The sequence below is a fragment of the Cyclopterus lumpus genome, chromosome 12 (assembly GCF_009769545.1).
Source record: "Cyclopterus lumpus isolate fCycLum1 chromosome 12, fCycLum1.pri, whole genome shotgun sequence".
NCBI lineage: Eukaryota > Metazoa > Chordata > Actinopteri > Perciformes > Cyclopteridae > Cyclopterus > Cyclopterus lumpus.
This window is the reverse complement of record NC_046977.1, coordinates 5,205,685-5,266,335: the sequence shown is the minus strand read 5'-3', so window position 1 is coordinate 5,266,335 and position 60,651 is coordinate 5,205,685. Positions and strand designations below refer to the sequence as shown.

At 44.1% G+C, this 60,651-nt stretch overlaps 4 protein-coding genes across 4 annotated transcripts; 2 read left to right on the top strand and 2 right to left on the bottom strand.

Annotated features, from left to right (window-relative positions):
* The first annotated feature begins 5,963 nt into the window (after positions 1-5,963).
* On the top strand, positions 5,964-9,815 carry phyhd1 (phytanoyl-CoA dioxygenase domain containing 1). Its single transcript, XM_034547638.1, is given in 13 exon segments — positions 5,964-6,075; positions 7,043-7,171; positions 7,173-7,202; positions 7,446-7,521; positions 7,613-7,660; positions 7,758-7,813; positions 7,904-7,966; positions 8,062-8,083; positions 8,181-8,269; positions 8,272-8,311; positions 8,399-8,503; positions 9,092-9,218; positions 9,591-9,815. Coding segments are annotated over 13 exon segments (867 nt in total). The 5' UTR covers positions 5,964-6,042; the 3' UTR covers positions 9,640-9,815.
* A 101-nt stretch (positions 9,816-9,916) lies between these two features.
* On the bottom strand, positions 9,917-13,683 carry dolk (dolichol kinase). The gene is made up of 2 exons (XM_034547636.1): positions 13,550-13,683; positions 9,917-13,042 (listed from the first exon to the last, which is right to left on the bottom strand). Exon 2 carries the CDS (start codon positions 13,009-13,011, stop codon positions 11,329-11,331), a length of 1,683 nt encoding a protein of 560 aa, XP_034403527.1. The 5' UTR covers positions 13,012-13,042; positions 13,550-13,683; the 3' UTR covers positions 9,917-11,328.
* A 435-nt stretch (positions 13,684-14,118) lies between these two features.
* Positions 14,119-27,861, top strand: nup188 (nucleoporin 188). Its single transcript, XM_034547019.1, is given in 46 exon segments — positions 14,119-14,198; positions 15,199-15,253; positions 15,472-15,545; positions 15,628-15,712; positions 15,882-15,962; positions 16,055-16,099; positions 16,191-16,283; positions 16,387-16,506; positions 16,604-16,815; positions 17,314-17,428; positions 17,562-17,780; positions 18,184-18,264; positions 18,356-18,448; positions 18,545-18,664; positions 18,756-18,882; positions 19,022-19,180; positions 19,289-19,415; positions 19,521-19,608; positions 19,701-19,777; positions 19,875-19,989; positions 20,115-20,235; positions 20,333-20,399; positions 21,082-21,207; positions 21,300-21,342; positions 21,344-21,541; positions 21,624-21,641; positions 21,643-21,690; positions 21,693-21,833; positions 21,927-22,096; positions 22,185-22,254; positions 22,352-22,419; positions 22,498-22,693; positions 23,078-23,155; positions 23,278-23,363; positions 23,460-23,605; positions 23,694-23,872; positions 24,142-24,342; positions 24,689-24,781; positions 24,867-25,019; positions 25,108-25,245; positions 25,334-25,408; positions 25,528-25,743; positions 25,886-26,017; positions 26,126-26,199; positions 26,624-26,753; positions 27,030-27,861. Coding segments are annotated over 46 exon segments (5,259 nt in total). The 5' UTR covers positions 14,119-14,172; the 3' UTR covers positions 27,210-27,861.
* Positions 27,862-30,320: 2,459 nt separating this feature from the next.
* Positions 30,321-60,416, bottom strand: cdk5rap2 (CDK5 regulatory subunit associated protein 2). The gene is given in 66 exon segments (XM_034546289.1): positions 30,321-30,895; positions 32,211-32,257; positions 32,576-32,636; positions 32,639-32,717; positions 32,806-32,864; positions 32,866-33,220; positions 33,222-33,312; positions 33,402-33,465; positions 33,467-33,494; positions 33,592-33,647; positions 33,649-33,768; positions 33,770-33,795; positions 34,145-34,266; positions 35,063-35,153; positions 35,156-35,230; positions 35,421-35,537; positions 35,678-35,803; positions 35,969-36,281; positions 36,283-36,317; positions 37,070-37,236; positions 39,001-39,052; positions 39,238-39,405; positions 39,408-39,469; positions 39,606-39,886; positions 39,888-39,995; positions 40,296-40,438; positions 40,917-41,018; positions 41,205-41,225; positions 41,228-41,378; positions 41,380-41,567; positions 41,570-42,722; positions 42,823-43,159; positions 43,240-43,427; positions 43,542-43,643; positions 44,126-44,269; positions 44,440-44,490; positions 44,492-44,550; positions 44,659-44,799; positions 46,684-46,823; positions 46,899-47,011; positions 47,114-47,257; positions 47,385-47,501; positions 47,576-47,715; positions 47,805-47,934; positions 48,158-48,349; positions 48,620-48,814; positions 48,914-49,093; positions 49,230-49,367; positions 49,449-49,559; positions 49,750-49,920; positions 50,039-50,257; positions 50,492-50,584; positions 50,731-50,843; positions 50,846-50,849; positions 50,945-51,004; positions 51,006-51,062; positions 53,681-53,734; positions 53,920-54,067; positions 54,174-54,352; positions 54,456-54,579; positions 54,696-54,772; positions 55,110-55,220; positions 56,014-56,075; positions 56,989-57,044; positions 60,224-60,245; positions 60,248-60,416. Coding segments are annotated over 66 exon segments (8,685 nt in total). The 5' UTR covers positions 60,276-60,416; the 3' UTR covers positions 30,321-30,871.
* Positions 60,417-60,651: the final 235 nt, after the last annotated feature.

The window sequence follows — 60,651 nt, the reverse complement described above, 5'->3', positions numbered from 1 at the left end:
ATTCACAAAGGTCAAACCGGTTTGAAACTACGAAGATCTTCTTGCTTTACATATGACCACATGACTGAGGCAGTTCTGTGTTATCAACAGATACTTTTCTGTGTATTGCCTAGAAATGATCTTGGTTTCTAGAGAATAAATTAAAGGAGACTCTGGCATTCCTGTACAGTTTAACGTGTTGAACAAGTCCTCCTGTCTGGAATGAAGCACACGTTTTTTTGTTGTTGTATAGTATTAACTGTCTGTGGGACGACGTGATCCTTTGAGCACGGTGTACTCTTGCCCCCTTTTTCAAAGTGTAATCGTGGTTTCTCTCCGGTAAGTTTGCCCCGTCGACTTCCTGTGAAGTAAACTATTGCTTTTCCAAGTAAACCCCCCCTCCACAAATGGGCTTTATCTAGGAGGTTGTTTCACTCGGGCTCATGTGTTTTCAGTAACGGTTACTACGGGTTTGTGTGCAGCCACAACCATCTTCATTAAATGGGACCCCTCTGGTGTCTTTGAGGCTTCTCGTGACTAAATCCGACATTATCAATCAGTCATTTTTATTTTGGACATCATGAGTTTTGAGACAAACAAGGAGGATTATAAATAGAACAAGAAGTTCGTGGGACACAGGCTTCAAGAGGCAGGTTGTTGGTTTTGAGATTATTCGTTTGACGCATTTTGAAGCTATTTTTTTCTGCATTTTCATTTTCCATTTATCTTGATTTTTAGTTTTGAGGCTTCACACCTAAAGTCTGAAGCTGGAGTGTCCTTCTAATCTCATCTGGTTTCACCAAGAAAAACATTCTTTCTGTTCACTATTAACTTGCACCCTTCATTATTCTCTCCACTTCAGATCGAGACTTTGCCCTCGGAGCTCTTCAAGTGCAAGAAGCTGCGCACTCTGAATCTGGGAAGCAACTGCCTGCAGACGCTGCCGTCGCGCTTCGGGGAGCTCACCGGGCTGACCCAGCTGGAGCTGAGAGGCAACCGCCTCGAGTGTCTCCCGGTGGAGCTCGGCGAGTGTCGGCTGTTGAAGAGGAGCAGCCTGGTGGTGGAGGAGGACCTGTTCAACACACTCCCACCAGAAGTCAAGGAGCAGCTTTGGAGGGCCGATAAGGAGCAAGCTTGAGCCAAACCGCTGTGGAGAGCTGCAGAGGAGAGAAGTTTAACCGGAGGGACGATGGAGCAGTGATTTTTATTTGTCAAAGCAGGGAGAAAAGTTGGTGCTTCCTTGGCAGGATCGACAAAAGCTTTCAAGACCTCCAAGGATGTATTTTTGAAAGTCGCCAAGGAGAGGTTCTCTATGATCAAAGGCCGTCCAGTAACGTGGCTTATCTGTAATATCGTCCTAATTTATAAAAAATATAGCAGCTGCAAGGATGCGAGCAGGTGATGTTGAATATGCATGCCTTGCTAGAGCAAAAAAAAAAAAAAAAAGGCTTTGCACGATTTCAGCCACTGAGCGAAACGTAAAACATGCACAAATGAAACCTGCTCAAAGTGGCGTTCGCCTGACCTTCCTCTGGCCTTGAGACTTCTTTTTTTTTATTTTTTACAACTACATTAGTCGTCGCGGCTCAGAATACGGGCCGATGTTCGTAAACTAACCACAGAGCAACTGACGGCATCGAGGTTTTGGTCCTTTTCGTTGTCTTCAGTCTCTTTGTACGCCCGATGTGCTCGGAGGAAATCTTTTTTTTATGTGAACAAAATGACTCCGATGAAGATCAACAGATTATCTCACAGCTTTAGGCCTTAACACAAGCAGAGACGACTGATGCAACGACATCAAAGTACACAAATGGGAACAAACTCTACAGTACAATCTAAATACCGTGCAGTTGTTAATTTATAACGCCAGCTTGTGGGCTTTATGGGAGCTCCAGTGGAGAAAATGCACCATTTTTGGTATATTTTTCCAACTACATGTCTTATTTAGACATGTGAAGCAGGCTTTACCTTATTTTGCATGACTAAACATCTCACACACACACACACACACACATTACTGGTGTGTCCTTATTAAAGTGTGTGCGATGAGCTTTTGTATCAGGTGAACAAAATCAAGAGTTTACGTCATCTTCAAGGTACATAATTTGGTACTTTTTTTTCTTTTTTTTTAAATGCGACCACATATTGTCATCATGTATGTGTGGGCCTGTGGAAAAGGCTGTATGGTGATTGAATGCCACATATTCTACACAGCGATTGATTATCTTTTTGCCCTTAGACTTTATTTTAAGCTGCTTATGGAACATAAACCTGTAGTCAGAGATCTCAAGTGACCTTTGTTCAATTGAAGGCTGATATGGTGCTACACTGACCAGATTGTAACAACGATGTGTCTCCCTGTTGACAGGAAGCGTGCTGTCCCTTTTCTTAAAGGCACAGGAAGCGTGCTGTCCCTTTTCTTAAAGGCACAGGACGCGTGCTGTCCCTTTTCTTAAAGGTACAGGATGCGTGCTGTCCCTTTTCTTAAAGGTACAGGAAGCGTGCTGTCCCTTTTCTTAAAGGTACAGGAAGCATGCTGTCCCTTTTCTTAAAGCTACAGGAAGCGTGCAGTCCCTTTTCTTAAAGGTACATGGTAAGCAGTGCTGTCCCTTTTCTTAAAGGCACAGGAAGTGTGCTGTTCCTTTTCTTAAAGGGACAGGAAGCGTGCAGTCCCTTTTCTTAAAGGTACAGGAAGCATGCTGTCCCTTTTCTTAAAGCTACAGGAAGCGTGCTGTCCCTTTTCTTAAAGGGACAGGACGCATCCCTTTTCTTGATTTCTTTGTCTTTTTGTTTAATTAAAATGCGAGCTTGCACAACTCTAATCATACAACCGGATTATTACGTAGACCAACAAAACAAGCGAGATTCGTGGTACATTTTCTGTGCCGCGTTATGATTTTTTTGAATTATGAAACCTGTGGATGAACTCCTGCAGGTTTGAGACCGGCGAGTCTTTAACTAGCTGCCAGATCTCGAGAAGAAGAACAGTTGTTGTTGTTATTGACTCAAGTGCCCAGCTGTTTGTATGTCATCACGGGTTTACTCCAGGGGGGTGGGGGGGGGGAATGGACATTTGTCAGCATTTTGTTTATCCATCCGAGAAAGATTTTCGACCGACCTACACGAGGGAAACATCTACTCACCGCACAGTAATGCCGAATATGTTATTTCCACATTCACGTTCCAAGTTAGTGCAACATGCTTTGTCTGCTTGAAACACTTTCCTTGTTAAGGCCTTGGATTTAATAGCATCATTTGGAGTAACCCTGCTATGTTTCCTCCAGCCAGGCACCTCGTTGCTCACACGGCCTTATCTTTTACAAGCCGAATGCCCTCGTAAGAATTACAAACATCACGCTTGTTTTGCTGTAAAAATGTATAGCCGGAATGTGTTTTGTTTATATATCGTATGTGGTCTTATTGTTACCAGCTGTTTCTTTCTACAATGCACCTTTTGTTCAAGGTGAATGTTGTTTCTCTGAAGGCTGAGGCTAAATCCAGATGCCCCTGTTGTTGGGGGGGGGGGGGGGGGGGGGCACGAGTAAATTGCTCTTGTTTCTGAAAGAAGAGCCTCAGTCTTGAATGTGTTGACTAGCAACCCGTTTAAAAAAAAAAAAAAAAAAGAAAGTTGTAAGCAAAGGTTACAGAGAAAAGGAACAAATGACACCGGGAAGAAAGAAGAAAAAAAAGGCAGGAAAATCAAAGTAAATCTCTGCTGAAGTTTGCAAACATTAACACTGTGTTAAGTGGCACGTCCACCTCTACGTCTGCTCTCGTTCAGTGTTTGTGATGCCAAGAAGTTGCCAAAACATGTTTTTCACTACACTCTTGAGTGACCTGTTCGGATGCCAAACTACGACTGCCACATAGGCCGGTCCTTTTCTGTTCGAGCGCACTCCACAGCAATGTGAGTGACCGACTCGTACGTCAGCCCCAAAGTGAACTTGATACGGTAACACGGCTCATTGCCGCGGTGCTGCTGACACTAACAATTTCACTCCTGCAGTGCGGCGCAGTGTCAAATTAACTTAACTTAACTTGGTGTTCATCAGAGGTTGGATGGTCACAGATCTGTGTTTAACCCTTATTTTATCCTTGGTACAGCAGTTTTCTGTTGAATCATCCACACCTTTTGATATATTCATCCATGTGTCAGCATCGCTACACATCTGTAGTCAGATATCTGCGTCTGAGTCTCACTTTGTCCTGCTGACAATTTGATTTATATGCACAAATATCTTCTTTTTTTTTTTTTTTCTGACCTCCAGAGCTCCCACAACGGTCACTTCCCCCCTGAGTCACAAGACGCCGAGCACATTGAAGCCGCCGGACTCCCTTTTCCTGCGTCAGTGAGTCAGATGAAGGTCTAAGCTGAGGTCAGTCGTTTTTTTACAGAGCACCGAAAGAAGGACGTTTTTATTTTTTAGTGACTAATAAAATGCCCCTTAGGGTTACTTTTTAAAACCCTCCGGCGAGCAGTTTAATTCGCATCACATCAGAAGCGTCAATGATTTTAACCAACACATGTAGCTTTTGTGTTGCCTCCCCCGATTTTATTTAAGGTATGAAATGTATTGATGTTGTGTCGGCCTTAAGTAGCGTAGTTTGTGTGAATCTGTTTGTTAGGGTTAACACATTTGGATCCACAGAGGTTGTTTTTTTACAGCACACAGTGAGATGCTGATTTCTTTGGATGCAGCTCCTTTCCACACAAACCAGACGGAGTTTAACTCCTCGACAATCTGACGCTCATCTTTCTGAAGTGTGTACATTGTTGGACAGTCGCATACATCATTTAACTTGAGCACAGAAATCACAATATTCTACTTAACCCCGAGCAGCAATCCCTGTTGACCATGACGTGTAAGCTGGATGGACAGACGTGTTTTAATCAGCACCGTCTGACGGGACGAGGCCTTTTTTATTAATTAAGCGTCGCCAAGTGGACAGAACACTCTGGCTTTTCAAGCGGGGACGTCTGTAACCATGGAAAACTGAACTTCTTTTTTTTTTTTAATGTTCAGACCTTACTTTTTGTACCATTCTGACACATGATATTGAAATAAACACTTAACACTGAATCCGGTTTCAACGAGTGTTACTTCCTCCTCCGGGGGGCGATTGGTTCTTCTTTCAGGAGAAGATTCTGAGCACCGAACTTGCTGACAAATATATTTTGGATATGTGTTGGCTAATATACCTTTTCTTTTCTGTAGACATGTTGACTTTTTTTGCACAACAATATGTCTTGCTGTGTGTAATAAATGTCTCTCTCTAGATTTTAATGGCGGTGCCTGGTGGTCAGTACTTGGAGAGTCAGAATTTCTTTTAACTCTTACATTACTGAAATTAGCAAGTTATTAACTTCAACAGCTATGGCCATGTATAGGCAGTGGCAAAGGAAATATTCAGATCATTTATTTAAATAAAAGTAGCAAAATTATAATGCAATAGTACTCCCAAGAAGTCCCATGTTGAAAATATCACTTAATATTCAGTAAAAGTGTGCGAACATTATTTAAAAAGAGTGAAAAGTGTGTAATCATAAAGCATCATAATGGTATTTTTATCTTTGGTATTTTATTCTAGTCAGTGAATCATATTTGCTAATGTTTGTTTTGGTTTGTAAAATCAATAAATCGGAGCAAAACATAGTTTATACTGTGCATATGTATATATAAAAGTAGCATGAATTTTTTTTATTCTAAAGGAAGGTATAAGTAACCATCAATATGTCCAGAAGGAAGCTACTGCGTCAATAAACCCGACTGGCCACGAGATGGCGCTGACGTTCCAGCTGTATTTAACTCCACATAAGAAGGTTTACGAGCGACACCTACAGGTCACCCTGCGCTACTACAGCGCCCGTCCTCATGAGCACGGGGCTTTATGTGAGCTGCAACGAAAGGGTTAATGTCCAAAATCCCATTACGGGCCTTTCTGCGTAGGGGTTACACTTAATTGAATCCGACGTATCACGTGGTCGGAAATCTGCTCCTGCGGGTTGGAGTTTAACCATCGTGCCTGTTTCCCCTGGAGCCGGAGCCCTCCGAGCCGACAACCATGGACTTTATGACGGATCGGGATGTGCAAAAGGTGAGGTTGAATTTACCATTAAAAAAAAAAAGGAGGATGCTCATGTAGGGTACAACATCCTGAACACGGCTATTAAATAAACTATATTAACTGTGCAGAAGCTTTATATTCTCTAACTGTATTGTTATACGGGGTTTAAATGGCAGCGCACTTCAGGCTCGTTACATAACCTGCAGCCACAAGTGGCCCGTTTACAAGTGGTGTGTGGCAAACGCGCAATTACCTGTTTATTCTCACCGGATATGCCTTTTTTTAAGCCTTCTTTAAGAAGGGATTGTAGCCATTTTTACCTGGAGGCACTGGACATGAGTACTTTACAGACTATACGTGTCACAGTGAAGCCTCTTTCAGGAGCAAGAGGTAAAGTCAACAGTCATACATGTTATGTAATGATGCAATTGAGTTGAGAATGGTTGTACACACAGTGTGTGTACGTTTGACCCCAGATGGGCCTTAAAGACCCCTCCTTTACAATGTGTGTGTGTGTGTGTGTGTGTGTGTGTGTGTGTGTGTGTGTGTGAATGGTGGTGAGACAATCATTTGATTAATCAGTCAATGGCTAATTAAACACTGACAATTCAATATAATTATTCCTGCATTTCTTAATTTGATCCGATAGCACATTCCTATAACATGTTGTAAACCTTGTGATCAGCCCTTTTTCATTAACCTTTTAATCTTTCTTAAATTAAACAAATAAATAATGTGAGCTGCTCTGTAGTGTGAAGAGGCAGGCCACACACCCAGACACGGGGGATCGGTGTGTCCCAGCTCGTAATAGAAACTAAGTGAAAATCAAAATCAAAATCAAATGGAAGTAAACCACATTGAGGTCATGAATTCTGTGCATTTGATCCGAGATTTCATGTAAATCTGAGGACACACAAACTACAGAGGTCACGTCTCGACCCCTAAATGCTCGCTTTGTGAACAGTGCAGTCTGACACCTTCCTCCCCGTTTTTAAAGTACATGGAGGATGGGTACGTGGTTCTGGACGGGCTGCTGACCTCCTGGGAGTGCGATGAGCTGAGGCAAAGGATGGCGGAGATAGTGGACCGCATGGACGTCCCGGAGCACTGCCGCACATCCTTCTCACACCAATCACGACGAGCAGCTCAAAACACAGGTGACCCTAATGCAAACACCAGGCACAGTGTGAGATGAGTATTAATAAACACCGTCAGCGACTCATCCCGTAATATGTCTTTCACATGCTTTCCATCGCACTGCGCTAAAAAAAAGATGCAGGTAAGGTTCCCGATGATGTTCCCCTTCATGATCGGGCTCACGTGGCCTTCGGGTACATTTCCCTTCAGGCTAATATAATAGCTCATGTCAGCATCGGTGTGCCTCCCTCTTTGTAACGCAGGGAAACGCTGACTACTTCATCACCAGTGGAGACAAAATCCGCTTTTTCTTCGAGAAGGGAGTTTTTGACGACAAAGGTGAGCTCCGTTTCATTTTTAATTTTTTTTTTTTTTTTAACGATATGGCAAAATGCCAAATGAGATGGGTAAAGCATTTCTCGTCCTGCAGGAGGATTCATCGTTCCAAAACATCGGTCGCTGAATAAAGTCGGACACGGTGAGTTATCGAATTGAATCTTCCAGAAAACATCACGCGCAGAGATTAACCCCCAGTTTTTCTTTTCTTGTTTGTTTGTTTGTTGTCGTCTTTTTAGCACTACACGCCTTTGAGCCGCTGTACAAAAAAGTGACGCACTCGCCCAAAATCCAGGTGAGTTGAGCTGTTCCATGGATATCAGAGAGCGAAGGCACTCGGTCGCAGAATAACCAACGGGGGCCCGTGACTGGTTTTTTTTCGTAGGGCGCAGCGAAGAAGATGGGTCTCGTTAGTCCGGTGATTCTGCAGAGCATGTTCATTTTTAAGGTAAAGTCTGTCCGTGAAAGGCCCTGTGGTGCGTGGTGTGATGTCATGTGGGGTAGTTCAGGGTTTGATATCATTGCTCCTTCTCACTCCTCCAGCAACCCGGGTTTGGTGGAGAAGGTAAGAAAACCTAACAGATTGAAAAATACAGAACTCTGCGTGTAAAAAAACTCTTGAATTCTTTCCGTGAGATATCTTTCTTTCTTTTTTTTTAAAGTGACGCCACATCAAGATGCCACTTTTCTGTACACGGAGCCCCTGGGCAGAGTTCTGGGTCTGTGGATCGCCCTGGAAGACGCCACCGTTAACAAACGGCTGCCATGTGGTTCATCCCGGGGTCGCACAACGGTGAGCTCCCTCATAACCAACCCCCACGCTGTGACAACATACTCTGTGTTGTGTGAAATCACCTTGTTTTTTTTTTCTTCTTCCCAGGTGGCATTTCTCGCCGCATGGTGCGTACGCCAGAGGGCACCGACTTCGCGGGTCGAGAGCAGGCGTACGCCGACGAGCAGTTTGTCGCTGCGCCGGTTAAAAAAGGTCATTCGAGTCTTTAAATTTAAGGGGGCACATTAAAGATGATTGAGACATTTTGCATTTTCAAGACTTATTGATCATTGTCATGCACTCAAATGTTGGTCTATAAGCATTTTATGCACAATGTGCATTTTATAGTGCTGAAACAAATAGTCCAAAGAAATTGTCACGCACATAAATACCAAATAAACAACAATAAGGGAGCTTTAGAGGTGGTGGTAGACTGAATTTTTTTACCTTAGCACAGAGCTAGGCAAGCTGTTTCCCCGTTTACAGTCTTTATGCTAAGCTAAGCTAACTGGCTGTAGCTTCATATTTACTTTACAAAACATAACTGTGGTATTATTCTTCTCTCGGCAAAAAAATTAATTATATATATATTTCCCAAAAACATAAAACTATTCCTTTCGTGAATCAACTTAATCTACAACTATTTAAACATTTGATTAAACGTTAAAGGAATTTAATCTGCCAAACAATAGTCGTTTAAATTGTGAGGATTTGCCCGTTTTGAATGTCTTTGGGTTTCTGACAGTTGGCCATCATTTTTGGGACATTTCATAGACTCCAATTAACGTGATAAATGTCCAGGTGGTGTCGTGCTGATCCACGGGGAGGTGGTGCATCGCAGCGCTGAAAACACGTCGGAGGAGTCTCGCCACGTCTACACCTTCCATCTCATGGAAACCCAGAACACCCGCTGGAGCCCCGACAACTGGTGAGCGGGAATAAGGGCTTTTGTGGCGTTTCTTTTATTAAATATCTATACAGACTTTATAGAATATTAGTAAACGGAGAACTGTAATCCCGTAAACGCCGTGTTTAGCCACATTTACAATGGCAACTGGTACTCGTACAGTAACTCGAGTAAAGAAGAGTCATCAAACATGATGTCTGTTGGAGCAAAACATATTTCTATAAAGTTATCAAACATATACCGCCATGAGCGACAGGTCGTACCGGACCGCGAGAAGCTGTGAGCAGCCTTTGTTTTATCCATCAAAGGCTCGGTTGTATCGCTGGTGAATTCCTCTTTTAATTTGCACTGTGTGACATCTCAAGTTCTTTCCGTCTCTTTGGTCTTTTGAAGGTTGCAGCCCACCGAAGAGCTTCCTTTCCCCCCTCTCTACACAAAATGAAGGCTTTAGTTTGTGTGGATCATCTGGTGCTGCAGGTCATGGGAGAGACACAAGATCCTGTATGTCCTCATGAACATGTTTTAAACTCTTTTAACCGTAGAAAATGTGCTGCAATGTGTTTATACTGGATTAATGGTGAATAACCGACATTTATGATGATTGTATCCATGTTTTTAAATGAGATTACATTGGAAAATTAATTTGAGTAAACTTGTTTTGTACTTTTTTGATCAAGAGACAATACAGCTGACATAAATGAATTCAGCAACTCATCATCAACAATGTCATTAAACAACTTTATTCTTCTCCAAGGTCATTTTTTCTTCTTCTTTAAATTCAAAACAAGATGGCAGATTCCTATATTTTTTGTTTTTTTTACAGACAACAGTAAGCATTATTTTTCAAGTATGTTCATGTTCAAGATGCAACTTGAATAAAAAGCAATTAAATCGTATGCGTCAATGATCATCAACCACAATACACCTTTTATGTTAATTAAAAAAATAATCAAACCAAAAGGATTAATGTGTGTTTTCAGCCACTGAGTCTCGCTTCTGAATCATTAAAATATGTGTCAAACAATTTGACTAAAAATAAGGAGGCATGTCAATTTTATCTTTCTTCATTGATGCACTCAACATGCAATATTATATATATTTTTTTTAATGTAAGGATGATTGCAAAAAAAAAACATAATAGTAGGAACATGCTAATTAATTGATGTAAAAAAAAAAATAATAACTTGCAGATAAACATAAACATTAAGGCGGTGAAGTAAGCATCCTCATCCAAGAACGATGAGATGAAACCTGATGGCATTTGTGGATATTTCCGAGGAGCAAAATATTTAATAGAAATGGATGAGTTGGTGCAAAAGAAAGATGCTATAAACATAATTTTTGGGCCCAAAGCATATCTACAAACTCCAGAATTATGCAGAGTTTGACAGCTCAGTGTCACAAGGAAATGTGTATATCAAGTGTACCTTTTAAGGGGTCCCATCAAACTAAAATATACTGCAGGGTACTTGTGTACATGTTACAGTACTGAATGTCACATTAGTGTCATGCAAGAGAGCATAGCGAGTTTCTGCCATACTGAAATATAAATCAGCCCTTAGGAGAGTTGACTGGGGCCGTCATGCTTTCATCTACAACAGTAGATAGAAAATATACTTCTTAAGGCAAATACTTTCAGCAGTAAGTCCTTTATATTGCAATTGGGAGGAGGCGACGTAACCTCAGAACCAAAAAAAAAAACGTTGATTAAGAAACAGATATCGATAAGCCAACTTTTAACTTGTGTTCTTCAAAAGGCAATCCAGAGGTGTGTATCCTGTTTGCAAAAAAAAAAAACAAGGGACACGACGGGAGGGGGGAGGGATCAGCAGCTGTCACTCACACTTTGTTGGCGAGTTCTTCTGAAACGATCGTCTCGTTCCTCAAAAAGCGAACGACGTAATCTGAGGGGGCCACAGACGACCGACGTCATGTCTGCCGCCACGTAAAAAGTAAGGAGACGATTTATTTACTATTATTTTTCTTGTGCTGATCGGTCCACTGAGATTTTTTTCTTCATATTTCTCCCCCCCCCCCCCCCCCCCCCCCCCCCCCAAAACTCATTAATCTTCCCCTTTTTGAAAGAGCTTAAGGACACAAAAGAAAGTTGTTTTTTTCTTCTTCCGTTCAGTCAAAGCAACAGCAGGATGAAGAGGTAGAGTGGGAGCAGGAGGTTGTCTATTTGGGTGGTGTAGGCCTCCAGCATGGCCACCAGAGTGATGGAGCCGACAATCCACGAGTACGTGGAGTTCAGATTGATGCTCCCGTCGAAGATGAGGAAGATGGCCACGGCGATGATCTGGGCGAACACGGACGTCGCGGTCCCCTCCACGGTTTTCTTCGTGCCGGGCCAACGGATCTCCCCCATGGTGCTGCCGAACATCGACGCCACGGTGTCCCCGACCCCCACGGCCAGCACGCCCGCGTACGGCACAAGGCCGCCCGCACCGGGTAGTATCCCCTTCGGGGCGCAGGGCCCGGGGAACAGCCAAATGGGCAGGGACATGCCGAGCAGCAGGTACACGTGGGTCAGGATAAGAGGCCCGGAGTCCCGCTCATCCAGGAACAAGGTGAGCAGCTGCCGGAGCAGCTGACCCAGCGGCCTGATCCGAAAGTAACGCACGTACTCCAGGAACAAGAAAATCGCCAAGCAACCCACGGACGCCACGTGGAGCAGCTGCCGGTCGTACACCAGACCCGGAACGTACGTGGCCACCACGATCAGGTGGAAGTACTTCCGGACGACGGTGGACGCCTGGTGCTTCTTGGAGCCCGCCTGGCGCTGGTAGTTCTGGTGCAACACGACGCAAGTGGCCACGGCGGCCAGAAACAGCCAGTAACCCAGCAGATAAAGTCTCCGGTCGTTTAGCGTGACAAAGTCCAGCAGCCACATGATGGGGTGGCGGCCGATGAACAGGGAGAGCCACGGCATCAGGATGCCCAGACCCAGGACGGCCGTCATCATGTGAAAGAAGAGGGACGACACCCAGGTCTCGGACTCCATGAAGCAGAAGAGCAGGGCGAAGAAGACGCCCAGCAACAGCGAGCCCACCACGACGACCGGCAGGAAATAGTTCACCGGGTCCCCTTTGACCTCGGCCAGGTTCAGGGAGCGCTTGATGAGCTGGTTGACGATGAAGCTGATCCCGCCGACGATGAGGAGCGCCTCGCCGGGCGTGAGGCAGCGCGGCAGCAGGTAGAGCACGATCAGGCTGAGATAGACGAAGATCAACAGCACCTCCAGGACCTCGATGACCTCGGACACCGTCAGCGTCTGTTTCGCCGTGTAGAGGATTGCGCTACCGGCCATACCGGCGATCACGCAAGTGTTGGTGGGCACGGGTCTCGTGATGCCCAGCGCGATCAGCGACAGGAACAGGGCCAGCATCATGCCGGTGATGGTGACCACCATGGAGAAGCGCTCAAAGTAGACATTCCCCGAGGCGGAGCACTTTTCTTTCAGCACCAAGCCCAGCAGGGGCATCACCATGGAGGCCGGGACGATGCCGCTGTTCGCCGAGGGGCGGAACTGGAAGACGGCGCCCCCCGACCGGAGCAGGCGGTCCCATTTGTGCTGCGCGTAGAACGCCTGGATGAAGAGGGCTATGATGCACCAGGAATGCTGGTTCCAGACCGCCATGTGGACGCACAGCAACATGGCGAAAACCACGGAGGACTCCACGAGCACCGGGTTGATCAGCGTGGCTGCGGGGTGGGGGCTCACAGGGACGGAGACCGGGTTGCTCTGAGCAGATGGTCTGCCACGATGAAGGCCTTCTTCCGTCATTTCCTCTCTCTGGCACACTTCATCCATTTAGCAGCCACTTTTCACTCACAAAGGATGCCTAGAAAAGAAAAAGGGGGGGGGGGGGGTACATTTTTAGGTTAGGTAATAACAAAAATAATGGAAAAAAAATAGGCATTATGGAGTCCAGTAGTTGTGAGACCATGAGTTGTGTTAGCAGTGGACCTTTGCTCATCCTTTATCTGCTTTCTGCCATGAACTATGGACACACTAACCTTCACCAAGTCAGCGTGACACACACACACACACACACACACGCACATGCCCTAAACCCCCAGGGAAAAACATGCTCTTGACTCCATCGGCCGCAACCTTTAGTTCAGATACGCTGAAAAAGAAGAAAAACACGTCTCCGGTCATTCGTCCCTATCCGCGCTAACACTGCGCAGCCGGGACCCGGCTAACCCGAGTCAAATGGGGGGGCGGGGGGGGGGGAGTTCAAGGATGCTGCACCATCGGACTGCGATCAAGCTAGCGGCGGAATTACAGCTGAGTTATCACAACGCCGCGGAGGGCGCAATGGACACGAAGAGACGGGCCAACGTACCCGCATGCGTGCGGTGTTTGTCTGCACGGCGGCGCGGCGTTCAATGGACCCGAGCCGTCCTCTTTTTTTGACAGATTCCTTTCCTTTGTCAGATGTCGTTGCTCTCACACCGAGAAGGAGGGGGCCATATTTGACAGCCGGGTCACGTGGTTTAAATTAAAAAAAATAAAAAATCTCTTAAAGGCGTGGTTATGCATTTGTATTTTTTGTTTTTGATATATATATATATATTTATGATCTAGATAAGTTCTTACGGTATTTATGAAAGCGTTTACTGTTTATGTTACTTTATTGTATTTATTTATTAAACTACCTCCTTATTTGCATTAAAGCTATTTCAGTACGTCATGTGAATCACAATTAATTAAACATAATTATTATGGAATAAATGTGTAGAGGAAAATGCAGATGTAGATGTCCACATTTTTGTTTAAAATATGGTTACAGGAGAATTTAGTGAAGCGTTTGGAAATCGGTGTAGTACATTTATTTCCGCAAGGTGGCAGTAATCACATGACTGTGGTTAGTAATGCAACAATAAAAAAAAGAAACAGCGAAGAAGAAGGTGCCGAGGACGCCGATGACAACGCAGCATTTCAACCAATCACAGAACAGGAACGAAGATGGCGGAATCAGACATGAGCGTCAGGTAGGCAGATGGAAACAAACTTTAGCTAACGACTACGTCGTTTAAATAGTTGTTTAGTATTTAACAGCGAGCAAACACTTCCACACAAACTGTCTCTTTGTCAAGCCCACTCGATGGTCACATTTATAATTGACAGGGTGTCATTTTGAGTTGTTAGCTCCACGCTAACTTAGCTTAGCAAGCGCTAGCAGTTGAACATTTGAATGGCTTTTCGGCAGCGCGGTGTCAGCAGCATGACAACATGTCTGTGACGTTGACTCGAGAACTATAACGTGTTTTTTTACGGAGCATGCGCGCATTCTTCTAGTTAAAGTGCCTCCTTAATTAACTGTTAGTTCCAATAACCGGCCGTGGTTAGTTGTGATGGAGGAGAAGAGAGTGCCGCTAGGTTTGGACTTGGTAGAGGACAATGACAAAGTACGTTAGCTTACATTAGTGTTGTGGGAAATGTTTCCATTACGCTTTTACGAAGTTTAAAAAATAGACACGTGAACCGCCACATAAACTACTATCAGACCTGTTGATGCATCAAATAAACTGGACATTGTACTTTCCATGTTAAGTTGAAGGTGTAATATTTAAAGTGTTTAAAATGCAGACATGATCTTCACAATGTATGAGTTATAAAATACACAAAGGCGCTTATTCAGGACTTCAAAGCATGTATCTGTAACACTATCGTCTTTTTGTTTTTAAGACACCTACACTGCATCAACTCTGTATCAACATATACAAACCGTTTCTCAGCTGGTACATAGGTTTCGATATATTCTTTTAATATTTTGATCTGTGAGACTCAACCATGTATGTGTATATTGTTATAGATATACATGCAAATATAATAGCTTTGAATGGTCTGACTGTTGATGAATTGGTGTAAATCAGCTATTAATCTGTCAATTAGATAAAGTTGTACTTTCATTAGCCGATGAGCTGATAGCTGCTCCCCTGTGTAATACACATTAATGTATTTGCTAAAAGATACACATTATTTTCATAGGAGCAGTCGAGAACTATGGACCATATTGCTGGGAAGATCTGCCTTGCGAGAGCAGGTACGTCTACTTGCCACACGTCCTTATGGGCCATATATGCTAGAGTTCTGTTCAGCTATCACAAGAGTGTGGAGGTTGAATCAGAGTTAATGATGGATAACAAATGTATTTATTTTTCAAGAAAATATATATTTATTATACACATATTTAGATAATACAGAAAATGACACAACTGATTTTTTTTCCCTTTTTTAAATGACATTCTTGATGGGACACAGGCTCAAATAGAGGCAGAGCTTGACAGACACTGGGACCGACTGCATCAAGGACTAAGTTACTATAAGCCACCCAGGTATGTTATTTATTTTATCCTAAAGTCAAATCCACTACTATTCATATCAATATAAATAATAAATCGGCATTACTTGTTCTAGCGCATCCTCTGCTGGCAAAGTGAAGGAGAACAAAGCTGTTGCGCAACCATTGAAGGATTTTGGTCTACGGATCAGTAAACTATTGGTAAGAGTAAAAATGCCTGTTTTAATGTAAATATATATATATATATATATATATATATATATATATATATATATATATATATATATATATATATCAGATTTGCTTTCTTCATTTGGTGGTGCATTTCATGATGATTTGATAATAATGCAATGCTTTAATAATGTTCCAGGCTCTTGATGAACAACAGAGTGTGCAGATTTTACAGTGTTACCTGCAGGAGGACTACCGAGGAACGCGCAATTCCTTGAAGGTGTCTGTTTCCACTTTTTTAAGATTTAGTTGTGTTTCACGAGATTACTCTGAAAGACATTCAGATGGTGGCTAACTGAGTCTTGCATACAGGTTGTTCTCAAGGATGAGCGACAAAGCCAGGCACTGCTCCTTAAGGTCAGTACAGAGATCTGCAGCCATTTTCACTCGATGTACAGTTGCACGTGATTTAGCATGATCATTATACTTCTTGTGTTTGTGTCCACAGGTAGCCGGCTATTACTATGAGGAGCGCATGTGTCTGCTCAGATGTGTCCTGCTCCTACTGACATACTTTCAGGATGAGCGACATCCCTACAGGGTGAGAAGCAGCTGGTTTTGGGGTCACATTTCTCCCCTTTTTAAATATGTTTATTTGTTGTTTCTTTTGCAAAATAACACTGGGTGTGTTTGTTCATGTCCAGGCAGAGTACAGTAACTGTGTCAATAAACTGGAGAAGGATCTGGTGAGCAGGTACCAGTTGCAGTTTGAAAACCTCTTCAAAGCAGAAGCACCAACATGGGAAACTCACGGAAACCTCATGGTGATAATTTGTTTCTTATCTGGTCAATACCATATTACTCGGATGGTGACATTTGTCCATCAAAGGTTGCTAAATAATGCATACGTTTTATTTTAAGACGGAGAGGCAGGTGTCACTCTGGTTCCTGCAGTGTCTGAGGGAACAGTCTCTGCTGCTGGAGATCATCTTTCTGTATTACGCCTACTTTGAGATGAGCCCATCCGACCTGCTGAGCTTCACCAAAATGTTCAAAGAAGAAGGCTTCGGGTTGCGGCAGACCAACAGACACCTCGTAGACAAGAGCATGGACTCGCTGGTTGACCGCATTGGGTAGGAGTTCCTCATAGTGTCTGTGTGTATGCGAAGTTCCTGAGTTTAAAGTGAGCTTCCCCTCAGTAGCGTGTAAAGGGCACGTCTGCTTGTCGTATGGGGAACTGATTAAAAATTACAATAGTGCTTCAGTACACTGCAAATTAGGCAGATGGAAAGTACTGTTGGTGACTGGGAACCAAATGCTCAGCAACTAAGATATACTTGTATTTCTTTAATAAATAAGCGCATAACATAAGCCATTGTACTTGGAAGAGATTCCTAGAATTTGTTCCTAAGAATTGTAACCAAGATATTTAACGAATGGGACAATCACAATCGGTATACTCTGTGTGATGGCATCAGCATTTCAAAATGACCTCAAACCTATAGCTTGACATTTCTGTATTGCAGTTATTTGTTACTGTCAATACATCTGCAATAAGCAATAGCACACTGCTTCATATTTGATTCCTCGTGTAGTGATTTTAATGTCTCGTATGTTTTATTGGCCTGCAGATATTTGAGCTCTCTTATCCTGGTTGAGGGAATGGACATAGACTTCCTCCACAAGTGTGCTCTGGAAGACTGCACATTGCAGCACCAGTTCTCCAATGCTCCTGACGTGATCAAGGTTTGACCCCAGTCTCTACGTGCAGCAGACATGAATGCAATCATACTCAACCATACAGCGTGTGAACTGCTTTGGGCACGTAGAATAAACCACACGGACTAATACAGCTCCATATTTCCTCTGTTTCTTCCAGGAGATGGATCAGCTGCTCTTGACATTTGGCGACATCCCTCATCACGGGCCGGTGCTGCTGGCCTGGGTCCTGCTGAGACACACTCTGCGACCAGACGAGTCGCTGCAGCCGGACGAGTCCATCCACATGATCGGGAAGATAGGCAACACCGCCCTGCAGCTGGGGGTTTTCAAGTACATTTCAACCATGCTGAAGGGCCTTGGCGTCTCGGGGAATAATGTAAGAGAACACGGACACACACCTGGTCCAAACTAGGTCTTTCTTTTAATCTATAACTTCAAGTTAAAAGAGAACAGTCTTTCTCTAATGTTTACTGTTTTGTCACAGCTACCGAGAGAGTTCTGGTTTTCTTTACCAGGTAGTTAAATGTAATCACATGGGGCCCCAGACCTAAATCCATCTGTAATTAGATGGCCAGAATATAAACGTTGTGGCACGTTGTGATTTATTTTTATAGTCCGAATCTGAGCTAAATCAGACTTTTTATAATCACACCCCTCAAGCCCCCCAAAAACTCTTTATGACAAAATATGACACCGCAATACAAACATACAGACACCAGAATGTACCAAAGTCTACGCTATACAAAAATAAACTTTCTTTTTTTTCTTCTCTCCTCCAGTGCACAGCAAGCACAGCAAAGATGTGCATTTACGGTCTCCTCTCATTTGTGATCACTTCTTTTGAAGAGGAAAGCCTACAGGTATACATCCAGATTTTACAGTTTTATATACGTTAAAAGTTCTCGCTCACTTTCTGGTTCGTAACCTTCCTGAATACGATGCATGTGACAGACCGACGGTGTGGCGACGCAGTGCTCCCACCTGATCGACGCTGCCTGTGAGGTCCTTTCTGCTCCCAGTCTGGCTGAAGTCTTTTGGGAAATGGTGAGAAAAAAACAAAAAGCTCTTTTCGGGATGAGATTTGATAAAATCCCTCCAAATTGTTGAAAATCTGTCCCGTTTGTCAAATTTTGAATCCAGAAACCGAACATGGGGTTGGGAATGATCCTGGACAGCGCAGTCGGGATGTTCCCCCATAAGATCGGGCCCCTGTTGCAGCTTCTAACGGCCCTCCTCTCAAACAAGTCGACTGTTACAAAGGTAGATTTCACATATTATACACAGACGTTTACACACCGTTTTTCTATGTGAATGGTTTAACAATGTATTTTCTTTTTTTATTACGTGACAGGTGTATAATGTTTTGGATAAGATGTCCTACTACACGCAAGTTTACAAACATAAGCCCAATGATATCATCTCCAAGGATGACGAGACACTTTGGAGGAGACAAACACCAAAACTCCTCTACCCGCTCGGTTAGTTTTTATTTTTTTTATTTGGGTTGTTAGATTTTATTACAGATGGAAAGTTTTAGTCTATGCATATTTGTATCATACCTAATTCTAGAAGATTTTAATATTTCTCTCCACGATAACCTTTTGTCCCAACCGTCAGGCTCAGGGCAGACAAACCTGTGGATGCCACAAGGAGTGCTGGGCCAGGTGATGATTGGAGGCGATCAGGGCTACGTGGTCCGCTGGGAACACTCTTACAGCTCCTGGACGCTCTTCACCTGTGAGGTGGAGATGCTGCTCCATGTTGTATCCACTGCAGGTGCACAACCGTTCATATGTTCTCACGGGCAGATAGGTTCGTCAAAATTCTATGTTTTTTTTTATATTGCCGACAAATGAACATGTGTATATACTTTTCTTGTGCCAGATGTTATAGCTCACTGTGCACGCGTGAAGCCCATCCTGGATCTGGTCCATAAGATCATAAGCACAGACTGGACCGTGTCGGATTGTCTGTTGCCTCTCACTTCACGCATCTACATGTTGCTGCAGAGGTATGCTCACTCTACAGAGACACTCGTCACACTCGATGGCTATGTTGTACTTCCTGTTAGAAATCGTCTGGACCGAGACTTCATTTGTGTGTTTACGTCTGTTAGGTTAACTTCAGTCATCAACCCTCCAGTGGACGTGATCGCCTCCTGTGTGAACTGCCTCTCTGTGCTGGCTGCAAGGATGCCTGGGAAGGTGGGTATGCCGGGTACTTCCAGTGTGAACAGCAGGTAATATTAAGGATTTTAAAGTCACTGAATGATCAAATGTTCTTGTTTTCTCTTCAGGTGTGGTCCAGTCTGCACCACACAGGTTTCCTCCCCTTTGCCTCCAGCCCCCTGACCAGCATGCCTCAGTGTGTAAGGTACTGTGTGATCCCTAATTTGCCTTGCAAATGAATATCAGACTTATAATAACTTATAATAATATAATATTGAACAAAACCTGTTTTTGTTTTCTAGTGCTGAAGGGATGAAGGCGGGTAACTATGGCACCCTGCTGGTCCAGATTGAGCAGCCCAAGGGGGAGTATGCTGTGACCATCGCCTTCCTTCGTCTCATTACGACCTTGGTCAAGGTAACAGTTTTACCAAAAGACATTCACTGAACTTCTACATAAAATAAAGGCAAACAAGTCACTCTTCTAATCTGTAAAAATGGCGTCCTGCCACTATAATGTACATAACGTCTCTCTTCTTTCAGGGTCAGCTGGGCAGCACGCAGAACAAAGGCCTGATCCCCTGCGTGCTGCTGGTGTTGAAGGAGATGCTGCCCACTTACCACAAGTGGCGTTACAACACCTATGGAGTCAGGGAGCGGATCGGTAAGGCCGCCTGTCTACAGCTGTGAGCGTTTTCTTTCCTCCAGGCGGTTAAATGAAAGTTAAACACCGGCTGCTCTGTGTCTCTGTGTTGCTGCAGGCTGTCTCATCCTGGAGCTGATCCATGCCATCCTCAATCTGAGTCCGGAGGGAGAGGACCAGGCCAGGTAAGGAGACGTCTGTAGGGGTTCAATTGTCTTAAGTCTACTACTTGTAATTTAAACAGGCTGTTTGGAACAATAATATTAGCATAACCAGTCCTCTAATTAAAAATGGTTAATTTAGATTCCATAATTTGCAATTAGTTTTAAAGTTTTCCCATTGACACATATAACTGTATGTGGGTTGTTGTTGTTAATTATCTTTTGGTCAATTAATATTCAGTTGAGTTACTTTTTTATAATACAGCAGCAGCTTGTGGTCCAAATACTCTCTCTTGTTAAAAATGTTTATCTTTAATTTGTTAGTGGATCGATTTAATTAGTTGGTAGAAGACTAATTGATTGTTTAAAACGAATTCAGACTTTTTCTCCAAACTAAAAATGACAAAATAAATTCTCGTTCCAGCTTCTCAAATGTGAAGTTTTAAAACGAAAATTTAAAAACCAAATGTGTGATTTAGTAAACTGAATAAAGTGTTTTTAGCTTTTGGACTCGGTTGAACAAATGAAAAAAGAGCTAAATGTCGCGCACACAGCGTAAATATCTGCAGACAGACAGCCACGCTCGTCTAGTGGGTCATATGTGGCGTCTAAGGAAGGATTGTTTTGTATGCATAGTTGTTTTTTTTTTAAGGAAAGTGATGAATTATTTGTTAAGTTGTTGAATTATTTTTTCTCTCTGCTGCAGCACTCCCTCCCTGCAGTCTCTGTGCATCTACAGCCTGGCAAACACGGAGGCCGGACAGGCAGTCGTCAACATCATGGGAGTCGGAGTGGACACCATAGATATGGTCCTGGCTGCACAGCCCAGCAGGTGAATAGACGCAACCATCTGTATTCTGTCGTCATGTATGGACATGCAATAGTTTACATATATTTAATTTGCTTCTCTTTGACGCTGTCCAGCTGTGGCTCTGAGGGTCCCGGTCAGATCCTGATCCAGACCGTAAAAACTGGCTTTCTCCGTCACCAACAACGTCATCCGCCTGAAGCCGCCGTCTGACGTGGTGTCCCCTCTGGAGCAGGCCCTGACGCAACACGGCGGCCACGGCAACAACCTCATAGTGGTTTTGGCCAAGTACATTTACCACAAACACGACCCGGCGCTGCCTCGCCTGGCCATCCAGCTGCTCAAAAGGCTTGCCACGGTAAGGGGCGTTGCAGCATTCGCGTGAAACGCCGGTAAAAAAAATAAAAAATTCCTCGTGTTCAACGCGTTTCTGTCTGCAGGTGGCGCCCATGTCGGTCTAACGCTTGCCTCGGCAGCGACGCGGCGCCCATCAGGGACGCGTTTCTCACACGCGGCTGCAGAGCAAGACGGAAGACATGAGGATCAAGGTCATGATTCTCGAGTTCCTCACCGTCGCCGTGGAAACGCAGCCCGGCCTCATCGAGCTTTTCCTCAACCTGGAAGTAAAAGATGGAACGGAGGGGTTAAAGGTCAGAGCTGCGGCGACAATGTGTGGTTTTTAAAAACAATTTGCAGCGCTGCGTCTGGATTCTATCAACCATCTTTTTTTGTTGTGTCTGTAGGAGTTTCTGCTCGGCGAGTGGAGCTGTCTTCACGTGGTGCTGGAGCTCATCGACTCCAAACAGCAGGGGAAGTACTGGTGCCCCCCGCTGCTCCACCGGGCCGCCCTGGCCTTCCTTCTCGCCCTCTGGCAGGATCGCAGAGACAGCGCCATCTCCGTGTTACGTGCCAAGTAAGCACATCGTCTCAGAAAAAAAAAGTCTCTCTTTGAAACCGCCACACTGAATAATGAAGTTTGATGATTGTTTTTTTTTACACAGAGAGAGGTTTTGGGAAAATTTGACGACGCCTCTCTTTGGAACCCTCACTCCACCTTCAGATACCACGGAGGTATTTTGCTCTTTTCTGCACTTCTGTAATCACAATGCATGCTGCTTTTTTTTTTTGGGCAAGTTCGTCAATTTAAAGTATTGCGTTTTACTTTCAGCCGTGTGTTCTGGAGACGTGTGCTTTTGTCATGAAAATCATTGGCCTCGAGATCTACTATGTTGTCAGGTAAGTTCAGTATTCCCATATTTACCACTTCCTCATATCTCCCATAAGTGATGCTAATTGTGTCCGTGTTGTTAACAGGGGTTCCTTGGAGCCGTCTCTGAAGGACGGGCTTCAGAAGTTTTCCAATGCACGACGGTACGAGTACTGGTCCCAGTATGTCAAGTCGCTGGTGTGCCACGTAGCGGAGATGGAGGAGGAAGGCATCAGCTCCTTCCCCGAGACCCAGATGTTAATCTCTGCCTGGCGAATGCTGCTAATTCTTTCCACAAGCCACGTATGTACACATACAATTATGGTTCAATAAATTAATAGAATTGCACTTAGTTGTTCACATGAAAAGTGACATTTGTTGTTTCAATAATGAAAAAAACAAGTTCAAACCCTCGCTACTTAAAAGAATATGCTTATTTACAGTCTGTTTTTAAAGTGATAAATCAATTAAATCTCATTTGATGTAAAGATGTGAGGGTGGTTTTGGTCTGATCTAATTCTTGCCAATAAAGGGCATTTCAAGCTAGTGCTTTCTTTATTACTTTTTTAAATGATTTGTTTAATATCTACACTTTTTTTAAGTGGCCGCAGTCGTTTTATTTTGCTCAAAACCTGCAGCTGGACCGCATGAACATGTGATGATCTTTGGTATATTTTATGTTTTCAGTCCGATGTGATGCAACTAACGGAGGACTCGACCAAACTGAAGCTTTTCATGGATGTCCTGGATGGGACCAAAGCTGCTGTAAGTCATCACAGCGTCACATATTTTCCTATAATTTATGTTTCTTTTTAATTCCCATTTGACTATTTTATTTCAATTTCTCCTTTTATCACTGTTTTGCAAACTCCTTGTGTCTCTTTCAGCTGACTACACCCATGTCTGTGTCTTGTCTTCGTCTTGGCTCCATGATGGCCACTCTGCTCCTCATCCTCCTCAAGCAGTGGAGGAGGTGTGTATTCACACTTCTGACGGAGAGCTTTTCACACTCGCCTCCTTAACTATTGTATCTCTGATGAACTCCGTTTGGCTTTCTTTCTGTCTGCAGTGTGGTAGCCACAGCTCCTGACATCCTGTCTCCCCTCTCCCTGATCCTGGAGAGTGTCCTGCAAGCTGACCAGCAGATGATGGAGAGAACCAAAGCCAAAATCTTCTCTGCACTCATTTCTGTGCTGCAGATTCAGGGACTTAACGGTGAGAGCGCGTCGTCTGTTTGAGTTTCCTCGTGTCGGTGGTATGTAGTCCATTATTAATTTTTAGATTGATTGTATTTGTGAACTAGGTGGCGATATTTCCCAGCTGCCCCAGCTGTTGCTGTCCGTGTGCGAGACGGTGAAAGACGAGGCCCTGGCGCTCATCGACAACACTCGCCACATGAGCCAGACGGGGGACGCGGTGGAGGACGAGGACAGCATGGAGACGGACTCCTTTCGCGGCCCGCAGAAGGACCAGAGAGACGGGGTGAGCTGAGGCAGCAGCGCCGGACGGACGTTATGTTTGCACCTCCTTTGGGTCCATGTTCCTCCTTCAGAGGAGTCTAAAAGTCTCGTATTCAAGTCATTGACTCGACGTTTAGCTTTGAACTTTCTCGACAACATCGAGGCAGGAGAAAGGCTTCGGATGTCCTTCATTAGTCATGAGAGATGCGATGGATAACCGTTGGATTTTACGTAGACAAATATCTTTTTTTTTGCCAGAATACAATTAAAATGTCTCTTTTTCTCCATCAGGTGGGCGTGCTAGCGCTGCACTTGGCGAAGGAGCTGTGTCGCTCCGATGAGGACGGGGAGCATTGGGTCTCGGTGATGAGGCAGATTCCAGTTCTCCCCTCGGTGCTCAGCGCCATCGAGCTCAGCCTGCGATCCAAACACAACCTCTACTTCACCGAGGCTGCACTCCACCTGCTGCTCACTCTGGCCCGCACTCCTCAGGTGAACACATTCTCCTCATTGAACACGAAGGCACGAGGCTGATGGTCTTCTTGCCAACAAATGCCACGAGAAGACCAAAATCATCAATGCGACCTTCTTTCTGGTTCTCAGCCCCAAACCCGTTTGTTCCATCTGAAGACATTATTCTTTAATTCAGGATCTCAAATATATAGTTTCATAAAAGAAAACTCATCTTCAAGCAAACACTGCTCAAACAGGAGCGAGTCGTTGGGGACTCATTTGAGGACTGATGCATATTTTCTGTGGCACAGAGCAAACCAGGCTTTGGGAAGACAGACGATACTTGTTTCGTCAAATATTGAGTGCTTCTTCATTTGTCCTCCAGGGGGCAGATGCTGTTGCAGGAGCTGGAGTCATCCAGACGATCTGCCTCCCTCTGCTGAGTGTCTACGAGGTGACCTCAAACGGAGCCTCACAGGTAATTGCTTTGCTTTAACATGGCATCGCTCACCTTCTACGTGCGATACACTGCGTTAACATCACATAATATGTCCATGTTGCAGAGTTTCTCCCGGAAGTCCCAGGACTCCGCCTGCTGGCCGGGGGTGTACCGCCTCTGCATGTCTTTAATGGAGAGTCTGCTGAAGACGCTGCGCTACAACTTCATCAACGACGCCCTGGACTTTGTCGGAGTTCATCAAGAACGCATACTCCAGGTCTTAATGCGCACATCGATAACTTGCTATTGTATGCTAGAGATTTGGATGTTGTTTTTAATGCGAATGCTTCATATGCCCCGCTCAGTGTCTGAATGCGGTGCGGACGGTGCAGAGCCTCGCGTGTTTGGACGAGGCGGATCACACGGTCGGTTTCCTGCTGCAGCTCTCGAGCTTCTGTAAGGAGTGGCAGTTCCACCTGCCCAAACTGCTCCGAGATGTGCAGGTAAGTCGAGAGGAACGTTAACGCCACAGCTCTGCTGGTGCGGTCCCAGTTACGCTTCAGTATTCCTCTTTCCGTCTCCTCCCTGCAGGTGAACCTGTGTTACCTGTGCCAGACCTGCACGTATCTGCTCCACAGCAAGAAGATGCTGCATCACTACCTCCAGGTCCGAAACCAGGAGTTCTTCTACCTTTTTTAAAAAAATATATTTTTTTATATGATTTGATAATGACGAGCACAAAGATTACGGTGTTTATTTATCCCGGCTTTACGTTTGCTTTTTAGGCCAAAAATGGCGACGCTTTGCCTCCGGTTCCCCTTGCCAGGACGCAGCGAGCCCCCCAGACCCCGTCTAAAGAAGCAGCAGGTGGAGGTGAGCGAGAGGAAGCTGAGCAGAAGGCCTTGCTCGCTGTGCAGTGCAGTCTTCTGAAGATCCTTAGCAAAACCCTGGCAACTCTGCAGCACTTCACTCCAGACTGCTGCCAGATTCTCCTGGACCAGGTCAGCCTCCTCACTCTGCTCCCACGGTTCCTCTCTGAAGTTATATTTCCATCAGTGTCACACGAAAACCGTGCCACATGTTTCTGTGTTCATATCTTTGCGTAAAAGACGATGGGATGCTGATTTGTGTCTCGTGTGCCAGAGCATGGACCTCGCCGAGTATCGAACCCTGTTTGTGCTCAGCTTCACAACTCCGGCGTTCGACCCCGAAGTGGCTCCTTCGTTTGGAACCCTGCTGGCCACCATCAACGTGGCCCTGAGCATGTTGAGCGAGGTAGGCGTTCAATGTCAGTGTGGTCGTTTGCAGTCACCCGACAGCAGAACTCCCCCCCCCCCCCCCCCCCACTGATTGTTTATTTTGCCCTTTTTGTTTTCATCTTAGATGGAGAAGAAGAAAGAGCCCGTTTCCTTGAACATCGCCTCACTGGTCTCAGTGGAGGAGATCCAGGCTCTGAAGTGAGAACTTGGAAGTTTTATTTGAGTGGGACTGAGAAGATCAATACCGCTTTGATATCTGTCGACTAATAATGAAGCTACAGCTAGCGGTGCGTTAGCTTTGCGTCGCATTAAGACTGTAAACAACTATCCTGGCTCCGTCTAAAGTTGACCAAATCGGCCTGCCAGCGCATCAAAGCCCACCAATCAAGTTGTTAGATGTGTGTACAGTACAAAGGTGTGTTACCATCAGACAGGGCCAGACCAGCTATTTCAGTTACCAGTGTAATGCTATGCTAATCTACGCTAACTGACTCTTGCTTCATACAAACAGAAATGAGTCTTTTGGAAATAAAGTGAGAAAGTTAATTTCTAAAAATGCACTTCACTTCTTTGGTTTGCTTTACCACTTTTTAGTTTACGTGACCTTTCTTCTCCCCTTCAGGTCATTGCTGATGTTCACCATGGAGAACTGTTTCTACGTGCTGATCTCTCAGGCGGTGCGATGCCTCAAAGATCCCTCCATCCTCCCTCGAGACAAACAAAGACTCAAGCAGGAGCTCAGCTCTGAACTGGTGAGACGTCGTTGGTTTGAAGTCTTCTGTGTGACTTTTAGGACTTTTTTTTATATTTTCTTATTGTCAACAAATCTCAAATGCATGAAAAGATCAAACCAAACGATGAACTCATCCCAGGTGTCCTGGCATGTTCCTTTTTTTTTAAAATTAAAATAAACCGAGCAGGGATGTCACAAACTAAACGCATTGATGGTTTTGGTTTTTTCATGGAAAAATCCAACGACTTATCCTCCGGTATTTATTACGATGTCGTTCTTTTTCCCCCGCCACCAGAGCACTCTACTCTCCAGCCTTTCCCGACACTTCCGCAGGGGCTCTCCGTCATCTCCGTCCAGCGGCATCCTCCCCATCACCCAATCCAAGCCCCCCACACCCGGCTCCAAGGCCAGCCAGGAAGGCCAGGAGCCCTTAATCCAGTTCGTTCAGGCCTTCGTGAGACTCGTGCAGAGATGAAACAGACTTTCCATTAGAAGGCACAACTCTGGATTCTCTCTTCTCCCCCCCCCCCCCCTCCCTCCAACATTGTTGACGTGCAATCGGAAAACGTATTTACGAACAGTTGTTGCAGTAGTCAAATTAGCACAAACGAGTGAGGGTGTTTATTCTAATGTGATGTTTAATATTGATTGGAACTGTAATTTGCCGAACTGCATCTCGTCAAAACTGCTGTTGTAACTACGTTTGACGTGCCCACAACCAAAGTGTTTACTTTAAAAGGCCAATGAGAGGATTGTAAAAAAAAAACAAACATGTATTATGAAGAGATCTCGGTGCTACTAAACATCAGTCACTGACTGGTTTTATCTTTCCAAGGCCTAGTTTTATAGGTCACTTTGATACCTAATGACCACACGTGTTTCAAGTGCTACTTAAAAAAATTAGACCTTCGAGTATAATCTTTTCATGTATGACTAAATGTAGTAGAAAGGCTCGTTCTGTAAAGCTTCATTATACCTTTTTCTATTTCTCTTCTTTTTCTCTAAATCTTGTTCTGAACTTTCTTATCTGTGCTTATCCATGTATACATTTTGAAGCGGCAACCAAGATTTGTACTTAAAAAAAAAACAAATGTATATGCTAATAAAAGGGACTTTTGTACCACAAACTCTTTTTCTTTGCTGCATTTGCACATAATTCACTGTAACGGTCACTTTACATTTTTGGTCCCATGCAGGTGTAAAAGAACATTTTTGGAAATGCTATTATTTTTAATTTTTTTGGCCTGTTTTTGCGTCCCTTAAAGTATCAACTCGTACCAGCATACTTTGATGTCAAAATGCTGTTTTTTTGTACCCCCCCAGTAGTACAAACTGAAAAACATGTTTTGAAGTTCAACGAGCACAAATGTGTGAACCTGATCTGATGAAAGACGGCATTCATCCCACTTTGGATGGAGCGGATCTCATTTTCTGCAAACGGACTTAATCCATGACAACCCAGAGTTCAGATCAGGAAGCGGAAGCGGAAACGTTCATTGTTATGCAGATGATCCTCAATTCTATCTGAGATCGGAACGAGAAAAAACACTAATCTTTGTGCCCACACTGTGTCTCCATATATTAAGGTAGAGAAATAATTTAAAGTTTAAAACGTTAACAAAGGGATGGAGCTTATTTGCCCAATTGGACATTTTTTCATAGCTAGCACAGTTTAGACGGAATCTTTGTTCGGGTTTCGGAAGATTTCCGGGCTGTTTCAGAGTTTATAATGGGTGTGTATGGCACGGAATGTTCAGCTCTAGAGTGACAGAGCAGCCTGCTAGAGTGTGAGGGTGCAACCGAAAGTCCTACAAAAAATAAAACGTATTTTGCCACAAGTCTCAGAATTTTCACTCTTTTTACATCATTTATGGATCAAAACGTAGGGAATCTTGTACTGGTCCTCACATGTGTCGATGGAATCCACAATGTTTCCCACATTTGTCAGGAGAAGCCTTAACGAGGGAGCAAGTCCACCTCTCTGCCCCATTCGACTCCATTCTAAAACCGAGCCACATTTTCTTTTTTGAAAGAGGACTTTGTGAACTGTGATTAAGCCGTCATATCTAAACCCAAAAACACATTTTAAGGACACGTAAACACTCACAAAAGCCTTGAGCCTCTCCTAACGTCCACACTTTTGTGATCAGTTATGTTTTTTCGGTGAAATTCCACATTTTGACAGGTTCTTTTTCATGAAATACCAGATTAGTCAGACACACAGCTGCTTCAAATGAGCTAATCAGGGCAGCTTAACCAACACATGCCCTCTCACCATGGCAACCAGTGATACACACGGAGGAGAGATATGGAAATGTGGGTGTGTCTCTGTGTCCACTAATACACACACAGGATGTCTCCCCCCTTATGTCTATGTGCAAAATGTAACTTTAAATGTAAGTAACTTTAAATGTAACTTTAAATGTAACTGTAACTAAACATGTAACTAACTAAAAATGTAACTGTAACTTAAAATGTAACTAACTTTAAATGTAACTAAAAATGTAAATGTAACTCAAAATGTAACTAACTTTAAATGTAACTAAAAATGTAAATGTAACTTAAAATGTAACTAACTTTAAAATGTAACTAAAAATGTAACTAACTTTAAATTAACTGTAACAAAAAAATGGGCTGCACGGTGGTGTAGCACTGTCGCCTCACAGCAAGAGGGCCGCGGGTTCAATTCCCGATCGGAGCGGTCCTTCTGTGTGGAGTTTGCATGTTCTCCCCGTGGCAGCGTGGGTTCTCTCCGGGCTCTCCGGCTTCCTCCCACAGTCCAAAGACATGCTGCAGGTTAATTGATCTCTAAATTGCCCATAGGTGTGAATGTGAAGAGTGAATGGTTGTATGTCCCTACATGTGCCCTCGATGGACTGGCGGCCTGTCCAGGGTGTCCCCTGCCTTCGCCCTATGTCAGCTGGGATAGGCTCCAGCGCCCCCGCGACCCTAATGAGGATAAGCGGTATTGAAAATGGATGGATGGATGTAACTAAAAAATGTAACTGTAACTAAAAATGTGACTGACTTTAAATGTAACTTTAAATGTAACTTAAAGCATGTCCTCTTCCTACCCCCCTGCACTGGACTGTGTAGATAATAAAGATTTAATCTGGGAGGTGGGGGGAGGAGAGGAAGAGGTCTCTGTGTTTGTGTCTTTATAGAGAGATCAGAGGAGAAACAGCTTCAGAGTTGCTCGGTTACATTTACTCCACAAAAGATAACAAATATATCAGCGCGTTCGGCTCAGTCTTTCCTCTCTATTGAAAATACTATTTTGCTCTGCACTGGCTCCCTGTAACATCAAGAATCTCCTACAAAGCCTTGATTAGTGATGCACCATCATATCTTAAGGAGCTTGTAGTACCATATTGCCCACTAGATAGCTGCGCTCACTAAATGCGGGGCTACTCATGGTTCCTAGAGTCCTAAAAAGTAGGATGGGAGGCAGAGCCTTCAGTTTATTAAGCTCCTCTTAATGTAATATGAATTTATCTGATCATTCTAGTGTTATCTTTCCAGGGCATAGTTTTAGGTGGGACACTGTGAGAAGTAATGTTTGAAGTTCTACTTAAAATATTAGATCTTTCAAATATAATCATGTTTTAATGCCCAAATGTAGCAAACAATCTTGTCTGTAAATGTATATGCTAATAAATGTACAATTGTGTTTTCATCATTAAATTCTTCTCTTTACTGCATTTGCACATAATTCACTGAACACACAGAAGTCCAGAACCATCGAATACATAAACTGACCGATGAAAACCAGGTAAAAACAATACGTCTGTAATAAAAATATACACTTGCATGTTCTTAGATGCATAATATAAAAACAATAAAAGCAAAATATTTCAATTGCAGTAATTACTATTTACAAAAAGGCATTTTCTTTTAAAAGAAAGGAACTTTTACAACTTCAGTACCTAAAAGTAAATCTGACTCTAATGCAGTAGTACAAAAAGGCTTCGCTATCGAAGAGTAAGGTGACGGTTTTACAGCAGGACGGGAAAAAGGCCCGATGAACATTAAGGTAGCGACATTATCAAATTAAGCAGTTTAGTAGCTGGAGTGTAAAGAGGCGTCGCTTTTGTGCTCCTCGGAGGATTCGGGAGCGTATCTGCTCCGCCGGGTCCCCTACTGGCCATTGACGGGAACCTCCTGAAACAGACAACACAAGCCTTGTTCAGCGGACTGAAAACAGGCCTCCAATAACGGTGACTTTACATTTTACACATGCAGGGGGGGGATGTTGGTGCTAAAAGCATAACAATATATATATATTTATATATTAAGAATACTGACATTGTACAACTGCCTGCAGGCACATGCGTCTGACATATTGTTTTAAAGGAATAGTTTTGGAATTGCTTTCTTACTGAACGGTCAATGAGAGGTTTGATACACTTTCATGTTTAATATCAAGCTAGTTAGCTTAGCATAAAACACTGAAAACAAGGGCACACCTGGCTCAGTCCAAAGCTCACGAATAGTTGTATCTTTATTATTAAAACAGACAGCAAAGAGAGCATAACTCTTGGAATGAAAGCGACTCAGCACATCTCCCTAAATGTTGCACTATTCCTTTAAATATGCCTCAGAGTAGAAAATGCTTACCATGCATCATAAATGCACATTCCCCTCCCTGTTTGTAAAATGTTCCCCATCTGTAGATGTGGACTTTTTAATGATGCAGCCCACTTTAATAATTTACAGCTAGTTTTTTGGTAGCACCCTCTGACCTCTGACCCCACTTTGGGAATCACTGTTATGGGGAACAGGATATTAATCTTTCTGATCAACCTCACTTTGGGTTAATTCATTACCGTGCATCTGAATTATGTTGCATTGATGCACAATGGTGTAGAAAAACCTAAGACTGTTAAGTTGTGCTCTGTTAGATCAGATTAGATTAACTTTATTCATCCCCAGGGGGAACATTACTTTGTAGCAGCAGCAGGCATGTTTATAATATATACAATACAATTAAATAAAATAGCAGGGCATATTAGTAAAAATGTATGGAAAGGGTTTTAAAAAAGTAATAGTTTTTAACTTCAGGATTCCTGCATCTGCCTCGATTAGGTAGAAACTAAATCATACCGTGTTCAAAACAGACAACAGTAGGATTTATGACATAACTACATACATCTGAGTATCTCACGATCCATTTATATTTGGGTATTTACTTCATGCAATAGATATAAAACCAACACCAACAGGGTCTCATGCAGCAGATCACTGAAAGGCTGCACGCCTCAACCACACTGACCTGCGTCTGGGCCTCCAGACGGGCCTTTCGGGCCAAAGAGGTGGCAGTAATTTGTCTATCGTTATTTCATATAGAGGAGAAGAAGGAAAAGAAGAGGAGGAGGCGGAAAAGAAGAGTGGGAGAATTTACCACTACGGACAGGAACATTAGTTCTGCATGTAATAACTAGGGAATGTTTTATTTATTGTTTTGGGGTAAACTCACCTCTAAGTTGCCTCTGGCTTTCTTCAACACTCCGTGGGTTAGATACATCTAGATTGGGGGACAAATAATTCACATTAAATAGTCACATTATCACAGTTTCTTCACACACTGGAACTGGTGATTATTTTCATTTTTTTTCCGATTAATCTGTAGATACATTTTCTGAATTACAATGAAGTAAAAAAAAAAAAAAAATTCGCAAGACGTTTTCACGTCGTTGTTCTTTTCTAAAAACACAAAAAGGTATTAAATGTACAATTATATAAATAAAAAAGAAAAGCAGCAAATCCTCACATTAGAGAAGGCGGACACTATTTGAGGTTTGCAGTCATTTTAAATTGATTAAAGGTAGTTCATCCTCTTACGCTGATCAATGATGACTTTTTCCATCCCCTCCTTGAGCTGGTTGGTGGTCCGGAGGCGTTTGAAACGGCTCCACTCAGCATCCTCTCCTGCTGCGACAGCCGGCTCTTTAGTCTGGCGATCTCGATTCTTCAGCAGCTCATCCTGCTTTCGGAGGATTAAGAAGATATAGACTCGGTTTCCGTGGATACGTAAGTGGATTGGGTAGATGTGTGTGTGCGTATCCGTGTACCTGCTGTTGTTGCCTCCGCCCCCCGCCGTGTGACCAGCTGGCAAAGAGACTCTCCACACCCAGTTTGAGCATCCGACCGGCCTCTTCCAACGCGTGCTGCATGGCGTCCACGCTGCCCGACAGACTCTTCAGATGCTGCTGTTCCGTACAGAGATGGACCGCATGATGCCGTTAACAATAATGACTTGACGCGTGTCCCATTTGATTTGTTTCGCTGACAACCTTTTTTGATTGTGATCTGTACCGTGTTGTCCTGAGGGCTGCTGTTTGAGCGTGGTGCAGACTGTCCTGCAGTTGTGTGTCCATGCAGCGCGACAGTTTACGTCCCTCCGAGATCTGCCTGCGGAGGGCGTTGTAGTCCTCGATCAGACCCAGAATATGGCGCCCGTTGCGATTGGCCCACATCCGTGGCCCGCACCAGGCGAGAGGGGGCGCTGTTGACGCTGTCGCCGGAGCTGCTGCTGAACGAGCCGCCGACCACCTCCGAGGGAGCGCGACATTTCTCATCTGAAAAGATGAAATACCCGTCGTCATTCGACACTCGTATTTATTGATATGATTTAACGTGATGCCGATTCTGATGAGGTTTTCCCTACCGGGGAGGACACCGGTGTGTTCGTCGCGACTCTGAAACGAGTGACGGAGAGCATCGCAGCCTTCGGCGACCCGGTGACCGGCCTCCTTCATCTAAGACGAGTGCAAAAACCCAAACCGATGTGACCCGATTCTCTCGTCTGCCGGTGATTAGCGCGCGTGAGGCGCCGGGGGGCCTCGTGTGTTTACCTGGAAGAGGACAGCAGGTAGTTGATGTTGATGGTGTCAGAGCGGTTGGGTCCTCTGAGGCAGCTGCTCCTCCAGTCTCTGTCGCAGTGCCGTGTTGGTCTGGATGCTCCGCTCCAGCTGCAGCCTCAGGTGTCTGATCTCCAACAGCAGCTCACTCAGGTCCACGGTGCCGGAGAACGGGCTCCCGGGTCGCCTCGCTGCCTTCTGCTGAGGCGGAGGAACTCATTAGTCACGCAGCATTCTCTAGTCTGTTACATAATAGTCTATCGAGTCGTTATCTTCGCTTTCTGCAGACTCTCAACTAAAGAAAATGATGTCGCTTTGTTTCAGTGTTGACCTTTCTGCGATTAGACAATCTTTTTAAATCATGTCTATCATGTCAGCACCCCAAAACTTCATGTAAACTTATTTATAGTTTATAATACAAAGTAGAACTTGGAAGGACAAATTATTATCAACGACGTCTCTGAATTCTTTATTTCTAATTGTTGTTTAGTCACACTTTGTCTCACCCGATAACTATTTAACTACGTACAGTAACTCATTAAAAAAGTACCGTTTTGTTTGTGAGCTTCAGTCTTGATCTTCTCATAAACTTGTAGCTCCACCCGCAGTGACTGCAGAAGATGCTGCGAGTCAGACAGCTGCTGCATCTGCAGCTTCACGTCACACTGCAACCTGCAAGCATCCACACACACACACACACACCAAAATACATTAAGATCATATTTATCTACTAAGAGGGAATAGAGAGGAGGATCTCTACAATGCAGGGCTCCATCAGTTTGCTTTTTATTGTAAAACAAATGGTTGACCATAAGATTTAATAAAAACATGTTTGTCATCCTGGTGGTTAATACAAATACCATGAGATATGCAACACGTCGTACCGCTCCGTCACCGTGCTTCCTAAACGAAACTCAAACTATCTTAAGTGCAACCATTATTATTTTGCCCATATTTTTCTTTAATCTTTTACATTTCTAAACTGTCCTCAGTCCATTTGACAAATAGAAACAACAAATATGTTTCAGTAGTAAAATCCCTAAAAAAAAAATATTCAAAAAAAAGAGTCTTGTGAATATAGTGCACGTGCGCACACACACACACACACACACACACACACACACACACACACACACACACACAGGAGGGAAAGGGAGAGGAGAAGAGACCTGCCAACAGAAGCAACTCCAGGTTTCGGGTGTCAGCCTCACTCATCTGTGTCAGTAAGCCCCGGGGGGCAAGAGGTCACATACCATCATTATGGTATGTACGCATTCATGTGTTCAAGGATGAGCCTACAAATGATGGACTATCATGTTTCCGAGTTGTACAAACAGTATGAAATAATGGCTCTTTAGGATGGTAATTAGTGGCCTTGTGTGGTTTCAGGTTGCATGAAGAAGAGTAGGAACGATAGTATGTGCACTGCAAGGAGAAGAAGTGTGTGTGTGCGTGTGTGTGTGTGTACCTGTGCACAGACTGCTGCAGCTGGGAGTTCTCTTGGCCGCTGTGCTCCAGCCTCTCGTGCAGTTGGTGGTTTTCTTGCGTCGTGGCTTCACCTCCCTCCTGCTCTGCTCCAGTTTGGCCGTCCGCCTGGCCAGAGCCTCCCGCAGCTTCTCGCGCTCCTTCTGCTTGTCTGGGGGAGAATAAAACACATTTTAGTTGAGTTGGTGAAAAGTTGAGCGAGTAAAAAGGTAAAAGTTTAAGGTTTTAAGCACAGAGTCGGTGATGGAAGACGTCAGTCAAATGGGTACACGGAAAAGTATTTATTGGTCTATTGACTGAAACGACGTGTTCTGATAGGTTAAAGGGATGTCGTTTCTTACCTTTAGACATCAGGCTGAGCTGGTCCTTCAGGACCTGGTTTTGTCCCCAGAGGAATCGCACCTCATTGGCCAGCTGACCCTGCTCCTCGTTGCCATGGATGAAGATGTTGGTGGCTGCTGAACATATACGGGCGGGCACACACACACACACACACACAAGTCAGCAAATAAGTGCTTTGAATAAAGGGCTTTTTCTACAGTATTTTACAACCAAAGTATCCTAAACATCACATGCACTGATGCTTTCAGGCGTGTACCTGGATCCTTCTCCACCTCTGCGAGTCTCTTCTCCAGCTGCTGCCTGAGCCGGTCGTTGGTTTGGATGCTCTCTTCCAGGCGCTGTCGCAGCACGCGGATCTCCTGCAGATGTTCTGCCAGCAAGTCTGACGGACGCACACATGCACATTAAAGGGGGCACTTAAAGACGATTTAGTATCGCACTTCCATAAACTTCCTTTACAAGAGACAGATTATGAAAGGAATTTTCAAAATATCCTGACTTTTAGTCTCCAGCATGGGTCAAAACTACGATGACGCCGCATGTTTACCTGAGTTCATAGTGCGAGGCTGTTCGGCAGCATTCTTCTGTGAGCCGATGTCTCCGTCACATCTTTGAGACGGAGTCCGAGGACCTGATCCGTCCAGGTCCCGGTCCTGGCCGTGATCCTGCTCCTGATGGTGGGAGCTGCTCTGGGCCATAATTGAGCGATGCAGGTCCAGTTCACTTCGCAGGGTGGCGTTGAGATCCTCGCTGCCCATCAGCTGGTCCTGAAGACGCCCGTTCTCCCGCTGCAGGTCCTGCAGTCTGCTGGCAGCGGGACCGGACACACCGTCCTCTTGAGCTCCTCCTACAGGAGGGACAATCCGCTCCCGTCCAATCAGAAGGGCGTCGCTGGCCTAAACATGGACAGGGAGACAACAGATAAATAGATTAAAAATACATATAGTCCTTATTTCTTGTGATCTACAGGGTATTTTTTTTTCCTCTTTACTTTTTACATAATGTTTGTGTGAGAGGCTTTCACCAATAACTCATTATTAAATCCTTAAATTATTGATAGTTTATTGTCCCAACCTTCTAAAGTTGGCGGTTCGTCAACGATACAGTGACGTAGCAGAAAGGAAAATGTGTAGTTGGGTGTCTGCAGGACCTCTCACATATCCATATCCATATCCATACACATGCTTCACTGTCTCAGTAATAGCCTTCACTGTCTCTTTTCACCGGGAAACACAATTTGAAGATTGAACCGGATAGGTGGCACTGAATATGCAACTGTGAGTGCAGGTGGATTGAAAGTGGACACCTGCTCTGGCCCTTGGATGGCATGCTTTGTCCTGCGGGACGCCTCACTGCAACAGAGTGGATCGGAATGGAAAATAAGTCCCATTACAGGCTGAAACTAGACCGGTCACGGCCCGGTCCGTGGACAAGAACTAATGTAATCTCAACATATACATTTTAAAAAAGGTATCACGCTGATCTTAGTGGAGGTTTAATAAATAACCAAACAGTCTAGTACACTATTCCTGACGGGGCACAGCATGTCTTAACTTTTGCGCCTAACCACAAAGAAATAATTGTATTTAATGTATAACATTACATCTAGAAATCGGCGAGCTCATGTGAACATAATCGTTGAGCTTACCGTCGGCTTGATCTCCGCTGGTCGGGCTGCTTCGGCAGGAGGAGGCGGTCCCGTCTGAAGGGTACAGGTCTGAGTGGGAGCTGTGTTGGCTGCTGGGCCCTTTGCCTCTGAACGGACTCTGCAGGCTCTGGATCAGACGGTTCTTCTCCTGCAGCTCTTTGGTCAACCTGGGAGGAGGAGGGGAAGATGTCGTTATGTTGGGTCACTTTGTCGCCCCCCAGAGGATGCAACAGCTGAATTTAAACCGTCACGTCATCTCGCTGGGCGTTTGGGGAGAGCGAAAACAATGTAGAACAGGGAGGATAACAACACAGCACCCGGAAAAGAGACAGAAAACTAAGACTCCAGAGGACACACAGCTGGAAAATATGAAAAATTCACAGCAAATGGTCTGTCGGGATGAAGCCCGCTCACAGGTCCAGCTGCTCCCTGGTGCACTCTGCCAGCGTGAGGTTCTGCTGGACGAGGAAGCCGACGTGCTGCTGCAGCAGCTCTCTCTCGCCCTCTAGCGCCACACGCAGGTCATCCATCTCCTGCTGGATTCTAGCCGAGCATCAGGAGGATCGCTCATGCTCTCCTTCACAGGACAGCTGTGACGGCTGTGATGCCTGCTGAGGCTCCCCAAGACTTCCACAGCAGTAATAATAGAGATTAAGCCACTTTAATTTATAATCTGATGATACAAGGGTGCTGTTGAAAAGTTGACTATAAATCCCCAAAAATTTAAACCACAAGATGCAACAAATTTACTATTATTCTCCATCAAAACATAAGGGAAAAGTGCACTTTTCTGATTATTTAAGTATATATATAAATATATATAATAAATAATTATATAAATAAATAAATATAGAAATTAATTATATAAATAAATAAATATAGAAATTAATTATATAAATAAATATATATAAAAATGTATTATATAAATAAATAAATACATACATATATAAATACATACATACATACATACATACATACATACACACACACACACACACACATACACACACATACACACACACACACACACACACCACACACACACACACACACACATATATATATAAACACACACATACATACATACATATATACACACACACACACACACACACACATTTATGCTTTATACAAATCTTAAATTGCTTTCTGGATTATACATACGGATTAACTACATGTCAATGTTCATCTATTTATGTGTGTTCCCCTCTTCACGTGACCCAGTTAGGGGTCAGTGTAACATTAATGTTTTGGCTGTCAATGACAAAATTAGGTCAACAGCAGGACACTATTCAAAACCAACAACACACGCACCGCCTGGGGTCAAAGGCAATTGGCTGGGTGGAGGTGGTGGTGTGTGTGTGTGTGTGTGTGTGTGTGTGTGGGGTTGGGGGGTCTTTTAAAGGGTCATGCGACAAACAGCGCCGCTAACATCCCTCAAATCTCAAACAGTACCATGGACAATATGACCTAAATAAATCCCACAAAACAGACCAAGGGAAAGATGTCCGACGGGTCTCATTAACTTTAAAAATCGCTTAATCAGAACACACAACTGATGGCACGTTTGTTTAATTAATTAATAATTAGTTAATTCCTGCAAAAACTGAGTCATACCTTTCTCAGTTTAAGAGGGTTATGTGCTGTACTGTTTTCTTTGCTTACGTTTTCCTCCTGTGGCTCCTGATATTTATGGGACTAACATCAGTCTTCTCAACTAACTCTCCACCAGAAAGTGAATAAGGCGTCTTTTTCCCAAAATGTCAAACTATTCCTTGAAGCGTGGCATTGAAGTGTCAGTACAAGTATCCCAGTAACCTAACATTAACTGGAACAATGTAAATACGACACATTACTTGGTTTTCACCACAAATAAACATTTAATAAGACATTGTCAATAAGCAAGTGCAGTGTGAGAGTTTGAGACGCACCTCCGAGACAGATCCAGGGCCACCACGTCCTCATTAACCAGCCGAGACTCTCCTACCACAGAGGGAGAAGATGCTGTCAAGGACCTGTCCGTAAAGATCAGTTACGACTGGCTGCTCTTTTCATCTCTCTCTGCCTCTTTGTCGAAGCACAAAGACATTTCTGCACAAATGCATGTTGATTCTGATTAGCTATATTTCCCCCAAAACTGATGCATTTAAGATCATTGCAGCCGCTACCTTTGTCCAGCCGTCCTTCGAGCCGGTCCAGAATGCTCAGGCTCTTGTCCAGCTGCTCTCTCACCGCCTCTCCCATGTAGTAGTCGACTTCGCCGGCCTGCAGCAGCTCCTTAAAGGCCTTGCTCAGCTCTTCCAGCTGCCGGCGCTGCAGGGCTCCGAGCCGGCGGCTTCCTTGATCTGCTGCCTCAGTTGCGACAGCTCCCTGGCCTGCGACTGCACCAAGGAGTCCAGTCTGTGGAGACGTCCGGACAAAAAACAACAAAGTTGACAGCGTGAGTCAAGATGGGATTTTTCAAAAATGACTGTGCAGCTGTCGCTCACTGTCAAAATAGTATAATATTGATTATGCATTGAGAGAGACCGTTGACCTTGCAGGTGAGACGGAGCGGCTGCGGGTTTGTTCACTCATGCTTCTGTTCAGTGTGATTTCTCTTTCCAGTTCCAGAGTCAGAGAGCTCGTTTTAGCAGCCTGGTGCTCGCCCTCCTTTTTCTCCCTCAGCTGCCCACTTCCGTAGCTCCCATCTTGGGTGTGATCCTCCCGCCGCGTCCCTTCCTGACCCTTGACGGTTGAGGGATCGGAGGCGTTGGCAACGAGGTCACTGGAGAGAGAGCTCCTACGCAGAAGACTTTGCATCTGGAGGATGAGTTTCGGTCTGGTTTTCCAGCTGCACCTTCAGCTCTCGGACTTCTCCCTGAAGCTGCAGAGGGTCCTTAGAAACGCCGTACTCGTCATAGACCTGCAGGCTTTTCAGACTGACCTGGAAACAGCATTAAGACTATTCAAATAGCAGTTTAAACCAATAGCTCCATGAGTTGATTTAAAGCACTGCCTGGCTGACTTGAATGTTTTCTAGCTGAATATTTTGAAAGCCAGAATCATGTAAATGGGGCCTTAAATGTGTACTTGATAGTTCTTGGAAAGGCCAAAAAAGAGACACCAGCCTCCAATTTAAAGTATCTCTCTCCCTACAGTCATGTACTGTTCAACATGTTGAGTATTCCACTGCTGAGCGAAGAGCGAATGATAATGGTTTAGGGGAGGGGTTTAAGTTGAATACCTTGGCTGAGCTGAGAGCTGGGGAACTCGGGTACGGGGTGCTGGAAGTGGAGTCCAGGTTTTCAGTAGAGGAGAAGGTGGCCTGCTCGCGTTGGAAAGGCAGGCTAGAAGCACCGCGACTAGGGTTCACGCCAACCTCTAGATCTGGCGACACAATGTACACAGAAACAAAATCAACGAGAGAGCAGGGGAACATTGCAGGTTGAGGGAAACAAAAAAAAAAAAAAAAAAAAGAAAAAGGGGGTGATCGTGCCATGTGAGGAAATAAATAATTTGAAGATACAGCCGGACTGTGAAATAAGACAAGAACTATAAGTGAGAGAGGTTAATGAGTGCTCGAAAGACATTCCCAAACGTCAGAGTGGAAACATGCAAGAATTCGTCAATGCAACATATTGACAGTGGATTCAAATTTTGGGAATAGTGCAGAGAAATACCAAGTAGTAGAAAGAGTAGTTAAGAGACCCAAACAGAGACATTTCTCAAGATAGGAGACAGAGTGTTACAGTTGCCCTTGTTCACTCCTCATGCAGACAAATCAGAAATCTAAGCATCTAACCACAGTTGAGATTAGTGTGCACTCAGCAGACAGACATGCATCGTCTGTCTAAAAGCCGTCTACCTGTGCTACTGCTCTCTTCCCTATCGTTCTCACTCTTGCCACTGGTTTCGTAACCCAGGTCCTGAAAATCCACCTGCACGCCTTTGTCATCCCGCTCCAGAGCTGGCATTGGGGGCAATATATACGTGTCGGGTTAGGAAGAAAACATTGAACGGGTACAGTATGTTGTATTCTCTCCTTCATGGTGTTCGTGATCAATTTGGAGTAACACATTCGTGCTTTTACAGAATCACTAAATGATTAAGACGTTTGAATTCAAATGCTTGAAGCTCGGCGTTGCGCTTTTACCTTTCCGTGCGGTTTCCGGGAGGTGAGAGCAGTGGCCAGTTTCTCCTCCAGGCTTTTACACGCTTTCCTCTTCTCCCTCAATGCCTTGTGGAGGGTCTCCAGCTCAACCTGGACACTCGGTGGTAATCCGTTGGCGTCCAGCACTGTCCTGTGGACCTCGCTCTCCTCTCTGCGGGCCCTTCTCTTCTTGTACGGAAGCCTGGAGATCGGAGACCCTCTGATGGTGATCGCCAAAGACCTCGAAGAGGCGGCAGAGGTTGCTATGGAGCTCTTGGTGAAGTCGTCCGTCTGTTCCAGATGAAGCAGCGCACTGACTGCTGCTAGATTTGGCGGGTTCTCCCGACTCCTGCCTCTCTTGCAGGCTCTCTGAAGTTTGTCTAAATTCATCAGGAACTCAGAACTGGTCTGTGATGATCTACCAGAAGCCGAGGAGCTGGCATTTGCACAGTGTGCTGCCAGAGAGGCAACAGCAGACTCTGCTGCACCAAGGCAGTGCATCAGAACTACGGCCATCTCCTGATTTAAATTGACATTATTGCAACTACCCATTTCCCTTTGATGTTCCTTCGATTCCCTTTCTTTAAGGGATTCTGCTGCCATCTGCCTGGAACACGAACCACCCGGGTCATCGTTGTAGCCGTGTCGAGCGGCAGCGTCTGCAGCCCTCAGTTTTCCCTGCAGCTCTGCATTAAGCATATTCTGCTGCCACAGAGCCCCCTGCAAAGAATCTGCGTGTCGTTGCAACTCCTGCATAGAGTCCTCTCCAAAGCCACCTCTGGGGCTCGGTCTATTTGAAGATGCGTTCACCTGCTGCAAGGCCGTTTCTATCTTCAAACATAGATCACTGAATCCTGGAATTCTTCCTTGGCCGATTGCCGTCTCCGTCATGTGCAGAAGCTCTATCAGCTGGTTGTTGAGCTCCTCCTTCTCCTGTAGGGCTTTTTGCAGCTCCGTGCATCTGCTGTAAATGGCAGAATCGGAACCCGCTAAGGCAGAACCTGTACACGGACTGGTGTGCGACCCAAATCGCCCCTGGCTGTCCAGACTGCAGGCAGTCAAGTAAGCGATGGTGGATTCCGCAGCCTGTAAGGCCTCTACGTACTGGCGATTGAGACGGTCTTTTTCCTGGAGCCGAGCGTGGAGCTCTTCCCAATCGGCTAGCTGCTCACTTAGTTTATTGATCACGGCCTCTTTCTCCTGACAGTCCTGGTGGAGAAGCTCCAGCTGAAGGAAAAGGGCAGAGTTGGCCTGAGTGTGATCCGGTGTTGTTCCGGCTTCAGAGCCCTTGTCCGACCCCACTGGACTGCCGGTACGATGTGCATATGGGAGCATGGAAAAGGGGGAAGTGCTGTGCTGGGGCGGCGAGGTGGAGTCTTCATGCAGTTGCTGGTCTGACCTGCATACAGCATCCAAATGAAGGGGCTGAAGTGCATCGGTTTTGAGAAGGTCAGACTGCCTGCTGCTGCTAGCCTCCACCCTCAGCCTCACAGGGACTGGGAGGCGAGATTTGGCACCATCCTACAACGGAAACAAGCCGGAACAGATATTGAAAACACTGACGATTAGACGTGACGCAGGAAGCAATGACGTGTTGCGTTACACTCAATACAAAACGTACCCCGTGCTGCTTTGTACACTTGCTGCTCGACTGGCCTTTAGTCGGACTCTTCATCCACTCTGTGGCGTTGACCATTAGCTCAGCGGTGACAGGGACCTCCCCGTCGGACACCTCCACAGAGTTCTTCTCTCTCTTCTCTTTCAACAGGTCGATGACCTTAGACTGACCTTTTAACTCGGCCTGCAGTGTTTCAACACTCCTTTTCAATTCCGCCTGTCCATCGCTGCTGTTTCCCGAGGCGTCCGTGCTCTCTTTCTCTTTACATTCGGTCGATTTTTGTTCTTTCAGGAGACCTCGCAGCTCCACATTTTCTGATCTAAGTCGGAGCAATTCCTCTCTGCAATGAGGAAAATGTTGTTAGTTTCTTAGAGTGAAAATAAGAAGTGGTATCTGGACACTGGCAAAGAAAAGACCCACCTCAGGTGCAGGACTGATGTGGCCCCACAATGAGTGAGCAGGGATTTAAGTGCCGTTGCATCCGCGTTCCTCTGCCGAGAACCGCTCTCTCCCGTGTCCAAGGTGTTGTTGCCAGACTGAGCATGCTCTCTACTCTGGCCAAGACCACTGTCCATACTTATATCACCCGAAAGCTTCCCAGATACCATCTAAAAAAAAGGATAGATATAATGGTTAAAGTCACATGAAAAAGGGAATCCCCCATAGTATTAACATTGCTTTACAAAAGCTATTCATTTATTAAATCATCATGCATTTCATACCTGTCCTAGTTTGATGTCTGTCTGAGTTTCTTCATCCTGACAAGAGTGACTCGTCCCGTTGCTGTGAGTCACAGGCTGCATCTCCTGCGTTTTCTCAAGCTGCTAGAGTAATGGGATGGAAGGCGTGTATGACACACATGGCTCGGTAAAAGAAAACTTAAAACGTGGGAACAGAATCCATAAAACACTGAAAAGCAACAGCTGAATGGTATGACGTGTCTAATGCGGTATGGCAAAGAGAGAGAGAGAGAGAGAGAGCATTGCATGGGGACACAGAGATAACAAACACAAAAGAAACAGGGACTGATTAGGAAAGGTGAAGGAGAAAAGGAGGATCTTCTACTAAAGACAAGAAACACACAGACATTAGTAACAGGCTAGACAGAGCAAAGGTTAAGATGTAGGTTCAAAGGGTTAGAAAGGAGCTATTATAGGTGGGTGTTAGACAATAGAAATGATTCACTGAGTATTTGTGGACATACTGTACAAACATTTGCTATTAAATGACAGAAAGGTGGCCTTTTAGAAGTAAACTTTGGTGCCTCGGCTTCAAGTACAGCCTCCTCCATTTTGCAGCGTCTAACCTGTTTCAAGGGGCTGCTGCGGGCCACGTCTTCGTCTTCGTCTTCGTCGTCATAAGCGTCTGACCTCTCCAATAGCGATAGCCGGTCCTGCAGCTCGTTGTTGACAGTCTGCAGTCTGCTGACACACTCCTGCAGCTCCAGCACCTAGGGCCCAAACCGACAATCTTTTAACCAATCTGCACGATTGTCTGCATGTATTTTGGTGACACATCTGACCAACTAGCTAAAATATGCGGTTATATTCATCAGAGAAACAATGCTTTTTTTCAAAACCTTTTATTTAGTTTGAAAAAAGAAGAAAAAAAAGACTTCACCTTCTGCCTGAGCTGCTGTGCAGAAAGTAGAGCCAAGCTGTCATCCCGGCCCCTCCCCTACACAGATGCTCATGTAGGACGTCTGATCCCCGATGAAACTCAAAGTGTCACCTGAAAGACATTTGAGTGTCATGAAACAAAACAAAAAAAAGACTCCCATCGTCCAAACCTCTGAAATAGGAGCGTAAACGTGTATCGAAGTATTTTTTCTAATCTTACCGCCATCATTAGCTCCACCCACCCCTCCTCCACGGTTCTGAATGGCTCCAAGGCGAGCCTGCAGAGAGGCGTTCCAGCGCTGCGCATCTTCAAGCTGATGCCTCATGCTCTGCAGTTCTTTAGGATTAATCAGGTCCATACCTGGACAGATACACAGAGGGTTACACACACACACACACACACACAATCTGACAAGAAAGTATATTTTTGTGTAGCCAAGTGCTCTACTGTCAGAACGTTTCTAACTTAACATTGTTCAACAATGACTCATTGGTAGTTAAGACTCTGTGTGAGCTTATGTGACATTGTTTTTCACAACTATAACAATGCAGACAGCCTGTATTCATAGTTAGGAGGCACATATTTTACATTCGGATGGCATGCAGCTTTGGAGGAAATTAAAATTAAATTCTTAGTTCACGGTAATGTAACCTTTGCTGATTGAAATATAATGCAAACTAAATGTAATGCAGTTAAATAAGTAAATAAATATATTAATATATTTTCAAAAAGTAAAAACTTACATATACCATAAGTGCATCATTGCACAGCTAATTTCCTTGCTTGAGAAAAACTGTTGTATTTGATGCATCTTGGCATGTAAGTTGAATAAGGTAAAGCTAGTGGAGGAATTTAACAAAAAGCTGTCGTGTGTGAAGGGGCACACAAAATATGTGTGTTTGTCTATATGTAGCATGTATCTACTGAATATTATAATAAATATATAACAAAAACAAGACGTGGAGGTTTTCTCAGTGGTAATTACACTGCAGCTACATCTATCGTGTGTTCAGTGTGGATGTGAGCCATCAGCCTGTTACTTACAGCTGACCTATTTATACACCTGGCTCTCTTCAGACCGCATGCACTTGACATGCAGACTCATGCATGTGGACAGTTGCTCAAGTGAATTGGCTTAGACGACCACCTGAGTGTACATGTTTAATTAGTCTAGGGTGCATCCGGATGTCACTAACTGGGCTAAAATAAAACTATGGATTCTTAATTAGGAACAATTTCAGGGCAGCTCCTCTGCAGTAGGATAACATGTGATTCTATAGCAGTCAAACAACCTTTCATACCTCGATTAAAGTTGTTATACAATGACATGCTTATGGGATGAAATCTGGTTAATAACCAGCAGGTTTGGTAGAGAGATGACGCGAGCAAACGGACAACAATGCTTTAATGGGACAGTGAAAACAAGCAGACAGACAGTTGAAAGTGAAAGACAGGATGACAGGCCAACAGCAGCCTTTATTCACAGGTTGTTTTTCTTTCTTTCTTTTTTTTAGAAAAAGGACAGACAAGCCAAAAGAACTGTGTGAAGAGAGTACATTCAAAGAGTGACAAGAGAACACAGGTAGCAACTCTATTATGGACGACACACATGCAAATGAGGAGGTGATGATGCAAAGAACAGTGGACACAAAGAAGAGGAGTGGAAGGACCAGGTGTGCATGCCGAGTAAAGTGACAGATGAAGAAGGGGGGAGAGAAATTATTAGAGTAAACACAGTGGACAAAGAAGACAGGTGCGTTCAGGGCTGGGCGATAATTCAACATGATGATTGATCATCTTTCAATGGAATTCACAAATACACCATCTTAATAGATAAAAACAAGCACATACTAAATCAAATTTCTTATAGGAATACCGCTGTGTAGTCAAACTTCTGTCTTACTGTATTATTGCTTTACCATGTTATTTCATATAGACTATTTATTGACTTTCCAGGAACATGTTTTATATATATATATATATATATATATATATATATATATATATATATATATATATATATATATATATATATATTCTGATTTTCCTATATTAAAATAGAAGACTTTGTCTAGGTCGCCCAGCCCTCGGTTTGTTTTTGTATGTTTTCACTCGGACCTATGGATGCGTGTCTCCCTGAGCTTTAGTTTCCTAACTCTTCTAAAACCTTTAAAAGACAAACATGCTCTCTCCCTTTTATTTTTCCTTTCATTCAGTTGTCCACCCAGTGTGTTTGCACTGCACCTTCTCTGAGTTTGGCTCTGTGCATCTCTCTCTCCAAGTCGTCCCGGAGCTCCTCATTAGTTTTGATGCTCTCCTCGAGCTGCTGCCTGAGAAGCTGCACCGCCGTCAGCTCCAGCTGCAGAGCGTGGAGACGCTGGGCGCTGCAAATAGAATCGGATTGCTCAGTGTCACGTTTTCACTCGTTGCAATGATTTCTTTGTTACCGTGACCGTTACCTGTCCTGCTCCTTTACAGTCCGGACCAGGCTGGAGTAGAGCTGCTGTTCAGCTCTCAGTGCTTTGTTCAGAGCATCATGTTCCTGTTGCAAAGCTACAAGGTTTGACAAAGCCTTGAGGGAGACACAAAATGAAAGGCCAATGGTCTTAATGTACGAGCATGTTGTTTTCTTGCATTTCATTGAGCAGAAAAGTTGTTAATGCGTTTAGTTTACTTCTTGCTGGCTGTCGCCACCGATCATGGTTCTCTCTCTCTGAGGGAGAGCTGGGAGTGATCTCTCCATGCCAGAGCCAATGACCTGATCCTGGGTATGATCGGCCTGACTGTCCCCTCTCTGACGGAGGCGCTCGTGAAGAACCTGCTCACATACACAGAAACACAACATGAGAACTACTAGACGAGAGGCTGATCATTGAATTCAGAAGAAAAGCTCTTTGTGCAAAGCTGCTGTGCGAGTTTGACTGAGTGAATCGAGGAACCCGTACATCGATAATCTCATCTTTGGTCTTCAGGGTGGAAGTCAGAGACTCAATATTAGCAGCTTGACCTTCACTGCGACCCTCCAGTTCGGAAAGCAATGACTGTAGCTCTGCCAAAGAAATCTGGATATAGAAGAAAATAAGGTAAATAAACTTGTCCTGTTTATGGACGAAGTAGATGTTTACAACCAACTGACCTTCAGTTCATTCTCCCTCTTCAGTGCTTTATTCAGTGCCTCGGTTTTCTGTGCTAGCTCCTTTTTCAAGACGACAACTGTCTTTTTGGAGGGCAGAATATTCTCCATATTATCCTCACTGCTCTTCCTGGACAGCACATCTTCAATGCAGACAAAATAGAATTAAAATTGTAGGATCGACATTTAATGTCCAGCGAGACGGTTTAAAAAAAGCGGTACAAGGCCTCACCTTCCTTCTCGTCCAACTTCTCCTGCATGATTTGGATCGTCTGTCTGAGCTCCAGGGTGTGATCGGGCTCCTCTTTCTGCCTCACCTCTGCCAGTAACTGGTCCCTCTCCTGACCCCGCTGCAGAAGCTTCTGCACATTTAGAAAGACAACAAGTTAGCACGCTCGATCGCGCACAACCGTTACCTTAAACGTTGTCAAAGAGGCCACCAAGCAATTGGAAGACGAGACAGGAGGAAATGAGGATTATTTATAGTATTTTTCTCCCTGGGAATTTCAATTTCCTCCCCTTGTTAGGCCTTTAAGTCAAGCACATTTTCCAGCTGCGTGCCTGTCGTATCCCAGAGGAACTTACATTGATGATGCCGTCTTTCTCTGCAAGCAGGGCTCGGAGCTCTGCCGTCTCCAAATAGCCCTCCTGGGCTGTTGTGGAGCTCTGCTTCTCAGCAGCGGCAAGCTCCTGCTGCCTGTCAGACAGCTGCTTCCTCAGTTGCTGAATCTCCTGAGTGCGCTCCGACAGCATGCGGTTGTAGTGCTCTGCAGACTCCTGGAGAGCGATGAAATCAATGAGTTAGTTAGGTTTGACCACAAATGATCATACAAATGGCTTTTTTGTAGATCTGTCAATGTAAATAAAAACCATTGCATGTTATTAATGCCTCCCCTGCAAGGACGTTGAAATTCATTAAAAAACATATATATATTCTAATTCATATGTTCACACCTAATTAATTCTACTTTACTTTATTTTCTATCACTATTTTCCCATGTGGTAATCCCTGAAACGTGAACGTGGTTTTGATAATTAAATGTGGACCTTGATGAGCTGGTCCTTGCTGCTGATTGTGGCCAACAGTCCTTCCACAGCACTCTCATTGTCAGCAACCAGCCTTTCTCTGGCTTTCACAGTCTCGGCCAGCATAGCCTCTGTGACCTTTAACCTCTGGCCCATCTGTTCCGCAAGGTCACGAGTGTGACTCTGCGACTGGCTCAGCGTTGATTCGGACATTTCCTACAAACAAAAAGGTTGACAGAGTTAGAAAAAGACCCACATTTTTGGGTCAGAATGGTAAAAGACTCAATGGACATGGCTGAAAATACAGCCACTCACCTCCATATCCTTAGTCTTGCCCTCCAAGGAGAGCTGTAGCTGGCTAATGATGGAGTCCTTCTCCCTCAGTGATCTGTTCAAGTTGTCTTCTACATCTTGCTTTGCTCTCTGCAGGTTCTTTAGTGTGTTTGCAAGATGCTGCAGCTCCACATCCTTCTCCTTAATCAGACTGTCAAAACTCTGGAAAAAGAGGAATGAAGAGAGAGATACCTCGGATTAAAGTCCAAAAATGTCATTACCGATTACTGGAAAAGGCACATTTCTGTCCTCAGTATCGGATATTTTACCCAATCAAATATAATCATGCCGTTCTTACATTGATGGTTTCCTCGTTGTGAGAGAGCAAGTTATTGAGCCTATCCAGGTCCCTCTCTTTCTCTCTGAGAGACAGCTGCAGCTGGTGAATCTCATTGTCTTTCTCCTCGATGGCAGCAAACTTCTCGTCCAGCGCGTCCTGCGAGAGAGCAAACGGAACGATGTCAGAATCGAGTCATCGTCGCTGTGGTGAAAGGATACCACGGAAGGAAATGCCCACCTCCAGAGCCTTCTCCTTTTCTTTCAGCCTGTGCCGCAGCTTGGAAAGCACACTGTCGTTTCCTCCTGGACTTTTGCTCTGCTCAAAGTCTCTGACCATGTTTATGTACTCCTGATGAACACAAACAAAACAACAATGTCAAAGCAACTACCTGCATCACTCCACTACATCTTTTCATGGGGAATAGTTGTTTGCTGCTATACGAATGGTCTGAATGTTGTACAGAGAACCTTTAATACACACAAAAAGATGTAACCTTATGGAGGAATCTGTGTGTATATGTTCAATGTTTTGGGGTCACCTGTAGCTGCTGCTCTTTATCGGACAGAGTGGATGTGAGCCGCTGGATGGTGACCTCATGGGTCTGCACCTTTCTTTTGGTCTGATCCAGCAGCTCCTGGTACTGCTGCTCGAGAGCACTTTCTCTGTCTCCGACCTCACCGCTCAGCTTTTTAAGCTGATTGTTCAGATCCTGGGGAGGAGAGGAGGGGTGACAACATGGTCACACAAAAGAGGATTTAGGATTGGAGACGATAACACAAGTGTTATTTAAAAAAAAAAATAATGTTGCTCGACAATCACCGTCTTACATTCAGGGCCTTGTCTCCTTTCTTCTTCTGCTGCTGCACGTCCTCTAGTTCCACCTCCAGCTGGTCCTTCGCCTGCCGCAGGTCAGCCAGCTCTTGCTCCTTCCTGTCGAGGCCGCGCTGTAGCTTTTGGCCTTCAAGCACTTTGGCATGATGTTCCCCCTGGAGTTGTGCGAGCTCTGTTTGCTTTGCCATTAATAGAGTTTGGTGCTCCTCTACGCCCTGCAGGGTATATATATATATATGCATGAAATATTGATCTTTACAGATTCAGCAATGTGTATTTATCAATGAGATGTTCATTACAAATACTTCACTTTCCTGCTTCTTTAACATTCTATAACTACTATTACTGCCTCTTACGTATAATGTGTGAATGTACAGGCACACACTGAACAAGGATCCATAAACATTTTCATATAAAGTCAAGAGGTCTATAAACAGTGCAGAACTTGCCTGGTATTTCTGCAGTTGGGCCTTGTGCGCTGCCTCTCTAGCCTTGGCCAAAGCATCATCCCTGTCCTCAATCTCACGACACAGCTCTGCAATCTGTGAAACCAAGAAAGACAGACAAGTTGGTGCTTGAGCATTGTGCAATACAGAATAGTGAGAGCACAGACAGTTTAAGTCTTGTTGGAGACGATTATGATAAACCATGATAATATAAATGGTGTAAATAACAGTGGAACCTGTACCTGTTTGTCCTTTTCTTTGAAGACCTGAGTAAGCCCTTGGATAGTTTTGTCTCGCTTCAGAGCATTTTTCTTCTCAGAGTTAAGATCATTCTCCTTCTCCTCCAACTTCCCAGCAGGGTCTGTTTAAACAAAGAAGTGATATTACACAAATAATCCTCTCAATCTAATTCAAAAATATTCTGGAAAAAAAAAGTTAAATGTCCTCTCCGTGTACCTTGTTTTGATTCTGGGTTTCCTCCAGTGTTTTATTTAGGTTTTCATTGGTGCTTTTGGCCTTGTGTGAGCTCTTCAGACAGCTGCTTGTTGCAGGACTCCACTCGCCTCACGTCACTCTGCAAAAGAGGAAAATGTATTAACACAAGCAATATTAAGCAGCAAAGCCGCCGTCCAGACCCAGATCATTGGCGGTACGATAACATTTTGCCCAGCGAGGATTACTGAAAAGCACTACCTCCACCACTCTGACAGGGTTGTATTCATCATCATACTCCTCTGTCAGATCATGCAGAGACTTCCATTTGGCCTCTTGTGTCTGTGCTTCGCTCGGGGGTTAGGAGGGCCTGTGTTTAACCTCTTCAGGACAGGGATGTGGCTCCCTGCAGGGGCAGAGACACGTTGCTTGGAGATGCAGCGCAGGAGCTGGATGAGGTCGGAGATCACAGAGGGCTTGCTCGAGGAACTGCGGAGCAGCGCTCTGGCCTGAACCGTTCCTTCTGGGTCATCAATGGCACCGTGTCTTGCAACAAACACCTTGGGCTCTCTGAGTTTCGGTTTGGGTGGCGGGTCCGGAGGGGCGTCTGAGGAAAAGTCTCTATTGAGGGACTGCAGGGATGTGGAGCGACTTTTGACTCCAGGTCCAGGCAGAATTCCCTTCCGTTGGACCAGGTCAAGGTACATGCTGCGCGAATGGTGGCGCGTGCCTCGAAGACCAAAGCTCTTCATAAAGCCATCGAGCCCCGTCGCTGATCCCAGCCTGCTGCCCCGGAGACTCGACCGCACTGGAAATGCCCCTTTACTAACAATTCGATCCAGACTCACACACCTTCTCATGCGGTTCTCCGTGAGACCCCTTCCACTCTCCCTGAACAACTGTCCTTCAGAGGCCAGCCGACACACAGCCTCACGATCAGGATGGCCCACTCCGGGGGACCTGAGTAGCGTCTTGCAACTGGTGCTCTCCACGCCACCCTTGTACAGGCTCGGGTTGTTTTTCTTGTAGATGTGGACGATGCACTGGCTCAGGTGGTCTTTCTCCGCCTGCATCTTCTGGATCTGACTGTTGTGTTTTTCCTGGAGCTGGCTGATGTTAACATCACAGTGCACCACCTTCTCCAGCTGGAACACACATTTTCCACAGAGGAACTCTCCTTGACCATCACGGGTCACCTCCCAGCCCAGCACGTGGGACATGATGACTTGTAGCTTCCTTTGTGCCGACGAGCTGAAGATCCAGCGACACTGGCTGCCCACCAGACGGACACCACATATACGACACGGGTCCCGCATGGCACCGCAGGTCTTCAGATTCCAGATTCACCTCCTTAGAACCAGTCCAAAAAGGGTTCTCACTGGCGCACAAACTGTCCAGTGACTTAATGGTCTTCAGCCTGCCAACCACGGAATAGCCATCTATCATTTTTTCTCTCACTCCATTAGCAAGTGAAGCACAGAGGAGAGTGACTGAGTGCAGAGCAGCATAAGCCCTAAGCCTTTGATAATCCCTGCTCCCGCCTCTATTCCACTCTCCCCCACATTCAATCAGATAAAATCCTCCGGGGCTGCTGCACTGATCTGTGTCAGACCATCTCTAGAAAAACCTCCTCCTAAATACCAGATCAGGTATGAAGATCGTCGCCAATGCAGGTGCTTCTCCAGGGGACTTGTGAAGATAGAAGCAGCCAATCCCTCCTGTAGACTCTATCTTGCCCAACGGGCATATCTAAAAAAATATCCGCTTTAAGATTAGAGGAGGCGTTTCCTGGCTTTCACATTCCATTACACATCTATCCTGGAGAGGCCATAAAAACATCCCATCTTCTAGCTTTTTAAAAATATTTTTGCACAACGCGATGCAGCACATTCGTTTTCACCCAGATCTGACACACACGGAGCGCCATTTTCCCTTCTGAAATAAAGAAGGATGGACATAAATAACTCAGACAAACTCTCCAGACAGCCCGGTAATCCAGTCTTAAGTCCAGACGCCTGACGACAAACTATGGAGCCCGTCCAAATAACTGTTTTCTGTCAGCCCAATCAACGGGGTTCACGTTTGATGTTTAGGATATGCGTGATGCTATGTGACAACATTTAGCATAAGATAAGAACTATGGGAAAGTGAGAGACTGTGCCACAGGTCACAAACAGCAATCTAAAGTCAGGTAACACAAGTGAGCACCTGTAGTCACTACGAAGCAAACTCATCCTTCATTGAATTAGTTATAATGAGCTTCCTGTTGTGAAACCAACATTAGACAGCCCATTAAATCTCCAAGACTACAACAACACACAGGAGTCCTTCTCCTATTCACTGAAGCACGGTACACAAATAAATAACAGCACCGGGTGGCACACAGAGGAAAAGAGCAAGTCATAAAGCACGGCAAAGTACATTTCCTGTGGTTCAACGGAAGAACACAGACGATCCTCTTAAGTTGACAGCGCCGTAACATAGAGAACGTAGCCTGTGTTCATCTTATGGTCTGGCAGCGGTTTGAGTTTGAATGGCTTTGTCACACTTAGGCGCGGCTTAAATTACTTTTAAATGAGTTTTGGTTTGACGCAAAACTATTGCTGGAAACCGAATATGAAAGAATGAAAATCTAATGATGGACAAACCAAAAGTTTCACGGTGGGCAAGACAACCACAGATGATCTCAAAAACATGGATAGGTGGAGAAGAATGTATAAAAAGCAGACCCTTTAATGAGGAAATGCTCACAACACCAACCTGATCGTCCGGTGTTGTCCTGTCCTTCTCTTTATGTAGCTCGTCCCTCAGTGCCTGGGAAACAGAAAGTCACTTTAATGCCTTTTAATGTTGCAAGTAGTGCTGAAAGACAGTTTCAGGTATTTAGTAGTGGTCAATAATGTCAATACATACTGTATGCACTCTCAAAACATAGCAACAAAATGACTAAAACATATTTTTAGATACTATTTACATAATGAAACATATAGAAGTCTGACCTGAAGTTCCTGATCTTTCTTGGCAATGAGATCAGACAGCTGTTGAACACAGTCAGCTGATGGTGCATCCGTCTCTTGATCTGCACTTTTATTCTGATGGATCACAGCTTCTTGGTTCTTTAATGTGATCTTGAGCTGCTCAATGATACTGGTGTGGGCAAAAAAAAACAACAACAACAAAAACATATTGGAAACATTTATTACAGTAAAAAACAAACATATTCATGTGCCTGGTTTATCTAATGTGTCCCTACTTGTCTTTCTCCTGCAGGGCCTGCTGCAGGTCTTGGACTGGGCTGGGGACAGGGACGGGGTTAAAGGTGCTCGGTGGACCCAGGGCGTGCAGCTGCTTCTCCATGTTAATATTCTTAAGCTTCTCCTGCTCAGCGATGGCAGCCATCTTGTCGACCTCTTCCTCGGCCGTTCGCAGAGACTGAATTTGAGGCAAAATGACAATTAGCCCCAACTACCTAGGGGGATGAAACCGAAAAGCATTGCTGTCAGGAAGTATAGGAAAGTAAATAGTGTTCATTCACCTGTTCTAGGTCAACTATTCTCTTGTTGAATGCATCTCGAAGTGCCGCCATCTCTCTCTGAGCGTGCTCTCTCACGCGCTGGGGTTCTCCTGATTCACGGCCAGCCAGACTCTCCAACGCTTTTCTGAAAAAATAAATAAAAGTAAATCAGATGGTAGTAAATAACCATTGGACTTCCATGACATCTTCCTGTGAGCTAAGATTTTCTTATTGGGACTCTATATCGGGAACGATACTCACGATGCGGACACGAGTAGCTCGTGTTTCTCTGCTAGGTCTCGCTTCATAGACTGCAACTCCACCTTCAGCTCAATATTCTATAAAACAGACAACATTAAGTTATAGGACAAATTGCACATCCGGAGTTGGGGCTGGATAATGTGGAGAAAATCAAATATCACAATATTTTTGACTAAATAACCTCAATATCAGTATTTCGGTGATATTGTAGGGTTGAATATTGGTGCTTTCACAAAATATTTACACAATGAGATTTTTGATGATTATCAGTAATATGGATATGATGACTAAGTGGTAAAATGTCATCACTTTACAGCAATATAGCCGTTATAAACAAGGACCGGACAACACTTAAAAAGGCATTAAAAGAGACAAAAGAGTTGAATGTGCATAAGAAAGAAATAAATACAACACCGTTTTGAAAATGTCCTCAGTGGAGTCATCACATTTCTGTTGCATGCGCTCCTCCATGAAGTAGATGCGCAGCTTCAGGTTAAAGTTATCTTTCTTCAGAGCTGTGATTTGCTGCAGATAGATGGCACAAATTAATTAACGGAAAAATAATTGAACAATAAGTAAAATGTTATTGAAAAAGTCTCAATCCAAATTTTAAAAAAGGAAAAATTAAATTAATGCATTTACTTTATTTAAATTAAATGATTAGGTTAGGACAACTCATAATCAAAACAGCAGCTACGCACTTTATCTGTGGAGAAAAGCACGTTTACATAGCAGAAAGGGATCCAGTGTATGGATATTGTTCAAATGAAGGGAGGCCTTTATACGTGTGTGTGTGTGTGTGTGTTTGAGAGTGTGAGTGAAGTTGACTGTGCATCATTGTGCTGCAGGCTCAGAACAGCATACATCTGGTAATGGGGGTTGGGTAGACTGTCAACGGGAGGAGGAAGAGGTGGGAACCCCTCTGTAAAACTCTGACCATGACGCGAGCACAAGCCAAAAGAAACGTGAGCATGCATTCGACTCAAATTATGAAATACTTCAGCTCAATTCTACTTCTACACACACACACACACACACACTCTTCATCACAAAATCTCCATAAATGGTCAGTGTGGCTTAGTTTTAGTCAGACTAAGGATGAGGTTTTATAATTCACAATACCATTTTTGTTGTGGTGGCGGAAGGATGAGTGCATAGATAACCTTATACTGACACGCTTTGTTTCAATTTGAATAGAAATAGCATTAATAAAATAAAATGACTCATTATCATAAAATATTACGTAACATTGGATTTGAGCATTACAACAAAATCAGTACATAGCAACTCATCACGTCACTTGATACGAGTAACTCACATTCTCATAGTCCTTCATGGCGAGGGCTTTACTCGGGGACATCTTGTCAGGGAAGGATGGAGCTGTAAGACAACACGGTGACACACTTTCACTCATTCGCCAACACTAAACACAGAGAGGGTGTTCTCTGTAGTGTCCCTGCTTACAAGAATAACTCACTCTCCCCGCTTTCAGGAATGTGTTTATTTTAGAGATAAATGAGAAGCAGAAGTGGTGAGACAACTTCTGGTGATGCTTAGTTAAACAACTTGAACGATATATATTTAATTTAAATAAAGTTGTATTTTCGGATCCCGACCTCAGACCTCAGGTAGTGTCAGTACAACTCAGTTAACTATTGGAGTTAGCAACACACTCCACAGACACAACACGTCTTTCACTTTATACATTACATTAGGCTGGGCAGTTGATATTGGTAGTAGTGTAGAATATCTAAGTTTGCTCACAAACACAGAATTGTCGAATTGCCAACTATTTTGACAATCGATCAGCCATTTTTTCAATCAAAAACATTCAACATTCCTTGGCTCCAGCTTGTGAGGATTTTATGCTTTTCTCTTATTTATACAATTGTGTATCTGTTATCTTTTTTGGACTGTTAGTTTGGCAGATGAATCTGTACGCAAACAACGGCGCCCTAGTTTACGCGCGTGTGCCTTTGCCTGAATGAATTTGTCCACACGACCAATTTGACAGAAAGCCACAGATGCTGACCTATATCTAGAAATAATGTGTTTACTGCATTGTTCCACCCCCGAGTTTATTGTTGGCACACTAGAAGAGCATGGCAATTAATTAGAAACAGGATTAGCTAATTAACAACATACAGCTAATCCCTCATCGCGGCTTTGGGAACACAACTGTGGGTGATCACGGCAACGATTCAACAGCAGCATTAATTAATACACAAGGGGGACGAACTTGAGCAATGAAGGAAAACAAAGAGAAAGAACAAAAGAAAAAGTCTTACTGTACCTGTCATGCTATCTGAGGAATATTCTCCAGCATCTATGGAGTCTGGCAGTCTGCAGCTGTGGACAAAATCATTTTTGTTAGCGATGATGCAACCGAGTCACCACAAATATTTGGGGAAAGGGATCAGTTATGTTTTTACCACATTCATCGAAGACGACTCATATTTTCAAAACCGCTCTCTCTCTCTCTCTCTCTCATTGCACAGTGCAAACCCACACTCTGATTCTAATGGTTTTCAAACATAAATGTGCTTATGCATTACTCACGCTGGCCAGTTCAACTGAGCCCCAAGAACAATCCATAAATAGCTCAAGAATGACTCTGCTTCATTTACATGCAGAGCGTCCTTTCAGTGTGTGTGTGTGTGTGTGTGTGTGTGTGTGGTGTCTGTAAGACCATATGCCCGTGGCAGGCTAGCTCTCATGTTCAGGACACAGACAGGACGAGAGAGAAACCGTGAAGCCGAGAAGGCTTTTCTTTAGTAGACAAGTAGACTACTGTGGCTCTGATCAGCTACGCATCAAGAGTGATGGGACAGAGGCGTCACTCACACCGTACAATGCACCAAACATCAGCAAAACACTTCTGGATCACACAAAGGGAACTAGAGTTGTACTACCAAAACACAATCTATCAATTGTTAAGCTTTAGTATACATTTCTCCTAACAATTCTGGTTTAAGGAGGTAAATTACAAACTATTTGGGTCCAAGCTCATGTCGCTCAACCTTGAACCTTGTTTCTAATAATATATAATTCTAGCATTACATAACTAGGCTACTTCCCATACCTCCCCTGGCAGTGGAAGCAGCTTCCACTGTTATATTTTTCCTCAGTGAAGATCAACGGTCTCTTTCCAGCATAAATTGTTTATATTTCATGTCTACACATTGATATGTGTTATGTTCTTTGCATGTTGAATTTAGCAGATTGTGCTTTTGCATCATAAAAATAACAAAAAATGACTATACAATTATAAAGAGATTATAATAATATTGCATGAATGTGTGTACAAATGACAGTTTTGTACTTCAGACCGCAGTGTCTTGCTATTGTTTTGCTGTAATCATCACTTGAGACTCTTTTTTTAAACACCAACATTGATATTGGTGTTTTGTATTTCTATGGAAAACTTGATGGGTCGGAAGAATATTACTTTATATCAATTCTGTCGCAATTCAATTATTTTTCAATAGACTTTTTGTGACTCTGGGAACTATAAATATTATTCTTCCAATAACATTTCCACAGTGCCAGGCTGCAACAATAAACCATAATGACACTACTCTTACCCATCTTTGTTTTGCTTTGACACCAAGTAAACACGACAAAGATAACTAACATAAAGCGCCATAATGCAGCACATTACAGTGGCGACACGAAGACTCTGTGCCAACTGAAATCACATAGCCCCTTTGGATTTCACAACATTGAATCACAGAATTTTTGACACTGATCAACAACAACAACAACAAAAAGAGTATGTTATGTCAAAGTGATCATGCATTCCCTGTGATGCAGTAAACAATAACTCATGGGAAATATGCGCAGCAGGAGCACAATAATCCTCCATAACACACTGAAGATCAGTAATAATGTGTTTACACATTGTTGCGTCGCCGAGGTTTCACATGCTAAGCAACCCTTCCTGTGTTAATGGAGAGGAAGCACTCTACAACAAGAGCCACGATAAGAGTAAAACATCAGACATGAACATGTAAAACAACTTCAATCGAAACGGTCACAAATTAAACTCTCACACACAAAATAGATTGCATAAAACCACGTCTGTCAGTGTGAGTAACTGCTGCATTCGCAGTAACCCCTGCAGCACCAAGTGTAAACCATGTAAGGAAGCTGTAAACACTGACTTCCTCTTTCTTCTCACTTTGTTATATTGCTTACAAAACATGGAAGCATCAATATTACAGCTTTTAAAAAGAACAGCAATAAATTAAGCAACCAACAGCACCAAGACATATTTCTCTACACTTTTGAGGGTAAAATGAATCAGGTTTCAGAATGACCGAATAAGTCATTCACACCACACATATCAGCTAACATCTTGGATTACTGAGGCACGCTTACCACCTGGATGACCGCTTGTACACAGGACACAGCCGGGCTAGGTCATTTCAAAAGGAGAGGAACCAAGGACACTACAGACCTACACACATAGATGCTAAAACTAGCTGTCAAGTGGAGCAGAAAGAGCTATATAGACCAACGTTAGCTACATTCAGCAAACACTATACGACAAAAAAAGCAGTTAAAAAAGAGGCAGAGCTAATAATGCACAGTTCACCTACCACAATCACACCCTTCTCCCCATGTCACGTATAGCACGCGGGACAAAAAGCAAAAACAAGTATGACATGTTACTCCACATGTTGTACAAAGAGTGCGCTGCTTCTGTCTGAACCTCGCAGACACACTGGGCTGTGATAATTTCCGCTTTCTTTCACTCTGTAACTGACAGGTCAACAAGCCGACCTAACGTTACCCAATGGCAGCAACATGCAATGAGCTGGATGTGATTCATAACGGAGAGAAACCACCGGTAGTCCACACAGTGTTTCTACTTTTCTTTTTTAAATGTGCATCTTGGTTTACAAGAAAACTATGATCGTTTTTTTTTTTTAGGTATAAATGATTGCTCTTATATATTTATTTTTTTATCCTTGAGCTACTTCAGCTGACAATGCACATTATTTGCATTAGTGAGAACACTATTCTCCATTAATCAGCGTTAATTGACGTTATATCAGGTTATGCATTCAGTTGCTGCAGATATACAACCAGCCTGAACTAGAAGAGCAGTCAATGTAACTTACCACTAGCTAGCTAAGTAATGCACCACTATCTTACCAAGCGTAACTTAAATGCACATTATTTGAGACGATTTATCCAAATGTCAGATGAACTAATTTAACGTTAACGCCCAAAAGATAAACAAAAGCAATTCATTGTGAGACTATACATACAAAGGGTTAACACGTTGTGTATCCACGTTGATTACAGGTAACCGTTAGTGCACCTAACGTAACTTCACAATAGCGTTAGCGTTATCTCCAAATGCGTAATAACTTGAGTTGTTTCTGTGTTGTTCCAGTTAATAGTCGGGGCCCGTGTAGCGGTAACTAACCAGGACACCGTCTAATTCACCGTCGTTCGGATTAACGGGCTAGCTATAACGTTAGCTCGCGAGCTATCGTATGTAATTTAGGCCGGTTTACCTTCCGTTGATGTCAACGGGAGCGTCAAATCGGCTCCCACGACGGAGTCCATGACAGAGTCACACTTATCTCGTGTTCTCTCCGGAATAATAACACATTTTACAGACTAAACCGAACGTAAAACTTCGAAAAGCGGGACGGAATTCAAAATAGTCCAGGCTACCGCCATCACGATAAGGTAAACGTCACCATTGTGGACGTTAGAAAACTGGCGATGCCTTCAGGCTCTGTAGGTAAATATTTGAAATCACGTCCGAAACCCCACAGAAAATGCCTTAAACATATAAATACGACCGTGTTAAGTATGAAAACACAGACTATATGCAAGATTTATTCATGAAACACTCCAGAAATAGTTTATAAACGATATTTAAATGAAAGTTTATTGTTTACGACATATAAATAAAGAATTTACGAGCAGTAGAAAA

What these genes read in the sequence shown, in the direction of transcription:
- dolk (XM_034547636.1), bottom strand. Translation starts at nt 13,011, where the DNA reads ATGGATGAAGTGTGCCAGAGAGAGGAAATGACGGAAGAAGGCCTTCAT.